This window comes from Canis lupus, chromosome 6 (genome assembly GCF_011100685.1).
Source record: "Canis lupus familiaris isolate Mischka breed German Shepherd chromosome 6, alternate assembly UU_Cfam_GSD_1.0, whole genome shotgun sequence".
NCBI lineage: Eukaryota > Metazoa > Chordata > Mammalia > Carnivora > Canidae > Canis > Canis lupus.
The window spans coordinates 53,612,076-53,684,164 of record NC_049227.1 but is presented as its reverse complement, the minus strand read 5'-3'; the positions used below and the strand labels follow the sequence as shown (position 1 = coordinate 53,684,164).

The 72,089-nt window shown below is 36.5% G+C and overlaps 2 long non-coding RNA genes across 2 annotated transcripts; one reads left to right on the top strand and one right to left on the bottom strand.

The window, feature by feature from the left end:
• Nucleotides 1–25,860: 25,860 nt before the first annotated feature.
• LOC111096516 lies at nt 25,861–31,402 on the bottom strand. The gene is made up of 3 exons (XR_005360420.1): nt 31,333–31,402; nt 29,355–29,484; nt 25,861–25,989 (listed from the first exon to the last, which is right to left on the bottom strand). It is a non-coding gene; the product is annotated as an uncharacterized LOC111096516 (long non-coding RNA).
• A 5,985-nt stretch (nt 31,403–37,387) lies between these two features.
• LOC111096375 lies at nt 37,388–70,987 on the top strand. The gene is made up of 2 exons (XR_005360419.1): nt 37,388–37,661; nt 70,584–70,987. It is a non-coding gene; the product is annotated as an uncharacterized LOC111096375 (long non-coding RNA).
• The last annotated feature ends 1,102 nt before the right edge of the window (nt 70,988–72,089 follow it).

Sequence of the window (72,089 nt, the reverse complement as noted above, 5' to 3'; positions counted from 1 at the left end):
CTTTTTGCCTTTGAATCAATGAAAAAGTTAACATCATAATAAAGCCTTCCAGGCTAAAACAAAAAAGAAAGAAAGATAGTATTTTGTATTTTCCTATATTGCATGATGGAGCCAAGGCTTGAAATTGTGATGAATGTTACCATGCAACGTCAGTGCACTGAATATATCATCTATTCCCATCTTTCATTCAAATTCCTTGCATATATTAGTAAGGGTCACTCAGAAGCACCTACGTTAATCAAAAAAGAAAAACTGGTGTTGCATGCTGCAAACAGCCTCTATTCCTGGATGAATAAATAACATTTAAAGTTGCTTGCCTTCCTTTATGTAGCCAATATCCTTCAGGTATTTTAAGGGAATAGTGTTCCTGAGACAGCCACAGAAAAATATTAATGAAAATATGGTGATGCATCTTATTAGTCTATGAAAAAGATAGTTTTTGCATTTTCAAATTAGTAGAATATTTAAAACTACCTCCAAATAAGTACATTAATGAAATTGCTTTGTTACTTAAAAGGGAAAAGGAATACAATTATGAATTACACTCTTATCTTCATTTTCTCACTTCAAATGTACAAAGTATTTATACCTGACTCCTGTATGCAATCAAATGAACAGAAAATCCCATATTTGTAAAACTACAGACTATATAAAAATAGGGTTGACTTTTCAATCATATTTCAGTCAAGTTTGTCATTAACAATTATATTAAAATGTTGGCAAAAGGATGATATCAAAAATATTATATTCCAGTCTTCAATTTTATATATATAAATAGGGTCCTAGATCAAGAGGATTAAGAGTAATTGCTATAAACGTTCTGTAATACTGTATTCCAAATCTAGAACTTGATGTAAGTATATTTTAATTCATCATTTATATGAGTTATTCAGTGAGTTTTATTTTTTTAAATAGGCTCATTTAAAACACAAATTTTATTATTCTTTTAAAATAAAACTAAACTTTCCCCCTATTAGTTGAATGCACATTTCAAACTCATTTTCCCCATGTATTTTTTTTAGAGAAAGAAAATACAATACCTGAGGTTTGAAGAACTCTACCTATTAAAAGTCTGTTTTAAAATTACTTGGCTTGGGATCCCTGGGTGGCGCAGCGGTTTAGCGCCTGCCTTTGGCCCAGGGCGCGATCCTGGAGACCCGGGATCGAATCCCATGTTGGGTTCCCGGTGCATGAAGCCTGCTTCTCCCTCTGCTTGTGTCTCTGCCCCCCACCCCGTGACTATCATAAATAAATAAAAATTAAAAAAAATAAAATTACTTGGCTTGAGTTATGAAATGTTATTGATCCTTTGAACAATAGTATTTTACTCAAGGGAAGAAAAAAATGTGACCCACCAAGTCTTCATATACATAACATAGAAAAACGAGTTCAGGGAAAAAGTAGTAACAAAATTATTACATTAGTAAAAATTATTGGGCCATCCTAATATTTGAATTCATATTACCAAGTAAACAAATGACTGACTACAATTTACACTTTTCCTTATTCTGAAGTTGTAAATATAATCTCTTATAATTTCCTTCAAAACATTTTAAATTATTGCTATCTATCACAATTAGATCTTTAATCCACACAAAATTACTTAACAGCGTTTGGTTAGAGACAGAGCTTCTCAATCTTTTTTTCTCCATATTGATAACCAAAGGTCTGAACACTAATCAATAGCCCATCCTTCACTGGTAGGCAGTGTCGCCTCTGCCATATATCAGGTTTCCATCTGTGCATTGATCTATTTCAAATCTCTGTTCAGTTCCATTGGTCTATTTATCTTTCCTAGAACGATGCATGGTGCTTTTGTTGTTCATAGCTTTATATTATTTATAGTTTGTAATAAGTGTTTATGGTAAGGAGATCGTCTTATATTGTACTTGTTCAAAATTATCTTGGCTATTTAAGCCCTTTGCACTTCCACACATTTTATAATTGCCTTGTCAATTTTCATAGAGGTAAAACTAAAAAAGAAAGAAAAACCCTTTGAGATTTTTATTGGAATCTTGTCTTATTTCACTGGTTCACATAGCCAGGTTTGATGGGGTTTGGGAGGGTGAGGCTTAGATGTTAACCATCAACTCATTTTATTAATAATTTAGGATTAGTGAGGTTTTTAATTTCTTCTTGAATTATTATTGGCTAGTTCTATTTCTCTCAAACATTTATCTTAAGTTTTCAAATTTAATGACTTAAAATTGTTTATAATATCTTCTTTTAAAAAACTCATGTTTCTGGGGCTATGATACTATTCTTTCACTGCCAATATTCTTCTTTCTTCCTTCTCTCTTTTTTTTCTTGCTCAATCTTGCCAGGGAGTTTCTATTTTATTAGACTTTTCAAAAAGTGAATGTTTGGCTCATCTCTTATCTTTTTTTCCACTTAATTTTCTCCTCTTATTATTTTCAGTATTTAAATTTACTTTGAGTTTATTCTGTTATTTTTATAACCCCTTTAATTTGGAAACTTAGATGACCAGTTTTTAAAAATTATTTTAAGTAATGTTTTACCAATATCCCCTAAATTTTAGAATGCCATGTTTTCATCAATTTTCACTCCTAAATATTTTCTAATGTCCACTGGTATTTGTATTTAGACCCAAAGATTATTTTGAAGTGTCTTTTATTATAATTTTCAAATCAATTTTTAAATTAGCATTTTTAATTATTTCTGAACTAGGTACATTTTAACAGAAAAAAATCACCTGTTTAGCAATTCTTTGACTCTTTTTAATAGTGCCTTAATAGTGTAGAATGTGCTCAGTTCTAATGAAAGTTCCACGTATACATTCTCTAATTGTTGGATATAGAGCTCTATATGTGCCCATTACATCAGACTTGCTAATTTTGTTGTTCAATTCTTCCATATCTCTACTAATATTTTGTTTGCTCTATCAACTACTATGAATGAGTTAAAAATTGTCTATTGTGCATATTAACTTATTAATTTTACTTTACAATTCTGTCAGCTTTGCTATATATGTATTAAAAATATATTACAGGGCAGCCTAGGTGGCTCAGCGGTTTAGCGCCGCCTTTGGTCCAGGGCCTGATCCTGAAGACCTGGGATCGAGTTCCATGTCAGGCTCCCTGCATGGAGCCTGCTTCTCTCTCTGCCTGTGTCTCTGCCTCTCTCTGAGTTTCTCATGAATAAATAAATAAAATATTTAAATATATATATATATATATATATAACACATATATAATGTATACATATATAAAGACTATGCTTTTGGGTGCTTATAAATTTAGATTTTTTTAGTCTTTCTGTGAGAATTGGACCTTCTTTTATTAAATATTATAATACTTAATTAAATTGAATATTCTACACCCCTAAAGTATTTTTACTTTGAAATCAATTTTGTCTAATAGAAACTTACATAGCTATATTTACATATTTACACAGATATATTACCAAATTATTTTGTTTAGTGTTTGCCTAACATATTTATCCTTTAACTTTCTAATTTTTATGTGATAACTGTTTAAGGAGTGTTTTGTTATTTATCCAAACTTGAAAATATTTGTACTTTGACTTGCGTGTTTACTCTATTGGTGTTTATTATGATTACTAGTACATTTTGATTTAGTTCCACAACTTTATGTTTTATATTTATCCTGCTTTTTCTCTGCTTTTTTTTTTTCTTTTCTCTTTCCCTGCTTGCTTTTGAATTGATCAGGTATTTTACATTAATTTTCCCCTCTACCAATGGCTAGAAAGTTATATATGTATTATGTAGGGTAAACTAGGTTTTGTAGTAAGTCCCGTATGTTATTGGCTTCATACAATACTGTACAGCTTTCCTGGAGCTGGAGCAAATAATCAGTGGGAACGGGAATGGTAATTGATAAGTTGCTGAAGACTGTGGACTAACTTGGGAGTTAAAACTCCTCAGAGGCTAGTCTTAGGTAGGCCCCCTACACTTCCAGGAGTTCTACTTCCAGTAGCCCAGAGAAGAGGAAAAAAAAAAAAAAAACCTCTGTTTTGAAAAGGCAGAAGGGAAAAGTAACCATTTTGAAATATACCCAGAGCATTCTGCTCTTCATAACAAAGCTCCGCCCTCAAGAGAAATTACTCTAGCAAGTATAAACAGAGACATAATATAAAGAAGTCAATTTTCCAAGAAGACCTACCAATATAAAATGTGTGTATGCATTTATATATGTATGGGTATACTCACACACACGTGTATGTGTGTGTACCAACTAATGTGTATGTGTACATACACTCATGTGGTTATGTGCAGGTACATTTATATGTGTGTGTACCATCTAAGTACACACACACATTTGATAGTGTATCAAATTTGGTTTGTCAATCTTAACATACACTAACTCAATATGTTAATAATAGGGGAAGCTAGAATGAGGATGGGAAGAGTATACATGAGAATTCTTTGTACTATTGCTCAATTTTTCTGTAGACCTAAAAATGTTATAAAATATAAAGTCTATTAAAAAAAACAATATTCTTAGGTCTCAGGCCTTGGAAATTCAGACTGTAGGCCAGATTTGGCCTACAAGCACTAGTTCCTTGAACTTTGATCTAAGAAACTTTCTTTCTTGTGTCTATCCCCATCTTCTTCCAAAAGAAATGTCTTCAGTGAGGTATGACAAACTCCATTGGTGGTAAAATCTCATTTTCCTTTGTCTGAAAACATCTTGACTTTATTCTTTTTTTTTGAATTATAATTTAATGGAAAATTCAATTTTATATCAACAGCAAATTCTTCAAACATTTTAAAGGTAGTATACTTCTGTCCCTTTTCATTCTTGAGAAATCTGCCCTAGTTTTTCTTTTCTCTCACATTACTTGTAACACTCCTGTTTGTCTCCAATGTTTTGCATTTTCTGGAATATGCCTAATTGTGTGTTCAGTGGATTTCCTGTTATTTCTGCGTGAGATTTGGGAATGATTCTCAACTTTGCAGTTTTATATCTTTTAATAATTATGGAAAATTCTCAGCCATTATTTCTTGGAATATTTCCTCTATTCCATGTTCTCTGTTCATTTATTTTGGATTCCATTTAAATATATTTTAAAACTTTTCACTCCAAACGTGATATTTCTTAACTGCTTTCATATTTTCTACCATTTATCCCTTTGCATTTCATTTTGTATAATTTTTTTATATTTATTTTATTTCACTAAGTCTCTTTTTAGCTGTCTCTATTTAACTCATCCACTCAGACTGAGGTATCTTTTTGTTCCTCCTCAATGTTCTATTCAGTTTACTTTAAAGTCCTGCTGCTTATTTATTTTCCTAATAGTTCCATGGTTTTTGAAAATATTTTTATTGCAGTCTTTATTTCTTTAAACATTCTGAGCAGTCAAATTCTGATATTCCTGCTTATAACCCTTTGACATTCACCTCTATAAGCCAAAGTCTATTACTGGACGCCTGCAGCTCTCTGCCTGATTAGTTTTTCCTGACCCCAGAGCATACCCAGCCCACACACAAGGCAAATCCAAAGGCTGGGAGAGTTAATGTTCCCAGAAGCATCCTTCATCTGATGATTGATGAGAAGTCAATGTCTAAGTCAGCTTCCTTGTCTCTCATTTGGGATAACACTGAGGTATGTTCTATCTTTTCTAGGAAAGTTCCTAGTGAAACTGGGATCCAGTTGCCCAAAATAGAAACTGGTTTATAACTTTTTGTCTACTGACTGTTTTCCCTTTTCTATCCAATTTTTTCAATCTCCTACTAGTATATCCTGGGACCATCTACTACATAAACTACTGCATTTGAATTCTTCCTGTAGAATTTGCTTTGGGTAGGGATGGAGGGAACTCAAAATTTTCTATTTACCATTTGATATTCTTGTTATGTGGAGCTCTTGGTGGATACATCTGCTGGATTTTCTTTTCCTCCTGACTCATGAGGGGAAAAAATGAATTATGCAAAAAAAAAGGTATACAAAAATATTTTGTATTATGGCTTATTTGTGTATGTGTGTATTGCTTGCTATTTTTTTGAATTGTGAATTTGTCTTGCATGACTTATCTCTGGAAATCTTACAAGATTTGGGTCATGGTCTCTTACCTCTGCTATATTTGCCAGAGTGTTACAAACCAATAGTCCAATTATGATCTTTTTTTAACTTGAATTTCCCAAACAAGCGTGGCACTTTATTTGAATCCGTAAGTGGTTGGAGGAGCCAGAGTGTCTCCTTGAGTGCAGTTAAGTTGGGTCTGGTCTCCAGAATGGCTATAGCCTCCATGGAAAGCATAGAAACCATTACAGATGCTAACAGATAAGATGGTGGCAACTGCAGCTGATCCAACAGAGGCCATAGGTGGTGATGTCCATGATGAAACAGCTGAAGGCTCCAGAGATGTGAGAGGCCAACCATATTTGAGAAGGCACATAAACTGTGTTCAGTGCATTGGGTATGAGATACAAATTGTCATAAAAGAAGTTTCTTTTATCTTGAGCCCAGCCTAGTATAGACAATTTACTTTTTTTTTTTTCTTCCTAGTTTACCTTTCCATCGAGGGTAAGGACTTTCATGTAACCTTTCTTTTTTTCTCTCTAAAATCTTTACTTATTTATTATGAAAGACACAGAGACATAGGTGGAGGGATAAGCAGCCTGATGTGGGACTTGATCCCAGGACCCCTGGATCACGACCTAAGCCAAAGGCAGATAGATGCTCAACCACTGAGTCACCCAGGTGCCCCCTCATGTCACCTTTCTTTATTAGGGGTCCTGGTTCCAAGACTTCATCTTGCATAGGTCTAGCACCTTTTCTCTATTAGAAGTTGGGCCATTACTACCCAATCCTGGCCCAACTGTAGCCTTAGAAATAACACTAGCCTACAAATGTGTCTTTCAGCTCTCTCTTCATTTTTTATTTCTGACAAGTTCTATCATGTTCTCGGACACTCTTCTATGCATTCCAAAAGGCTTTTAGCTAGTACTCCTAGCTATTGTACTGAGCCTTTCAGGTTTCAATCACATTGTTGGGAAATGATAAGTAAGTATCTTTTCTTTTGAAGAAACATTTATTTGCAGTTCAGCACATCTTGGGTTTCACTTGTTTTCCTTCTACTAAATGAATTAAAATTCAATTCATTACATGTTATTAAAATGAACATTATCATTAATTTTCTAATTGTCCTATATATTTACATTTTACAAATTTCCTATTATGAATATATCTTTATTGAGATGTCTAGGTGGCTCAGTTAAGTGTCTGCTTTAGCCTCAAGTCATGATCACAGGATCCTGGGTTCAAGCCCTACATCCAGCTCCCTGCTCAGCGGGGAGTCTGTTTCTCCCTCTCTTTCCATAGCTCCCTATGCTTGTGCACTCTCTCTCTCAAATAAATAAACAAAATATTTTTAAGTAATATATCTTTATCTATAATTCAAAAATATTTAAAATTATAAATAACTGTATAAGGAACAAATATATACATCACCTAAGAACTATAAGCCAATTTACATTAATGATGGTTACCTTAATCAGAAATGTTGATTTACATCAGTAGTTCTCAGCCTTGGCCACACCTTAGAATTGACTGGGGAAACTTTTAAGAAATAGTAATGTTAAGGTTTCATCTCCAAGGAGTGATTTTATTGGTGTGAGGTTAAGTCCACACATGGATAGTTTTGTGAGCTCCTCAGGTGCTTCTAATGAGCAGTCACAGCTAAAAAAACCACTGATGTACATCTGTTTAGAGAAAGACTTCTCTGTAAGGAAAGAGAGGGGACTAAACTTGGAAAGGACAGATTTAACTATGGTGGAGAATGTTCACAGTGTGAATGAGCATGTGCATGCTGACTGTGAGGTCCAGTGCTCTATCCTCCACAGCTGGCAGCTCTGTTCTCTCACTAGCACCACCAGTGTGAGCTTTGGAAGGAAGCATGACCTAGGTCCTGTGTCCCAGTTCAAGAAACCAGCTCATTTCTTGCTCCTACAACTTTGTCTCTACTTAAACCTCCTATTCAAGGAAAGGGAGTTCTGTTACCAAACCTTCAGATCAGTTTCCTGCCTTAAGAACCAGGATTCTATCTGAGTTTTCTCTGATTGGGGCTGTTTTCCTCTTACTAAATCCTTTGAGGGTTCCTACTTTGTAGGCATTAAGAGCTTCAGTTCCAGAGTCTCACCAACCCGAGTTTAAGTCTCAGTTCTGTCGCATGCCATGACTTTAGGCAACTAACTTGACTTTACGTTTTTGTCCATAAAATGGCTATGGTAAGAGTGCCCACATTACAGAGTTAATATGATAATGAAATGTAATAATGAACGTAGTGAAGTGTTCTGCTTAACACCTAGCAAACAATAAGCTTATCATTGTTAACAATATTATTATCCTTATTATTTAAGGACTCCTGCAAAAACTTAATTCTCCTGTTGCCTGCTCTTAGTCAAGGTGACTTTCAAGCCAGTCACTGCATCCTGCTCGCTTTAAGACGTTCTGATACCACTCTCTCCCTGCCTGCTCTGGCACCACTGGGCACTCCCTGACTTAGACCACTCATTCGTTTCTTCACTTAGTATTTATCGAGTGCCTAATATGTGCTAGTACCTTTGCTGGATGAGCAAAAATTGTCACAGCCTGAAATGTTACTTCCCACATCTTACCTTATGTTCTATAATAAAAGACCAAGTTGTGTTAATTCCTTAAGTGTCCCCTAGTTTCTGCTGAGTGATGCCTGCTCACTTCATCCCTCACCACACACACACACACACACACACACACACACACCCCATCAGGGATTATTGGTCCAGCAGAACATTTTCTCCTGTTCTCTTTGCTAACTCAGCCCTCTAAATGCTGGTTTAATTATAGTGAACAAGTCTTTCCTTAGCATCTCCATCAGGCCCTTTTAAGATCTAAGATTCTAGGCACATCATAGACATAATATCAAACATCTTAAAATATGCCCACATCACACAGTAAATACATAATATAGTAACTCTATATAAATTGGGCTGAGCTGCAGTTGGAGCCAAAATTATTTTTTCACATCTCAAACTCTATCATAGTTCTTGCATTTTTGCACACCTGAGACACTGAGCCTACATGTCATTATCCTTGCCCCACTCACTTTACCATTCTCTCAATCCTCCTATTCTGACCCGGCTCTCTGGAGAACATGGGAAAGAAGAACTGGGTAGACAAAGTATTCACATGGAAATTAGGAAGATTCAAATTTTGTCTCTTTTGCAATTTTGTCTAAGTCCCTGATAGTAACTGATATCAAATGCCTACATAAAAATAGTCAATTATATTTAGAAGGGGGAAAACCTACATTTTCTTTCTTAAATGAGCCCAATCTAGTGGGAACAATTTTTAGCATTTATATAGTGATTGATATATAGTGCATCCTCACTTTCTTTTATTTACCCCCTAATGTTATAAACCAAATATAATTATAATCCCCTATTATATATGGCACAATTGAAAATCACAGAAGGACTATAACTTGACCAGGATAACACAGAGAGTAAGGGAGAGAGTCAGGACCTGGATCCACATGTGGTGTTTTGATACCAAGTCTTTATTCCACAACCAACTTCCTATGTAATACAGTGTTGCCTGGTGGAATAGGATACCTCCTTCAGTGAGACCAGGAATGTATGCATATATGCTCTCAGAGTACCACTTCTGGCTTCTCAGAGATTTTCAAATGTATCCCTAAAATGCAAATGTCTACTGGTTCTAAACCCTGAATGGATAGAATTGTATACACATGTCTGTTTAGTGACAGGGCATGATGTGGCTCTCCCATCTTTAGTGCAATCCAAGAACAATGACCTCCAATCCCATCTCAAATCTTCACTGCATCAAGGTCAGCCTTCCTCTTTTACCAAAGTCATAAATGCATTCTCCACAGTTTTAAACCAAATAATAACCATCCCATACAGACTGGGTCTGACTTCAACATTATTGCTTTCTTTTTGCTTTTTTTTTTTTTTTTTTTTTTAGGTCCATAACTGCCTTAAATTACTGTCCCCTCCAGCATTGGCAATGCTGTAAAAATTTCAGGGACAAGATTTTACTGCCTACCACCGCTTCCTACTTTATTGTCAGTGGCAATTTCAATTCATTTCTGTGTCACTGTCACTCCAACTTCTATCTTCAGCTCTATGTGGTGTCCTAAAGTTCAGAGTTAATGTAGAAACCTTTGCTTTAATAGAAAAATAATGTTCTTTGACTTTTTCTCTAACATTAATAAAGAGCCAGCCAAGGCCAGTCTCCAAATTCAGCAAAAATAAAATTCCTTCCAAATGCCAAGGGGCTCTTCACTGTCTTTGTTTGAGTTATAGTGAGGCAAGGATTGTCATTTACCTGCAACAAATAAGAAAACAGAAGGTTTAAGGAATCAGTGGACTAGATTTTCCAAGGCCTGGCTTCAGTTTTGTGTTATCACAATGAATGAACCTATGATTTCAAGCGAAGGTCTTAATCTTTTTAAGCTTCTCCCTCTCTTTTCCTCTCCCCTTGCCCTCTTGTAAAAATTGAGATACAGCTATTGCCATTTATTTTCCATTCAGAGATGCTTTAAGTTTTAGCCCAGTGGAAAAAAGCTTGGTACAAATTGTTACTACTGACAATGGATCTGATCTTGTATTGAGCTAAGATGAACAAAATGCTCTCTGGGGAAGAGGAAGGCTCACCTATGTGAGGTAAATGAATTCCTCTGTGGCTCTAGGGAATGGTGTGATTGCTGTACAGTATATGGATGCCCCAAAGAGTTTATTATCTTCAGCCTGTTTGTGGATAACTTGCCTGACTTGATATAGAACCAAGTCAATAATAATGTTTTTTCTGGATTTACACAAAAATTGGATAATATATGTAGTGCTTTGTTTTTATCTTGGTATCAATAAGTATGTTATATCAGAGATATAAACGAAGGGGTGGCTATTTCTTAGAGCCAACATCTGTCCCTATCTTGCTCCCCACCCCAGACTAATATTGTGGGAAGACAGTAACTGATTTGGCACCTAAAATTGGAAAAAAGAGATGAGGAGGTGGGAAACAGAAAGCAGACAGGATTTAAATGTCTATGACACAATTTTCTGATCCCCAGTTGTCTATCCCTTGCTTTCTCTCTCCATAGGGAAAATGTACTGGAAAGAGGTAAATCATAAAAAACATGAGTGATTTACAAAACTCTGGTTATTTCTGAGCAGCTGATAGAGTTTCTGGTAATAAACCATTGAAGGGATGAGTCATGTGACATATAGTCTTCGCACTATATGATCCTTGAGTCACTGAGGTGAACTGAATGAATCAATCCATATTAGAAATAGGGTCTTTCCAGGAAAACCTGTTTGAGAATGAAAACTTATTAATCCTGGCTTCTACCTCTCTTTTCATGCAGCAGATATGTTAAACAAATAATTATGTCATGCTAATAATAGGCTAGCCACTTTCCCAAGCACTTGGAAAATTATGAATTAGTCATTGGTGAAATGACTTTTAATAAGAGTTCCCTGAGTCTTCAAAGTTGTCCATTCTTCATTTAACTTGTAAGCAAATAGCTTTTCTTTTCAGACTCCATAATTTCCACAATAAAATTTAAAAGCATTATGTCATTTTTTCTTTAATCTTAGAGACATCATTTTGTTATTCGTTCTCAATATATGTTGAAATTTTAGATTTTCCCACTTTCTATTGCATTCATTTCAAAAGTATGCCATTTCCAGATGAGACAGAAATATATACTACCTTACCTTAAACAGATTTAAATGTTATTTTATTATTTTATGTTCTTAACTTTAAAGTATATAGCAAAATAGGAAAAAAAAAGAGCAGCAACAGAACATTTGGAAAATTGTTTTTCTATTAGCAATATTCTGCACTAAAAGTAAGCAAGTGTGAATAGTAATTGGGACTAATTAGTCAAGATTTTTGGGCTACAAATTACATAAAACTCCAATTGAACTTATTAAATCACTGAAAATTATATTTTATAACGAAAGTTTGGCAGTAGACTGTTCTAGACTTAATTCAGCAACTCCACAATCTCAGGTTTCTCTGTGATTCTCTTGGATTTTGCTTATAGTCATTAGATGGCTTCAACAGCTCCAAGTATCACATCTTATACAACAAGATTCAAAAGTAAAAACACAAGCTTTTATTCAGCATTCCTGTCTTAGGGCAGGGAAAATTTTTCATGGTGCTTCCAAGGGATGGACTTCATCTACTATTTTGTTGGCCAGTGCATCTTTATATGTTTATGTCTTTTGCTAACATAACAATGAAATTATGACCGACTTTAGCATTCATCCCTCTAGGTTTGGGAAGTGACTCATCAAGAACTTGAAATCCCAGTTCTTGAATAAGATCAAGATGCTATTAGGAAGAATGAGGGTGGGAGCTATTTACCAAAGGAGCGGCTATGATTGAGGAAAAGCATCAAGGAAAGAGGCAGTACTCTGAAGATGTTTCCATGCTATGAAGCATGGACGACCTGGCAGGAGCTGTGGCCTTCCAGAGAGCAAGGCAGCCAGTTCACTGCAAGCCTAGTGGGAGAAGCCAGGGAAATAAATACCTTAATCTAACTCTCTTCTCCCTCGTTAGTCTCCTCTATTGTCAGAACCTACCCAAGAGCCAGAGTATGGGAACCAATAACTTGTGCTATGAGTCATCTTCCTGGGACACAAAGCTGCACTGTAGAGTTCAAGGAGTCTAAAGTGTGGTTCAAGAGAGACAGAACATATCTATTATAACTGTCATTAATGAAGCATTTAATGCTGTGTCAAACAGTATGGTAAGTGATATATATGCATAAAACAGTGATTCAATATGGCAATGTTAACTGCAATAAACACACTTTTTACCATACACCCAGGAAAGAAATAGAGGTATTGTTTGTAAAGACCCTCTGAGGGAAAATTATGGGACAAATGCCCAAGGTTCAGTGGTAGAGGTATGGAGGGAGGGAGGTTAAAAATTGTGAACCTGATAAGGGGGAGATCCCCCAAGCCTGGGAAGGGATGTTTCAGCTGATTTTGCAAATAGCAAAGATCCATACCCAACTCTTTTAGCTTCTCAGAAAGTGTGTTATACACTTAAGAGCTCTCTCTCAGGACCTCGGAAAGAAATGGTTTATCCTGTACCTAAGAGTACTGAAAGCCTAAGCTCCCAGCCTTAGCAAAACCCTCACACCTAAGCTTGACACAGAGATAACAGAACCTCTCCTATTTTAGTGGATCAAATGGACCTAGATAGAGAGCACAACAGGTTGAGGAGTTAAGACTTTCTTCTTTCCAGCCACAAAATACAACTGAGACTTTTAGGCAATATTTATGTGTGACTAGAAGTAGAAAAGAGCAAATCTGAATGATGAGTGCCTCAACATCCTGGTAAATGGCTTCTCAGAGATTTAATTTTCATTTTAAAAACATTTCTTAAGCTGATTCATAAAATAGAACTGGAAGGAAACATCCAAACTCATTCTATGGGGCCAGTTTTACCTTGATCCTAAAACCAGACAAAGACCCCATCAAAAAGTAGAATTACAAACTAATATCCCTGATGAACAAGGATGCTAAAATTCTCATCAAGATACTAGCTAATAGGATCCAACAGTACATTAAAAGGATTATTCACCACAACCAAGTAGAATTTATCTGCAAGGTGGTTCAACATTCACAAATCAATCAATGTGATACATCACATTAACAAAAGAAAAAACAAGGACCATATGATCTTCTCAATTGATGCATAAAAAGCCTTTGACAAAATACAGCATATTTTTTTGAATAAAACTCTCCACAGTGTACGTAGGGATAGAGGGAACATACCTCAATATCATAAAAGGTGTTTATGAAAAATCCATGCTGAATATCATTCTCAATGGGGAAAAACAGAGCTTTTCGCCTAAGATCAGGAACATGACAGGGATGTCCACTCTCACCACTGTTGTTCAACGTAGTACTAGAAGTCTTAGCCTCAGCAATCAGATAACAAAAAGAAATAAAAGGCATTCAAATTGGCAAAGAAGAAAACTCTCACTCTTTGCTGATGACATATATTTTTTAAAAGATTTTATTTATTCATTCATGAGAGACACATAGAGAGAGAGAGAAGCAGAAACACAGGCAGAAGGTGAAGCAGGCTCCACGCAGGGAGCCCAATGTGGGACTCGATCCCAGGACTCCAGGATCACTCCCTGGGTCAAGGGCAGGTGCTCAACCGCTGAGCCACCCAGGGATCCCCATGACATGATATTTTTGTGGAAAACCCAAAACATTCCACTCTAAAATTGCTAGAACTCATACAGCAATTCACTAATGTGTCAGGATACAAAATCAATGCACAGAAGTCAGTTGGATTTCTATACACTAACAATGGGACTGAAGAAAGAGAAATTAAGGAATCAATCCATTTACAAGTATACCACAAACCATAAGATACCTAGGAATACACCTAACCAAAGAGGTAAAAAATCTGTACTCTAATAACTCCTATCAAAATGCCATTAACATTTTTCACAGAGCTGGAACAAATAATCCTAAAATTTGTATGGAACCAGCAAAGACCCTAAATAGCCAGAGGAAGGTTGAAAAAAAGACAACCAAAGCTAGGGGCATCACAATACCTGACTTCAAGCTGTATTACAAAGCTGTGATCATCAAGACAGTATGGTACCATCACAAAAACAGACACATAGATCAATGCAAAAGAATACTGAACCTAGAAATAGGCCCTCAACTCTATGGCCAACTAATCTTTGGCAAAGCAGGAAAGAATATCCAGTGGAAAAAAGACAGTCTTTTCAATAAATGGTGTTGAGAAAATAGTACAGCCACATGTAGAAGAATGAAACCAGACCCTTCTCTTAACACCATACACAAAGATAAACTCCAAATGGATGAAAGACCTAAATGTGTGATAGGAATCCATCAAAATCCTAGAGGAGAACACAGGCAGCAACCTCTTTGACCTCAATCACAGCAGTTTCTTGCTAGACAGGTCTCCAAAGCCAAGGGAAACAAAAGCAGAAATGAACTACTGGGACTTCATCAAGAGAAAGAGCTTCTGCATAGCAAAGGAAACAAGTCCACAAAACTAAAAGACACCCTATAGAATGGGAAAAGATATTTGCAAATGACCTATCAGATAAAGGGCACTTAGTATCCAAGATCTAGAGAGAACATATCAAACTCAACCCAAAGAACAAATAATCCAGTCAAGAAATGGGCAGAAGACATGAACGGACATTTCTCCAAGAAGACTTACACATGACCAACAAGCACATGAAAAAGTACTTCACATCACATGTCATTGTCATCAGGGAAATCCAAATCAAAACCACAATGAGATACCACCTTACACCAGTCAGAATGGCTAAAATTAACAAGACAGGAAACAACAAATATTGATGAGGATGTGGAAAAAGGGGAACCAAACCCTTTTACACTGTTGGTGTGAACGCAAGCTGGTGCAGCCACTCTGGAAAACAGTATGGAGGTTCCTTAAGAAGTTAAAAATAGAGCTTCCCTATGACCCAGCAATTGTGCTACTAGGTTTTACCCCAAAGATACAAAGGTAGTGATCTGAAGGGGCACCTGCACCTGCATCCTAATGTTCATAGCAGTAATGTCCACAATAGCCAAACTGTGAAAGGAGTCAAGATGTCCACTGACAGATAAATGGATAAAGAAGATGTAACATATACATATGTGTGTGTTTATGTATATAATGGAATATTATTCAGCTATCAGAAATGAATACTTACCATTTATATCAACATGGATGGAACTGAAGAGTATTATGCTGACTTTAATAACTCAGTCAGAGAAAGACAATTATGTGGTTTCATTCATATATGGAATATAAGAAACCGCCCAGAGTGTCATAAGGGAGGGAAAAATGAATGGAAATAAATTAGAGAGTGAGACAAACCAAAAGAGACTCTTCTCTCTGGGAAACAAACTGAGGGTTGCTGGAGGGGTTGTGGGTGGGAGGACGGGATAACTGGGTGATGGGCATTAAGGGGACATATGATGGGATGAGCACTGGTATTATACACAACTGATAAATCATTGAACACTACACCTGAAACTAATGATGTACTATATGTTGGATAATTGAATTTAAATTTAAAAAAAAGAAAACAAATACATTTCTTATACACAAATATGGTGGAGTAATTATTTTATCAATAATAGGTTTGAAGAGGTTTAAAGAGTTCCAATAACTTGTCTATGATCATATCACCAATAAGTGGCTGATCTAGGGCTTGTATTTAGGTCAATGTGCTCCAGTGTCTCTGCTATCAATGATCTTCCATTTTACACAAAATTATCTGGGATGGAGATGTGGTCATCTTATCCAGGTATCATGAAGCATTCTGCATAACAGAGCAGATAATTCCATTGGATTAAACTCACTGCTACTGTGCTTTAAGTAAATAGCAACCCAAGAGAGTTTCATTGAATCTTTGTAACCACTATCCCTCTTGATCATTACATTTTGTTCCTGCAAAGCAGCCAGAACGTTACCACCATCACCATAACCCATCCCCATTTTAGGTGAGGAAACTAAAGTTTAAAATAAGAAAGGGAGGAAGGAAGAGAGGAAGAAAAGTCACTTAACTTAACTACCAAAACTTTTTGGCTCCTGGTTTTGTATTCTAACCCCTTGCTGCTTCAAATACAACAAATTTTTAAAATCAGAAAACAAAACATTTGTTTCTCCTTCCCAGAATACAGACAGTGATTTGGTGTTTGTGTGTTGAAACTGAAAAAGCAAAGAAGTCTGTATGTATCAGTGTGGGAATGCCAATAGACTGCCAATGGAAGCTGGAGAAAATGGGTAAATGTCAAACAAGGATCAGTGACTCTTTGAAGATCATTACCTTTTCAATATGGATCAAAATCCTTAGTACAAAATGTTAATATGCCACATCTGCCATATTACCCCTCAGTTCCATCAACAATATCAACAGGTGGTAAGTCTCCCAATCCTGCTAGGACTACAGCTCCAGTCTTAAATACTGCATCTATGACATAAGATTTTTCTTCTGGACCATATTATTTCAGCCTCAGAAATCTTTTCTTCTCTCCATCTCTGGTGTTTTTCTTCTTGGATTGATTGATCTTGATTGTCTTGATTGAGGCCATCATAATTTCCTCAGTTTCCCAAGAACAAATTTGAGTAATCACTCTTAAAACCATTTTTCATGATTCTTCAGAGCCATTGTCAGCTCTATCCTATTTTTGAAATGCCTGTTAAATCTTACTCTATCCCCACCACAATAATAGTTATCCTCTTAGTCCAGTCTTACCTTTATTGCCTGACCACTGCCCAGCCTTTCTCTGATCTTACCAAAAGTCTCTCGCACTCCACTTTATTATAGTTGCTTTCATTAAAAACAAATAAACAAACCTTTTTTTATCACTTCACTTCTCTGCTTAAAAATGTATTCAGTGTTAATCACCTGTTTTTAAAACCTAAGTTCCTCAGAATGGTCCAGAAGGCCTTCACAATCTGATGCCTGCTTCCCTAACTAGCCCCTCTCTTCCTATTCTACCTCCTATGCTTTTATTCTCATCCTACTAAATTTCCTTTAAGTCCCTAATTTATCAGATTATATCATTCTGTGCCTTTGCACATGCCATTCCCTCTGCCTTTACTTCCCTCTCTTAAATTTTTCATTTCCCTACCTCAAATTCTGCAACTTATCCTTTTAAATAAGCTTGAATATCATGTCCCATGCATGCATAAGTCCTTAAGCATGGCTAATCAGTTCTGTGTCAGGATTATAGCAGTACTCTGGCATGGAACTAGGGGTCACAGCTGGAGCTTAAGCTGTTTATGGCGGGATCCAGCTATATCTAGGCAAGGCTGGCAGCTTGGAGGGAAAAGCTCTGTAGAACCTCTTTGTATGAGGAGCGAGGTGCCTTCTAAGTGTCAAATCCAGACACTGACCATATCCAATTCTGTGGGAGGTGATGTTATACACACAGCACTAGGTCTACTTCTCAGACTTCCCCCTTGCCCACCACCACCCTAAACTCCCATTTAAACCCTTGGGAATTAAGGTTGCATAAAATACAAACATTTATTTCACTGATAGTTCTGTGGGCCACTAAAATTGTGACTCACAGATTGTTTGATCATAGCCATGAAAAACAAAAGGCATTTTCCTTAGGGTTATATGGAAATAGCTCCATGGCCTATATGGATTTGTTGACCTAAACTCTAGAAAGCTAGAGGCATCTTTGAAAATGGCAATGCTAGCAATGTCCATTGTATGCCTCTCTGTGGTAAGGGGTGGGGGCATAGGAAGAGAAAAGATGGGCTGGAAAAACCCATCCCATGTAGCTGAAGAGTTTTCAGCTAAGGGCATCCCTGAGGGGGACTGAAGAAAGAGAAAGGTGATAATTGCCACAAGATAGTTTTTAAAATGTATCAATGAACCCAAATAAGAAACACCTTAGGGATTTTGTGCATTAATTTAATCCTTATTCATGAGAGTATGTATGAGTATGTACTCATGGTATTAAATGCTAAGGACATGGAAGAGAACAAGGTAGGCACAGAAAGGTGAAGAGAGGTAATAAACAAGTCCACAGTGAAAGGAAAAGGCCATTGCAGGTATCAGTAAGTGCAATAAAAAAACAAAATGAACTGATATGGTGGAGTTGGGGATAGGGTTAGGTCTTGTTGAGATGTCACCTGTGCTGAGACCTGAAAAACATAAAAGAATCAGCCACATAAGATCCTGGAGAAGAACATCCCAAGTAGAGTGAATAGCTGGTGCAGAAGGCTTAAGAGAGTAATAGGCTTAGCATTGCAAAGACCTGAAAGAAGGTCATTGTGAAAGCCACAGTGAGCAGTGAAAGCGGTAGGAGATGATTCATGGAGACAAACAGGTGTTGAGTCAGGTGGAAAGTTTTAGAACCCTGCTCAGCAGTTTGGACTGTATTCCATGTGTAATGGGAAGCTACTGGAGCTTTTATCTAGGAATTGACATGACCTGAATTTTGTTCTTAAAGCTTCACCATAGCTGCTCTGAGGAGAGTGGAAGGTGGAGGGAAGGGGCACAGAGAGACCAGCTTACAGGCTATTGCAGTATTTCAGGCAAATAATAGTGGGTGCACAGACAAAGAAAACAGTGGAAAACAGGGAAAATGTGGCTAACTTGGAATGTATTTTTGCAGTAATGGACGGGATATGCTGACACATTGGATATTAGGGTGAAGAGGAGAACAGAATTAGAAAACACTGCATGGTTTCTGGATAGAACAGCTCTTAGAGAAATGACTGTTGAAAAGGGGAGAACTAAGAAGAGGTGTGTATTGGGGTCAGGGGCGCAATGGGCTATTAATTTCATGCCCTATTAAAAATCTAGCGGATTTGCCAGGCAGGCAATTGGATAAAAATTCTGAAGGTCAGGAGAGAGGTCATGGTTACAGAATTAAATTGAGGAGACATCAGAAGATTGTGGGTGTTTAAAGTGGTGGGAGCAGTTCCAGAAATAAGTAGGGGAGCCTGGAGGAAGCAAATTGAGGTCCCACAATCTTATATGGAAGTGTTATTTGTTAGATAATATTAACATTCTCCTTAATAGGGGAATGCTCCTCAAGAATGGTGTGAGCTACATGAGGCACCAGGTCTGAATCCAGAAAAATACTTGTCAAATATGCATTGATCTTTTTTCTTTCTTTTGCTTCCCTAACCTGTCATTTTAATAGCTCCTAAATATCCTGCATGCCTTTCCTTGAAGATGCAGAACTTCCTTTGGCCTTTGAACTCCTGTGGCATCTTCTTTTGTGATTACAGTAATATCTGGGTAGAACTGGAAACAATCACATTTTTTAATTTAATAAACAATATTTATGTCATTTGAGAAAGATATATTAAAATGGCAAAGTGTCTGACAAAGGGACTAGTTTCCAGAGTCAAATAAGGGAAAATTTCAGGGTTGAAGAAGGGGAGGTGGTTAGGGGGATGGGATAACTGGGTGACGGGCACTAAGGAGGGCACTTGATGGGATGAGCAGTGGGTGTTATACTGTATGTTGGCAAATTGAATTTAAATAAAAGATTTTTTAAAAAATAAAAAATAAAGTTAATTAGGTACAAAAAAGGCAAAATTTCAATAACCAAAAATTATTCTTGAAAATCTTTTAAGTGGTTGAGCGTCTGCCTTCAGCTCAGGACGTGATCCTGGAGTTCCAGGATCGAGTCCTGCATCAGGCTCCAGCATGGGGCCTGCTTCTCCTCTCTCTGCCTATGTCTCTGCCTCTCTCTCATGAATAAATAAGTAAAATCTTTAAGAAAATCTTTTAAATCATCTATAAAGCAAAAATACATGACTTCAAACCTATAAAGACAAAGATCTCTCAGGAAGTCCAAAGCATCCTGCTTTTCTTCCAGGATTAACAGATGAAGCCATGGATTGTACCAGAAAATAGTAGCAGGTAGAGACGAATTTCTGAATGTTCAGAAGATGTATGAAGTGTCTCCATGTTATATCTAATACTAATCTCAGCATCTCCATGGCCAAATATCCAGATTATAACGGAGATATTTCCAGTAATAATGGAGGGGAGCTTTATGGACTAAGGTGTCAAGAGTGCTAAGCACACAGAGGTGAGTCTTCTGAGAATATGTCTCTGATTCAAAGATTGAACTTGCTAATACAGAACACAGGTATAGTAAGATGTGAGAATTTGTAAGCCACAACACAGTAGTAATGTCATATTTGCTTATAATCTTCTAAAACAAATTTTATATTTTGAGTCTCCACTGACCAAAAAAAAAAAAAAAAGTCAATCTTCCTTATCTCTCAGGCTGCTACTCAAAAGTCTGGAGTTCTGTGTGGCCAAACTCTGTGAGGATCTTCTGGTTTCCTGCTCAGAAGGTTCACTTCCCATTTGCTTATTGTTAAGAGAGCAGGAGCTCTTGAGAGTTAGGGCTCTAATACAGCTCTGTCTAGCACAAAGTATCCATATTCCTGGAGGCACCAGGAAGGGACTCTCCTCAGAGATTCTATCACCACTCTAGGCAGGTACTGTACACAATTCCTCTTTCTTGGCCCCTCCCTACACGAGAGTAGTGCTTCTCCTTGTAAGCCCCACTCCCAACTCCATTTGTATTACTACCACCTCCAGGGAAGATCAGCAAAGTCTCTTCATTTAGGTTGGACTTTTTAAAAACAAAGGAACTTTTCTTGTGTCCACAATGCAAAAGAACCTCTGACAGGGAATTACAAAGCCTTGGTATATAAGAAGGAAAATTCATAAATTTTTTCTACTATCATGTTTATGGTAGAGTGAAACCACTTTACTGAATGAGGATTCCAAAGTATTTGATAATACGAACAATAGATATAATCTATTAAAACTACAGACACTACAAATTCAACAGCTTTCTCCAAATTTAGTCCTTTGAGTCAGGCTCGAGTTGGCAAATTTCCTATTCCCACTCCTAAACGGTACCATCCAAGTCAAAAATTCTTCTAAGCCTAGTTTCAAGTTAGAATGTCTTTGTTTTCACTACACTACCCTGGAAACAAGGGGCTGCAGATATTAAAAGAATACTGGTGCTGGCAAGAATCTAAGCTCATTTTCTTGCTGAATTTGGTGAAAAACAGGATGCATTCCAGCCTGCATGCAGTCTGGTGGAAGAGACAGATTTGCAGATAGGACACATAGTATGTTGCCGCATATTTTATCTGTCTGCAAATCTGTCTGTCCCACCAGAATATAACTCCCTGTATACTTAGACTAGCAGCCTGACATACAGAGGACACTTAATAAATGAATTACAGGTCATCACCAGGAAAAGGCTTTTCCCACTTAGTTTTCTATTTATTTGTCATGACACCTCTCCTGTAACTTGAGGCCCTCACTTATTTCTTAGATTCTATGATCCATTTACCTACTGATCTGATGGGGCAATTTCTTTGGAGCTCTCCATGACAAAGTCAGTTGTGCCTCAGCCCCTTGGCCTTTCTCCCGGCAGGGCTATTCCAGAAGCTACAGAGGATACTTTTTTATCTTAGGTCCACTGCTGTTCTCTAGTTGACTCTGGTTTAAGAATGCTTTTATAATCCCATTAGGATCAGCTCTACTCCCTCTGTTCTTTATCACAAATCACTGTTAGATGAAAGACAAGAAATCCTATCACTTCAGTTAACTGGGTCACTAACAACCATAGCATTCCTATGTTCCTGCCCTGAAAGCATAATTAAAGCCTTGACTAATTAGTATTAAAGTAACCTTAATTAACCAACCTAACTTACCACTAATCAAGGCAATGGGTCTTCTGAGGGATCATGGATCATTTTCCAGGCAGTATACAATATAAGGTAATATACATATATACCCCTAGGGATGCACTCATTTAAAAAAAATTAAAACTCTTCATTATTAGCACTGTAAGTTGGAGGTTACTCGCTTACTTGCTTATTTATTTATACTCTGCCTCTTCCCACAAAGAACTGGGCTCAGAGGACATTAGCTTGCATTTGTACTGCAGAGCTCTTGCCATAATTATGAGACAAGAAGGTATTTAGCATTCTCCTTACTTGCTCTGGGTTATTAGTATGCCCATGATAATTATTTTAGCCGAGTAATGCAGAGGCTGCTATATCTGATTTCCACATTACAGATACTTACTAGTTATCTATGTGACTTAGGACACGTCATTTCACTTCCCTGGACCTCAGCCTCCCTGTCTGTAAAATGAGGCCAATATATTAAGACCCCTGCTAACTTTAATATGATCTTCTCTATGAGAGTAAAGTTTCTTTTGATCCCTAAGTCCTCTGTCTTACAAGTCAAATAGATGTGATGTCTATTCTGCAACACACAGTCATTTTTGTGTCATACCATTTCCAAAACTGCTCAATGAGAAGGCAAAGTAATAACCTGTCTCTATTAAGTGACTTCTGGAACACAGGAGAAAATCCACCAAAATAGCTACCTTAGTCAGCTATAACATCTGAAGTTCTACACTCCCATTTCTACAATGTAAGGCTCTATGCATCTATCATCTGGCATCGATATGAATGAGTTTCCAAAACCATTCCTTAACCCAGATTTGGAGTTAGAGGGAGCCAAAGAAACAAAACAAAACAAAACAGAAACAAAAACAACACATTATGATGTTGGTTTGGAGATAGCAGTGAAAGAAACCAGACTAAGAAAAGGGGAACGAGTATCATCAGCTTCTTAATATTTCTTTTTTTTAATTATTTTTTTATTTTATTTATTCATTCATTTATTTATGAGAGAGAGAGAGAGAGAGAGAGAGAAAGGCAGAGACACAGGCAGAGGGAGAAGCAGGCTCCATGCAGTGAGCCTGATGTGGGACTCGACCCCAGGTCTCCAGGATCATATCCTGGGCTGAAGGCAGCGCTAAACCACTGAGCCACCCGGGTTGCCCAGCTTCTTAATATTTCTAAAGTAGGCACCATAGTTTTGCCCCAGGCCAGCCCTGCTTTTTCCATGATAAGAATCTATATCTGTTGTTGACACTCAGGAACTTGTAGTGGAAAAAGCAGCAGTAAGCACTAGATCTAATATATAAAGGTGGCTATGAAATCTCTTGTCCTAAATAGGCTTAAGAATAAGTTAGTTTTCTTTTAGTCTGGGATTGTTTAAAAGAAATCTGCAAAAAGCCTAGAGGTGGAGATGCCTATAGGCATCCCTGCCAGCACAGTATTTCTCTGGTTCTTGAAAAGCATCAGCTGCCGATTCATCATCTGACAGCCACAAATAATACCTAAGAACATACCATACCCATTCTACCTTTGAAAATAGATTCCACAAATTCTTCAAGTTGTTTCATTACGTCCTAGTCTTTGTCACCTGTTTGTAGTAAATGAATGAATGAATAAGTAAGTGAACAAATGAATAACCAGGTAAATTAAAGTGGTTTCTTCCTTCTCACCTGAATAATTATGTTTCACTCATCTGTGTAATAAATATGAAAATTAGACAAGAAAAGGCTTTTTTTCAAGCACCACTAAGTGATTATCAAATGTTAGTGTCTATAAGTATCACTCAGAAAACTTATCAAATATGCAGATTCCTGAGCCCTTGCAGTACAGATTCTGAGTCAACAGATCGTGCATGAGCACAGAAATATAAATAGTAATCCCACACACACATACACACTCCCACTTCAAATTTGTTTTTGATATGGGTGGTCCACAGGCCACACTTGGAGGAGAATTGCTACATAAGGACTGCAGATCCTCTGACCTGTTACTCTGATAGAATCTTCAAAATTGTGAGTTGCAACTATCCCACCTTTGGGACAAGGGTCAAATGGATGCAAGTAACACCCAAGTGAGAGAATTCCAGAGATTTGCCGAAGTGCAAATGGGCATTACAGTGTCTAATAACTTACTATAAAGATACAGTAACAAGAAAGCATGGCATAGACAGATTACTAGATCAATGGAAAAGAATGGAGTCAAGAAATAGATCCATACATATATGGGTAATTGATTTTCAACAAAGGTGAAACGAACTCATTGATGAATGAATAGTCTTCAACAAATGATGCTTGAACAATTGGCTATCTGTATATATAAAATGTACTTCTATCCACCATATTAAAAAAACTTCAAGATGGATAATAAACCTAAGTGTTAAACTGAAAGCTATAGAAACTTTAGAAGAAACAATAGAAGGAAATCTTTGTGATTGTGTGTTAAGCAAAGAATTCTTAGATGCAATATCAAAACCACAATCCAAAAAGTGAAAGTACAATGGATTTTACCAAAATTAAGATATTCTCTGCTTTGAAAAACATTTTAAGAAAGTGAAAAGAAAAGAAAGAAAAAAAGAAAGTGAAAAAATGAACCACAGAAAGATAATACTTGCAAATCACAAAACGATACTTGCAAATTATAAATCGATAAAGGACTTGTATCCATAATATATAAATAACTCTAAAAACTCAATAATAAAAAAAATTTTCAAATGGACAAAAGCTTTAAAAAGATTACCAGCAAATATATATGGATAGCAAAGAAGCCCATGAGAAGATGCTCAACATCATTAGTCATGAAGAAATTAAATAATAATCACAAAGATACCACAGCATACCTACTGGAATGGTATAATTTAAAAGACTGAATAAACCAAATATTCTCAGGGTTCTGGAGAAACTGGAATACTACTCCACAATAAAAGGAATGAACTGTTACTACATGCAACATAGATGAGTCATAACATAATTATACTAAGTGACAAAAACCAGACAAAAAAGTACAGATTGTAAGATTCCATTTATATAAATTCCAGAAAATGAAATTCAATCTATAGTGACAGAAAGTAGATTAGTAATTTCCTGAGATGTAGGGAAGGGAATGATAGGAGGGAGGAAGGGATTAAAGTGGGGGGCAAACAATACTTAGAGGTTGATGGATATGTTCATTATCTTTTTTGTGGCCTCATTTCATAGGTCTGTGATATAAATGTCAAAGCTTATCAAATTATACACTTAATGTGCAAATTACTGTACACCAATTATATCTTAATAAGACTGTTTAAAAAGTGAAAGGTAAATATTTAGAAAGATAAGGAAAAGAAGTAATTGAGGAAATAGAAATCTTCAAAAATTTCAAAAGTAATGCAAGTAAAAAGATACAATCACAGTACACTCCAGATCTCCCTCAATTTATGACAGAGTTGCATCCTGATAAATCCATCATAACTGAAAATATTATGAGTTGAAAATGCATTTAATACATTCACTTACCAAACATCATAGCTTAGCCTAGCCTACCTTAAATGTGCTCAGAGAACACTAACATTAGCCTAGAATTGGACAAAATCATCTGACATGAAGCCTATTTTATAATAAAGTGTTGAAGATCTCATGATATTTATTGAATATTATAATAAAAATGAAAGAACAGTTGTATGGGTACAGAATGGTTGTCAGTGTATCAGTTGTTTACCTTCATGGTCACATGGCTGACTGGGAGCTCTGGCTCACTGCTGCCCAGCATCACAAGAGAGTACTGTACCACATACTGCTGGCTGAAGAAAAAATCAAAATTCAAAATTCAAAGTACAGCTTCTACTGAGTGTGTATTGCTTTCACAGTTGAAAAATCCCAACTAAGTAGAATGATCGTAAGTTGGGAACCATCTATATTTGACTAACCAGTGAATAATATTCCTATAGTTCTGGACATGTAAACACTGAATATTTATTTTACCCAAATGATGATATAGCTTTATCCAGAAGAAAGTAAAGGTAAATACCAGGTGAGGGGCAGAGTGGAGGAGCATGTAAGAGTGTTGATTATCTTGATCTTCTATAAGAAGTCAAGAGATAATGAATAAAGTAGTTATATCAAGAAATATGGGGGGATCCCTGGGTGGCTCAGCGGTTTCATGCTTGCCTTCGGCCCAAGGCGCCATCCTGGAGTCCCAGGATCAAGTCCCATGGCGGGCTCCCTGCGTGGAGCCTGCTTCTCCCTCTGCCTGTGTCTCTGCTTCTCTCTATATATATGTCTATCATAAAAAAATAAATCTTAAAAAAAAGAAAAAAAAAGAAATGTGGGATATGCAGATCATATAGAGTTATGGAGGTAAATACCAGGAAAAAAAAAACAAGAAGAAAGAAAAAAAGAAAGAAGAAAGAAAGAAGAAAGAAAGAAAGAAAGAAAGGAAGGAAGGAAGGAAGGAAGGAAGGAAGGAAGGAAGGAAGGAAGGAAGAAAGAAAGAAAGAAAGAAAGAAAGAAAGAAAGAAAGAAAGAAAGAAAGAAAGAAAGAAAGAAAGAAAGAATAACTAGAAGAGTTAAAGAAACATTTACTTCTTAGGAATAGTACTGGGTGACAGTAGGTAGTAACACAGAGATTGTTGGTTTTATACATACATGTATAATTTATGGTGCCATTTTACCATTTAACTGAAACAATTGTTGGCAGGCAATGTTCCATGAATATTTTCATATTTCTGTATAGCCTAGACTTTAGAGGTGAATGGCAAACACACCTTGGAAGTTAAAGAAAGTAAATTGCTCTGGATAAGATTTAGAGATTTAGGGGGATCCCTGAGTGGCTCAGCGGTTCAGCACCTGCCTTTGGCCCAGGTTGTGATCCTGGGGTCACAGGATCCAGTCCTACATCGGGCTACCCGCAGGGAGCCTGCTTCTTTCTGCCTGTGTCTCTGCCTCTGTGTGTCTCTCATGAATAAATAAATAAATAAATAAATAAATAAATAAATAAATAAATAAATAAATTTAGAGATTTATCTCCCCTAGAGCCAAATGTTTATATTCTAAGAGTAATAAAACCCAGAGACAACTTTCCTCTGTTATCCAGAGATATTTACTTACAATATAGGGTACTCTTCTCTCCTTTGAGAGTATTTGTTTACATTAGGCAGAAAGTTCTGTCTGTCTGTCAGAAGGAGAGGAAAAATAGATATACATTTGCCTAATATAACTTTCAAGTCTCCTAATTTGGTGATTCCTTTCCTGTGGTGCAAAACCTCCATACATGCCAGTAAACATCTGAGCTACTTTGACTTGCCTTATGGTACACTGGGGCATGGATAACCATCTTAACCATGGATTATATTCTTTGTGAATGATATATATATATATAATGTGTATATATATATATATACACACAATGTATATATATATACATAATATATAATATATAATACTATATATAATATATAATGATATATATATTGGTGTATATATATATCATTTACAAAGAATATATCATTGAAATTATATATATATATCAGATCCGTGGGCCAGAGAATACACATATAGAGAAAAATATGCATAGGCATACATAGAAATGAAGCTATAGTAGGTCACTTCTCATAAGCTAAGTTCTTAGCTTGCAAGTAAAATAACATATTACATCTTTCACAGTTTGGGGACTTAATAATGTGAATATATTATTTCTATATAGTAAGTAGGGAAGCTTAAATTTAAATAAAGTGACAAAAATTTTTAAAAATAAATAAATAAATAAAAAGCCAGAAAATATTGTCACTAGTAACAATGTGTGAGCACTAGAACTCTCAATTCTCTCATTTTCTTCCTGTTGAAGTAAACATTCTTATAATTACTTTGATTATCTTGTCAAAGTTATCAAATAAAAAATGTGCATAACCTATGTATTAATTTTCTATTGGCATGTAACAAGTTCCCACATATTTACCACCACTTTAAAATGGCAGAAATGTGTGATCTTGTCATTTCTAGAAGTCTGAGTAGGATTAGCTGAGTCCCCTGCTCAAGGTGTCACTGGCTCAAATCAAGGCTTCAGTTCAGGGCTACAGTTCAGAGTCCTTTTCCAGGATCACTGGTTGTTGACCACATTGAACTACTTGTGGTTGTATTATCTTCCGGCTGGCGGTTGACCAAGTACTACTATCAGTTTCTGGGGGCTGCCTCCAAGTTCTTTCTATCTGACTCATCCATAAGCACTTCAGCACATGGGCATTTGTTTCTACAAGGCCAGCAGGAAAATCTCCTTCATGCTTCAAATCTCTTTTCAAGAAGGGCCCAGTTCCTTTTAAGGATTCACCTGATTAAGTTAGGTCTACCCAAAATAGTCCCCTTTTATTAACCTAAATTCAATTGATTTTAACTACCCTTGAAAAATTATTTCATCTTTGTCATATAATGTGTCCCAATTATGGGACTGAAATCTCTCCTATTCGTAGTGTTGTCTGTACCCAAGAGAGAGGATTATACGGACTGTGCACACTAGGGGACAAGGAACTTGGAAGTCGTTCTTAGAATTTTATCTAACATGTTATTACCCAGCATACCAAAGACAGATGCAAGTATAAGGATGCTCATCACAGCATTGTTGGCAACATGAGAACTTATTGCCTACTATCCAAATGTCCAGAATAAATACATAAATAAATATATAATAAAATGAGGAATACTCTTAAGTTGGAATAAAAGTTCAGCAATAAAAAAATGAATAAGTAGGTAATAAAATATATGCATCTTAACATGTATGTTCCTTCTTTCACTGAATGTGATGGTGAGGGGAAAAATAAAGTTAGATATGTAAGTTTTAAAATGCATACATTATATCTTATTTATGCACACATACTTTTTTATTTCTATATTTCTAATGCTTTGATATCAGAGGCCTTGCTGCCCTAGAGACACTGCCCCACACAGGGCTAGCCAATTTCTAGAGACAGTAAATGACTATGAACTGCCTTTCATTACAAACCAACCAATTCTGAACCCACATCTCAACCATCCTCTGTGTTGGGCTCTTCTACTCAGGGCCACTGTTCCTCTGCTCTGATCATCCCAGAGTCAGGTATCAGACAGCTAAGGACTATCCATAGGCTCTTAAGCCTCCTGAAATTATTTAAACTAGCCAATCTTAAAACCTGCTTACCCTGCCTTTCCCATTGTTTACATGGAAGCCAGTGTGGCCTGTGTGTTGTGATGTGCTTCTTTCTCTTGGGAACTGTGATGAACTGTCTTCTCAGTGGCAATTGTTTCCTGATCTGTTGGCTTCACCATACCTGAATAATAATAAAACCTACCTTTTAAAACATTTTTTCGTGGATACATATGTATGTTAAAATATTTTTTTAGAGCCTTGGTAGTATATACACTAAATCTATCAAATGACTGCCTCTGGGAATTGAGGAGGGGAATGAGGTTGGGGAGTTGGGATATCAGAGGTTCATAACTTCACAGATGCAGCACACTTTCATAAAGTGAGAGACTTGAAGCAAATATAGCAAAGTTTAAAATTTTCCATCCTATGTGGTATATTGTATGATTTTTTTAAATCTCTTTTTTATTTTTAGAACTTTCAAAAATAAAAATTACTTTAAAAAGTTAATATTACATATAACATTCAAAAGATATGGTGCTTAATAGTTGTGTTGGTCTGAGCTGGGCTCAGCAAGACTTACTCATGTGTCTATAGCTAATGTAGGCAATTAAATGATGACCATGATTGAGTTCTCTCACTGTCTGTGCCATCTCAGCTCATTTGCATGTGACTTCTCCAGCAAGCTAGCCCAGCCTTATACTTAGGGGAGGAGAGAGGAGCAAGAGAGAAGATGAAGTGCATAGAGCCTCTTAAGACCTAGGCTCAGAACTGGCACACTCAACCCCACAAGTTATATTTACCAAGGCAAAAATAGACTCAACCTCTTTGATAGAAGGACTAAAAAAAATCAAGTCCACTACTGTTATCAATCTACCATGGTTATATAAGAACTATTCTGTGTATAGTTTCTCCAGTGTACTTCATTCATTAGGAGTTACTGGACAGAGCAGGGATTAACTCTGGTGAGGGTTTTGTTTTGTTTTGTTTTTTAAATGGGTCTTTATGTGTTCCTGCTTGAGACAATACCTTAATATATCAATATCTTGACTAGGCCCTATTCTACATACATAGAAAGCCAGTAAGATGCCTAGTACAGCAGCCACCATGCAAGCCAGTATGTGAAGAAGAAAGCCTCACACTATGCTAAGGAGGATGCTGGGGAATGAGGGAAGAAGTCTGACTGCAAGTGGCATCCCAAACTACCATTCCTTTCTGGATGCATTTATTTTCCTGCATGAGAAAAACAAACCCCTGCTTATTTATTTGTTTGTTTGTTTGTTTATTGAGAGAGAGAAAGAGTCCAGGGAGAAGTAGAGGGAGAGGGACAAACAGACTCTGTGCTGAGTGTAGAGTCCAATGCGGGGCTCAGTCCCATAACCCTGAGATCATGATCTGAACCAAAATCAAGAGTCCACATTCAACCGGCTAAGCCACCCAGGTGTCTTAAATCCGTATTCGTTTATAAGTACACATTCAGGTTTCCATCACATATAGCCAAATACAAATCTAAGTGATACGTGGATTCTAAGAATTTCTGCATTTAAATACATATGTCAATCTTCCTCAAACTTATTTCCAAACACTTTTAGAAATGTTTTTATTTCATATAACATTCCACGAGTGTTCCATACAATTCTTGTTTGGTAAATACAGTTTCATTTTCTATTTTAAAAATACTTTAATATGGGCATCTGGGTTGGTTCAGTCACTTGAGCATTTGCCTTTGGCTCAGGTCATGATCCCAGAGTCCTGGGATTGAGCCCAGCATCCACCTCCCTGCTGCTGCAGAGGACCTGCTTCTTCCTCTCTCCCTGCCTGCTGCTCTGCCTACTTGTGCTCTCCCTCTCTCTGTCAAATAAATAAAATCTTTAAAAATATATAAAAATAAAAATATTTTTATAATAACCAATCTGTTCTGTTGCTTAAAATACTGAAATAATGAGGTCAAGGCATACAACTAACTGCTCTCTATATGGACAAACTAGTTTCACCTTGTAACACTATCTTAGAAAAGATGCTGTTGGCTTACCTATGAGTCCATTCATCACCAAAATATTTACTGGTCACCTGATAGGTTCCAAGATCTCTGCTAGGTTCTGCAGATACAAAGATAATTTAATCTTGTACCCAAGTCTTGGTTGGTTTAAGGTTTAATAAACGTGACCAAGAAAATTATAGTGTAATGTATATAACATTCTATTAATACAATTTAAGGACAATTCTAAACATCCAGAACACATAGTCATAATTCTTCTGAATCATGAATATTGACCTACACATTGTCAGGCTGATTTCCTTTATTAGGAAGGTATCTGAACCAACTATCTAGCACTGACATTTCAACTCAACTTTGATTTTCTTTATTTATCCTCAGACACACAATGATTCATGTCAAATGACTAAAGTGTCAATTCTTTGTGAAGTCTGTAAACAGTTAATGCTGCTGATAGAAGTTCAAATACCTGATGTGGTAAGAAGAGAAGGATGTCATCATAACTAAAAGGAGGGGTTTAGGTTAAAGAGATGGATCACTTAGTAGGATGAGGGACGTAAGTGTGTTTTCAGGATGCAGGGGAATTTATAGTAGAAAAGCACATGAAGGAGCCAAAAAAGAGGGGTTTGTTGATGGAGCAGAGTTTCATGGAAGATAGGAGGGGTTAGAATAAAAAATACTGAATTAATTTGAACAGAAAGAAAATCCTATCCTGTGATATAAAAGGAGGTGAGTAAGATGAGAGTGAATATAGTAAGTGTGTAGATAAAAGAGAGATTGTTTTAAGTTGAATTGTTTTTTCCCAAAATACATGTTGAAGTTCTTACCCTACCTACTACCTAAGAATGTGACCTTATTTAGAAATAGGGCCATTGCAGATATAATTAGTAAAGATGAAACCACACTGGATTGGGGGTGGGTGCTAATCCAATTACAACTGGAGTCCTTAAAAAGAGAAAGAGGGAAATTAGGAGACAATTTCTGTGTGAAACAATTAGACACGCAGGAGGAAGACAGCCATGTGACTGACAACCAAGACAGAGATTGAAGTAATGCATCTATTAATCAAGGAACACCAGGGATTGCCAAGAATTTCAGAAAGCTAGGAAGAGGCAATGACGGATTCTCATCTACAGGTTTCAGAGGGAACATGGCCCTGCTGATGACTTGATCGTAGAGTTCTAGTCTCCAGAACTGTGAGACAATAAATTTCTACTGTCATAAACCACCAAGTTTGTGGTACTTTATTTCAGCAGCCATACAAAATTAATACAGGGATGCTGGAAAAAATCCCACTGTGGCCTTATCTTATTGATGAAGAGGGAGTTACGGGAGTAGCATGAAGGTTTAGAAGGGGGCATTGAGCTGTAGTGAAGTTCTAATACCTGAAGGGAATAGAAATGGAAGCCAAGCATGAAGATATAAAAATGAGTAATAAGAACCTGGCTGAAGTCAGTGACTATGAATTTATGGCAACACTAATATGATAAAAACCCCAGACACAAATATGAATTTAGCACATGATAAAGGTAGTATTTCAAGTCAATGAATAAATTATGGATCCAGTTCAATACAAGTGACAATTTGGAGGAAATAATAAGGCTAAATATCTACAGACAGAATTGCCCATTCTCTTGAATCTAAACAGTGATCTTAAACAACTGCTTATAATAATAGTAAAAAAAAGAAAAAGAAAAAAATCCTAAATATTCAATTACTGAAAATAGCATATAAATGATATTTGGTTTTTAACAAATTTTCCATAGTGAGAATATATTATTTTTGTATTTAAAAACGTCAATACATATGATTTTCAATTCTTGTTATAGTCTTATATGTACATGCTATGTATATAGGAAATAGTGGAATTCTATAAAAAAGTAAATGATGAAACTGTAATACAATGTTATAAATGTTATTTCTAAATGATAGAATTACAGGCTTTCTTTCTTTATAATTCTCTTATTTTTAAAATTACACAATTAATATATGGCTTTCATTATTTTTAACTTTATTTAGAAAACAAAGGACTAAAACAACTGTGATTCCAGAATCTTAGGGCTTTATATATGATTGTGAATTTATAACACATAAGACCCAGTCACTGACTCAGAAAATGGTGGCTTGCATTTCTTCTCCATAACATGTAACCCTTGAGAAAAGTTAACAAGAAAAATAATTTGCCTGAAAGGAATATATGCATGTTTGTGTATCTCTATAAACATACATCTCTGCATGCATATTCAAGTGCAACATCTATAAGAATGTAAAAAAAAAAAAAAAATTCACATCTATTATGTCACTTTCACATCCCCAGATTCAATGAAAATAGAAGTTCTGCTGAAAATAAAATGTTCTAAAAAGAAGAAACAGGTCAGTTTAAGAACAATTAGGCTCAAAGAAATTTTGAGTATTATCTTCCTAGTGGGCTCAGTTGTGCAATATAGTCAAGAAAAAGCACAAATTTGTAGAATATTCTCAGAGATGAGTTTTTGAGATGTTTTATTTCAGTGCTTTCATTTTCTATAATGAAATGAGATAATAAATCCCTATTTGTGTCTGAGTATTCCAAAATAGCTTGTAAGAATAGAAAAATCTGACAGTTGCTGAGAAAAAAGAAAAAAAAACATGAAAATAGCTGAATCTGTCCAATCTTGTATTTATCCATTCAGGCTAAAAATGGTGTTATTGTTGAAAAGAAGTTAAGAAATTTTCTTCAGAGGAAAAAACTTTTTGTGGAGAAAAATGGCATTTGTTGCCCACTAAATACAAATGTGCAAAATTAATTTGATTCTCTTTTATTGGTAACTAAGTAAAAACATAATAGTGGGTTATCATTCATTCATTCTGCAAATCTTACAAATCCCAGCCTGGGCTAGACCCAAGGCACAGTACTAATGGAAATGAACTCCAGTAGGAATAAAATGTAGTCTCTTCCCTCAAAGAACCTTATAATCTTCACAAATTAAAATCATGACAAAGGGCATGAACAGGCAATTCACAAAAGAAGAAAAACTAATTGTCTAGAAACATATATAAAATATTCATCTCCACTAGTAACTAAGAAATGCAACTTTAAAATAAAAATGAGATTCTGGTTTTCATCAACCAACTTAGAAAAGACTTTATAACAATAATACAAAGACTGGTGCATAAAAATAGGCCCTCTAATTAATTATTAGTTGAATGTAGATTTGAAAATCTTTCTGGAATATAATCTGGCACTATGTATCAAAAGAATTAAAAGCATTCATATTGAATGACACAAATCCAGCACAGGAATTTCAACTAAGGGAAAAGATTATTGAAGTTCTCATAAATGGAAATGAGAATGTTTATCATTCAATTTTTAATAGTTTTTGATAGCTAAAAACAAAAACAAACAAACACCTCCCCCCAAAAACATTAACAATCAATGTACCATGAAATGGAAGATCTGTCAAAAAATATGGCTCCTTCTCATCATATAATACTACACTGCTATTAAAAATTAAACAGAGGTACCTGGGTGGTATAGTTGGTTAAGTGTCCAACTCTTGGTTTTGGTTTAGGTCATGAACTCAGGGTCATGAGATCCAGCCCTGCTTAAGATTCTCTCTCTCCCTCTCCCTCTGCCCCTCTGGCTTATGCTCACTCTCTCTTTCTGAAATAAATAAATAAATCTTTTTAAAAAATTAAACAGTAGAATAATCCTGACATCAAGAATTTTATGGTATAATCAGTGAAAAAATAAAACACAAAAACTCTGTATAGCATGATGCCATTGCACATAATGCACATAATGCATATGTATATATTTTTAAAAGAGATAGACACAAGTGGCAGGATACATACCAATAAGATAGATTAGTTATAACACGAAATAAGATTATAGGTAATTTTTATTTTTATTTTTTCTTTTCTTGTTTTTGTTTCTTTGAACACAGTAATTTTTTATATGGAACACTTAACCTTTCTTCTGTTAAAAATTAACTTTTAAATAAAAAACTTTAATCTGTCTAAGGTTTGGACTCAAATCTTACGTGCTTTCACAGATTCCACTGACTGCCTCTTTTTCTCTCAGTTGACTGCCCACCTTCATCAAATTTCCCTCCACTTTTCCATTTGAATGAAACACCATATGGTGGAGCATGAGACCTAGCTTCTTGAGAAGCTACTGAGGAGCCAAATGAAAAATTAGTTATTTCCCATAGGATAAGCCTTGCCCAATAATAAAAAAGAGATGAGAGAAAAATCTGACAAATTAATTGTTTTTTCTTTCTCTCATCCATACATCACTCTGAGGCTTGATTCCTCTTTGAAATCTGTCTGGTGAGGGACATTCATTTGAGTGGCTCAGCGGTTGAGTGCCTGCCTTCAGCTTAGGTCGTGATCCTGGAGTCCCAGCACTGAGTCCCACATCGGGCTCCCTGCATAGAGCCTGCTTCTCTCTCTGCCTATGTCTCTGCCTCTCTCTGTGTGTCTCATAAATAAATAAAATCTTTCAAAAAACTGTGTCTGGTGAAGTCTCAAGTGCCAAGTACACACGTGAGCTGAGAAATCTGCTGTCTCTCATTATGAAGTAGTAGATTCACATTAACATATCTTTCCTTGATTGTCTTCTCTTTTGCTTCATTTTTTACTGCCATAGGCCTGCACCACACAGATAAAATAACATCTTAAAATTTTCCCTAGATTCTCTTTTTTTTTAAGTTTGTTTGTTTTTTTTTTAATTTATTTATTCAGAGAGAGAGAGGGAGACTGAGAGGCAGAGACACAGGCAGAGGGAGAAGCGGGCTCCATGCAGGGAGCCTGACGCGGGACTCGATCCTGGGTCTCCAGGATCAGACCCCAGGCTGCAGGCAGCGCTAAACTGCTGCACCACCGGGGGTGCCCTAGATTCTCTTTTCTAGAGAACTCAAGCTATTATAGTCAAAATGGAAAAAGAGAATTATATAAAGATACATCTGAATTCCGAGTAAGAGATGTTAATTGAGCATCAGAGCAAATATGGTAAGAAGAGGTCAGTCCCAATAGGGATTTTGAGAAATTCTCTTAAAAAGATCACTTAAGTTGGACCTTACAATATGAGTATGATTTTTGACAATGGAAATGCATGTAATGAAAAGTAAAGGACAGTATTGAGCCAAACTCTCATACAACCAAAACTAGGATTTTTCATTCAGCTGCATGTAAAAGTAAAGCAAAATAGCAATTACTTACCTAAATAGATATATATATTTCCTATTAAGTTTGCAAGTAGACAGTTTCTGGCATTGGGGTTGAGTGGTTCAAGGATTAAGAGACAAGGTATCAGCAATTCTCTTCTTCATGGTACAAAGAAGTAGCTTCAGCTCCAGCTATTATATCATATTCCAGGAAGGTGGTGGTGAGTACAAAATAGCTTATCTTAACTAAAATGTCCACATTTTAGGAAACTTTACTCAAAACTCCTTCTAACAACATCCAACCTTGACTTATTTCTGATCAGGAAAGTGACATGTGGCCACTTGTTTATGGACCTGGAACTAAGGAAAGAAGGTGGTTGTTTTTTCTTAAGATTTTATTTATTTATTTTAGAGAGAGAGGAGAGAGCATGAGTGAGGACAGACGCTCCCTTCTATACTATAAAAGTGTGAATTTTGTCATATGCAAATTATATCTCAATAAAGCTATTACTTAAAAAATGTTCATAAGAGGTATATCTTAAAAGTTCTCAACATAAGAAAAAATTGTAACTGTGTGGTGATGGCTATTCACTAGACTCAATGAAGTAATCGTTTCATGATCAAGTCATTCTGTTGTACACCTGAAACTAATATAATGCTAATTATATGTATGCTAATTATACTTTCATTTTTAAAAAGCTATTATTAAAAATATTGTGAAGACCAAATGTGATTATCTATATAAAGTGCTAGATATGATATCTGGTACATAGCACTCAATAAGTATTAGCTATTATATTTTAGACTGATTGAATTTATGAAGCTTTGTGTGCCAATAAAGTCTCTGGGGAAAAATATCAGATGAGTCAAGTTGCTTTTGTAAATTAGAAAGTGATCACAACCATGATGTGGAGTACTATGTTCTATTGTAGTCATGGCAGCTATGAAATTCCATCTTCCTGAGGCCAGTTGAAGTGGATGATGTCTTGGTAACAGAGGGTGGGACAGGATTAGAGCCCAGACGTGGAACATTTCAGGCCTGTGTCTGTCTGGTATGGATAAGACTTTCCAGAGCCTTAAGGCTGGAACAGAGAAGCAAAGCCTTCACCAGAGCCAATCTTGATGATGAGAAATTACAAATGAGGGGAAAACTTCCCATAGAACATCAGATGTTTTGACCAATGTCATGAACACAATTTCTGCTACTTAAAGAGGAAGGTGAGATTAAGTAGAGAAGAACTACATTAAAGCTGAGTTTTCCACAGTCTGGATCTATATAATCCAATAAAAGGGCTTAATGTTTTTGCAGTATGTTCAGAAGGAGCCACTTTACTGTGACAAGATGGTTTATTATATGCACAGGCCCCTGAAGATGCACACAACTGATTGGTTAGCTGCTAAATGTGTTCTTTTACTGACTTTTCTTTTTCAGAGAAGGGGAGAATACCTGAAGAAAGACTTGTAAGACAGACAATTTCTTTCTTTCTTTCTTTCTTTCTTTCTTTCTTTCTTTCTTTCTTTCTTTCTTTCTTTCTTTCTTCTTTCTTTCTTTCTTTCTTTCTTTCTTTCTTTCTTTCTTTCTTTCTTTCTTTCTTTCTTCCTTCTCTTTCTTCCTTTCTTTTTCTTTCTTTCTTTCTTTCTTTCTTTCTTTCTTTCTTTCTTTCTTTCTTTTCTTTCTTTCTTTCTTCCTTTCTCTTCTCTTTCTCTTTCTTTCTTTCTTTCTTTCTTTCTTTCTTTCTTTCTTTCTTTCTTTCTTTCTTTCACCTGAGATGCTCCAAACCCACTGTTAAGAAATGCCATGTTGAATTTTAACATTTAAAGATCCAAACAATTTAGGGGTGCTTGGGTGGCTCAGCTGCCAGCTAAGTATCAGACTCTTGATTTTGGCTCAGGTCATGATCTCAAGATTGTGACATCAAGCCCCATGTAGGAAACTGCTTGGGATTCTCTCCCTCCCTCTTCCTCTGCCCCTCCCAACATATCACTCTTTTTTTCTCTCTCTCTCTCTTTCTTTAAAAAAAAAAATACCATTAAAACTCTTAAGCAACACAAGAAGGACCAAATATTTACCTAGCATTTCCAATGTGCCTTTCATTGTGAAAATCCTTACAAATGTGGAAAAATTAATTTCTAAAGATACTCTACAAAAATCCAATGCTAGGATTTATATCAGAAATGGGGTTTTCATAAACTAAATCTCTCATTCAATTAAATCAATTGTAATCATGATCCAAAAGTATATTATAAAAAGTACCCTATAAATGTCAAAAGGCTATAATAATAAAGATGTATTAGAATGACATTAATAATAATAGACTGTGCTACTTTTTCACTTTGAGTTTTGAGGATTGACAATAATGCCTGTCTAAAGACCACATAGGATTTGAGTTCCAGATAGAGAGCATTTAAATTGCACTGAGCACACACAAACATACATGTGGATTTATTACATGTCTAACATATGTATTCAATGCCAATGTATATTCCCAATTCTTGACACTCCTTGTTCCATTCAGCCAACTTTTATAGAAGCCTACTGTACATTTGTCCCTGGGCTAGGTATTAGGAGAAATACAAAGATATTGAGCATATGATGCTAGATGTCAAGAACTGGCAATCTCACAGTGAAATTTCAACAAGAGCACCAACCTTTCCATTCTGAAGCCTAATGCCAGTGCCAATAATAAAAGGAAGAGTTATGGGACCATTGACAAAGACTAGTTGTTGGAGTGGGGATTAGTGAAGAGTTGGAGGTAAGCAGATATTTGAACAGACTCTGTTATAGTGAAAATGACAATGAACTGAGGGGGGAAGAATAGCTCCACTTATCTATTCTAAGAGAATCCATCTTCATTCTTTATCTCCTCCAAAATGGTGATTCTATGTTGTCTTGCTTATGTCCCAAATGATTGGACCAGAACAATACATGTGACTCAAGGTGGACCAATGAGCTTCTTCTCTCTAGATTTTGCTCTAAGAAGAACAGAGGTCAGGGAGGTACAGACTGCAGTCATTGGTCATGTAAATTAAGACTTGGAAGCCATTTTTAGACATGAGCACAGTGAGAGAAACAGACAATGTGGAGAGAAGCATGAGAGTTACTAAGAAGCAGGAGAGTTAGTGGAAGAAGCAGAGGCAAGGGTCCATGAAGATTGTATGAGAAAGGGAGGTTGTTTTTGACCTTTCAGTTCCCAGTTTGGACTTAGTTCTATTCCTGGTTATTGAGTTCCTTGAGTTTGGGTTCATCATTGTTTCAGGCAGTATGAATTAATGTCTGCTCCTTAAAACCAAACCATTACTAATTCCCAGTAAAGCCTCACAGATTGAGGCTTTATCTGCATGTGGCCTCTTCTAAGAAAACTTAGAAATTTGATGTTATGAATTTTGCCAAGAAGCACTCACCACATTCCCACTGAGAAACTATGTTCCAGCCACATTGAAAAACATCCAATAGCTCACCTCACCTTCTGGGTACTAAGAGAGAGGTAGGACAGCCTGCCGCAGGTTTGTGAGTAGACACTGCTCAACTTTCTGAGGCAGTCTAGCCCAGCGTAAGTAAGAATATAGGCTCTGGTAACAATCTACCTGAATTTGCTTCCCAATTCTAACACTTGGCTATGTTACCTAGGTCAAGTGCTGTAACCCTTAAGGTTGTTTATCTGAAAATGGGGGTAATGGTGGTACCTAACCCATATGCTGTGTAAAGATGAAATGAGATTATGTATGTATTATAGTTAAACAGCTCTTCATATATGCAAGGCCTCAAGAAATATTAGTCATTATTTTTCAATTATTTATAACTCTTCATTTCTTACCAACCATCAAGTTCTCTTAATTCTACTTCCAAGATTGCTTAATTCTACCAGCAAGATTGCCATTATACTAGCCCAGGTCTCTGTTAGCACTTTCTACTCTCTGTAAGTGGTTACACTTATCTATTCCCCCTCGTCTTAGTCTTACCTACTTCAAATGAATTTGTATACAGAACTAGAGTGGTTTTCCTACAGTTCAAATCAATTAGTATCTCCCCTGCTTAATAGCCTCAATGACTCTTTTTGGCCTCAAAATTAAATGCTGTCCCTTCATGGTATCTAAGGCCCTTCTTGATGGGAATGATACTTAGATGTCCAGTCTCATCTCTTGCCACTTACTCTCCCTGATCCAGTTTCTGCTTTTGAAAAATTCCTATGTTGGGCCTTGGTACACTATGGAACACTCTTCCCCCCTTTCTTTTCTCCACATTTTGCTTTTCCTTTAGTTATCAGCTTAGATAGTTCTTCCTCTGAGGATAACTTTTGACACTACAAGATTTATCTTTATCCTCAACTATATTGTAAGCAATTCAATTTTGGGCAAGGAATATCATTACTCATTCTCTCTTCAATACCTAATATAGTCTGTGACACTATTTTTAAGTGAATGAATAGATGGAAGGGTGAAAAAAAATGAATGAATGCAACTTTGTAGTGCATGAAGCCAGTTGGAATACAGGAAGTCATATGCAAGAGAGAAGCCAACAATGAAGTCAAGTTGATACATCTAAAACTGAGTTATCAGTCGTAGTGACCAACAGAGTGAAGGTCAAGCAAGGAATCAAAGCAAGAGCTGAGTACCCAAGAAAGTTCAAGGAGCAGGTGCAAGGAAATACAGAAGAAGGATTGTGCAAGGATTCACAAGGTACAGTGGCGCCACTCATCATGACTTTTCAAGAGGTCCCTGAACTGCCTTGACCAGTATACGGAGTTCATTTAAAAAGGGATTCTAAAAGAGTGGACAGTAAGCAATGGGAGGATATCGACAGATATTAAACAGAAATATACATGATAGGGATCCCTGGGTGGTGCAGCGGTTTAGCGCCTGCCTTTGGCCCAGGGCGTGATCCTGGAGACCTGGGATCGAATCCCACATTGGGCTCCTGGTGCATGGAGCCTACTTCTCCCTCTGCCTTGTGTCTCTGCCTCTGCCTCTCTCTCTCTCTCTGTGTGACTATCATAAATAAATAAAAAAATTTAAAAAAAAAAAAAAAAAAAAAAAAAAAGAAATATACATGATAAACCTTGTTTTGGAGAAAGAATTTTCAGCATTATGGAAGATAGTTTGAAGAAGCAGGACTAAGGACTATTGGTAGAGACACTAGTTAAAAAGCAATGCCAAAAACCAAATGGAAGATAGTAACATTCTGAACCAAGGCAGTAAGGATTGAAAAAAGAAAGATTGAGGTGACTGTGATCAAACACATTTGAGCATGCTCAGGGTATAATTAAGATTTAATTTGCAGAGGAAATTGTAGAAACTACCTTTACAAAGGCAAAGCAAATATAGGAAAATATAGGATAATTGTATCTTCTAAAATTTTCAGTTTGGATTTAAAGTGAGAAGCTAGCCATCTCCTCTTCAGGCGTGTGGAACTACAATTCCAATAGGTTAAAACAAACAAAAAATAAAAAGATTCTACCTGAGGTGAATTTAGAAACAGGATTTTCCCAGACCCTGATCAGATCTAGAACACTAGGGTAAATATATTTGCCTTGAGATTTTCTTCCTGAAGACTTCCTGCCAATCCCTTCCAACAATCAGTTCCTGATGGCTATGGGCTCCTGTCTGAAGCACAACAGCTCTGTCATCCACCCACAGTGCCATCCAGAACAGATTGTGAAAGCTGCCAGCTTCCCATTTCACTGAAGTCGGCATGCTTTTCATGCTACTGACAACAATTCAGCCATTATGCCCTGGGTGAGGAGACACCTTACCCTGGAAAGTGATCAGTACAAGAAAAATGTGTTTGAGTTGTCTCTGAAACGCAAGGAGCTAATTCAGCTTGCTTTTGTGGGACTTTCCTTCTCTAAATTTTAAACAAATGATTTTTGATGGAAACACCAGTTGAGGTGTCACAGTTAAAATTATCTAACACTTGTTGGGGAAATTATCTCAGAAGGTTACATAGCAAATCTTGAACATAAAATATCAAAGAATTGTTCACAGTTCCTGCTCTCTGCTTCATCCTCTTTCCTACTACCTTCCCCTTTTAAAAAAAATGTCTTGAGACTAAACAGAGTAATCACAGTTGTATTTTGTTTTTGTTTTCTGTTGTTGCGGGGGCGGGGGGGAGGGGTTGAGCCCAGGAAAAAAAGGTGCTGAGAAGGGGAAGCATGACTTGAGCCCTCTGAGGTGTCACAAGACTGCTGCAAGGTGAGAAGCTGAGCTCTGAGAGCTTGTGCTAACCTGCCTGACAGCCAAGGTCTTGTTCCTTTCAAAGTAATCTCCCCTGAGCACTCCAAGACAGGCTGGCTTAAGCGGGCTCAATCCAATTTAATGGATGATTTGACAATGGAAAATTGAAGAAAGAAGGAAATGATACATGCCAGATATCAGCCCAGACGAAGCTGAAAGGGTGTGATACCTGTCATTCATTTACCAAGTAGGAAGTATCTGGACGAGTAAGGGCTCAGTATGGGGGCAAATTCTAGCAGTGTCTAGGGAGAAAGAATGCCCTTCCATTCTCTAATCCCCCTTCCTAGTATTCAGACTTTGGGATCATTACTTGGCAATCTCTGACAGTCCAACTCTGCCCGATTTGGCACACTCCTTTTAGGACCTTCCTTTTCCCAGTGTGAGAGCATCAGTAATTGTGGCCTCAGCAATAATCTATCCTCATTGCCGATGTCTCTTGCTAGCTCTCCTCCTCCTCCTCCACTTCTGTTTTTGTTTATCACCATCCAGCTCTAATTCCCAGTTGATAATTCCCAGGTTCCATTGGTAACAAATGACCTTTAAATTGGCTGCCTTGGAACCTCTACTCTCATGAGGTATTCTCATAGGCATCCCTTCTGGGCATAATACAACCCAAGGGAACTCAAGGCAATCCCCTTCTTAAAGTATATTTCTTATTATCCACATTTCAGATGGCATTACAGTCTGCCAGTGCAGTAACATGAATAGAGAAGGAAATGAATTAACTAGTTGTAGCTTTCACTGTCTTTTTTTTTTTTTTTTAATCACTTTTATGTTATTGCTTACTGCCACTCTTCAAGGGTAGAACAGATGTCAGTGTTTGCTTTTAAGAGCTAGATCTCCCAGAGAAGATCAGCATAGTGCCCTGGAAAACTTCTGGATTCATTTTAGAGATCCTAATGATTTCTTTCATGGCACTTTAAAATTACTCATTTCAAACCTATTATTATATACCTCTACAAGCAGCATTGTAGGACCTCTTGGCATTATTTACTTTGCTTCAGTGGTATCAATGGGAGGAGGTTGATACCTGAATTTTCCTTCAGAAAGACAATCATTCATCTATCTTTGCCCTAAGGCTTATGTTTGAACAACCACCTTCCCTATCTACAGTTAGAATGCTGGTTAGAAAAAGACCAATCTACAGTCCAGCTGGAAATACCCTCGAAAGGACAATTCTCCACTGTACTTCACAGAATGCAATTTATAGAATAGGTAACAACAGTATCTCTCATTAAAGAGCACTTATTGTATGCTAGAACAGCTAGGTGGTTTACATAGATTATCTCATTGATTCCTCACATTTAAATTAGTAAAGAGATGCTATAATTATCCCTAATTTACACATTTTTCTTTTTAAAAATTTTTTTACTTAAATTCAATTTAGTTAGCATATACTGTATTAGTTTCAGGGATAGAATTTAGTGATTCATCAGTTACATATAATACCCAATGCTCATTACATCAAGTGCCCTCTTTAATGCCCATCACCCAATTACCCCATCCCCCTACCCACCTTCCCTCCAGCAACCCTCAGTTTGTTTCCTACAGTTAAAAGTCTCTTATGGTTTGCCTCCCTCTCTGTTTTCAATTTATGTTATTTTTCCTTCCTTTCCCTTGTGTTCATCTGTTTCATTTCTTAAATTTTGCATACAAGTGAAATCATATGGTATTTGTCTTTCTCTGACTGACTTATTTCACTTAGCCTAATACCCTCTAGGTCCATTCATGGTGTTGCAAATGGCAAGATTTCATTCTTTTGATGGCTGAGTAATATTCTATTCTCTCTCTCTCTCTATATATATATATATATATCACATCTTCTTTATCCGTTCATCTGTTGATGGATGTCTGGACTCTTCCCATAATGTGGCTGTGTTGATCATGCTGCTATAAACATTGGGGTGCATGTGCCCCTTTGAATCACTTTGTTTGTATCCTTTGGATAAATACCTAGTAGTGCAATTGCTGGTTAACTTTTGAGAAACCTGCATACTGTTTTCCAGAGTAACTCTACCAGCTTGCATTCCTATCAACAGTATAATAGGGTTTCCCTTTCTCTACACCGTCGCCAGCATCCTAAGTTGTTCATTTAGCCATTCTGACTGGCATTAGGTGGTATCTCATTGTGGTTTTGATTTGTATTTTCCTTTGTATTCCCCTGATGCCAAGTGATGTGGAGCATTTTTTCATGTGTCTATTAGCCATATTCCTAATTTATATTTAAAGAAACTAAGCACCTAAATAATTTTCCCAAAATGAGATAGCAAATAAGTCATAGGACCCAAATATAAGTTCTATCTATTTCCACAACCTCTGTTACACTTCCCCAAAGGTATCCATTCCATATACTGGAGATAGAAAGATGCTTTCCCTTTGTGGCCCCAGCCATCACCCCTGACTTTGGATTTCTGGTACTCTATTCCAGTAAGTTTTCCTCTGTTTGACTTGTGCCAAAGTTATCTCAGGAGTTGCAGTTTCCTATTGCCCAAGGAGTTTCTGTCATGCTGCAAAGACCTGACTTTTAAATTAGGTTGCCACATTTCCAAAAGCAATGAATCAGACCTTGAAGTCATGTAAAAAGTTTAGGTGTTATTTCTACATGATGATCACTATCAGACACTTTTCTATTTTTATACCAGATCTCACTCAGTTCCTATCAGTATCATGGATTGTGACCCCAAAGCAAGAAACTTTTTTAAGTACACCTTTATTGTTGTTGTTACCTACAGGCTAGGAGGAGAAAATGAATAAAGAATGATTTTTAATATCTAATTTAGCATGGTTCAATTCAGCCACTATTTTTTCTCCATGTCTATGATATGCAAGACACAGTGCTTTATGCTGGGCTAAATCCACAGAGGACAAGAACACACAAGGATTCAGCTCACAGCAGCTGAGAATCTACTGGGGAAAAATATACATCCACACATATTAATAGAAATCATCTTGGGTAGGTTGTTCCACAGTAAGACACAAATTTACATACCAGAAAATTATGGTTAAAACGTGCAAGTTGCACACTCTCCAGAACATTTATTAATTCTTATTCTATTCTATTTCTTATTCAGCAAGATAGATTATGAATAGAAAAAAATGTCAAAGAGGAAAAGTAATCCAAACTCAACAATGTAGTTTATATTTATCCTCTCAAGTAAATAATATCAATTTCTACTGCAAACTCCTTAGGCACATTAAGCAAACACTAACCCTTGTTAATAAGCTACAGGGAAATCTACTTATTTGTGTTTTCTCACTTTGATTATTTATAATTTCTTCCTAATGACCAATTCTAAATGTTTCTTAAACCATATTATTAATGGTCATGGTAATTTGAGCTCTAAACATTTCTTTAGCAAGATTCACTATATTTCATCAGTCCTTACATTACAGCCTGACCATTAAAACTTTTATATTTAAGTTTTGTGGTGCTTTTGAAAATATGTATACTTGAAAGTAATTAGGTTGGCTTAGAGTTGCATTATGATTAACCGCAAAGGCAATGATTATGTTACAGAAATAAAATCCAGTACATGGTGTAATCTTTTATGTCACATAAATAACCATATTTATAAGTACAGTATATAGAACAAGACTTTTCTAATAAGAGAGATAAAACAATCCTCAAGATTTAGCAGTAAGCAACTAAACAGGGTACATAACTGTGTCTATTATTCTACCACTATTTATTTATTTATTTATTTATTTATTTATTTATTTATTTATTTTGGGGGGATCAGGGCAGAGGGAGAGAGAGAGAAAGAATTTTAAGCAGAATCTATGTCCAGCATGGAGCCCAAGGCAGGGCTCAATCTCATGACCTTGAGATCATGGCCTGATCCAAAATGAAGAGTTAGACCCTTAACTGATTAAGCCACCCAGATGCCACCCTACCACTTATTTAAATAATAAAAAAAAATAGGTACAAAATAATAGGTACATTTAATATGTATGTATATGCATCCATGCATATACACACACACATTAAATTTCTTCTGTGGTAGCTACTGAGATTTTTGTAATCACATTCTGAATTTTGTTTTTAATTTCTAAGAATTTTGTTACAAACAGTTTCTCCTTCTTTAATTTACACCTGTCCTTTGTTTCTATAGGTTTAGGTGAATTTTCAAGCCTTTGCTTAGTGGTTTTCATCAGAATACATCTGCTAAGCCTTTGCTACTGAGAATGAAATACTGTGCCATACCAAAAGTGTCCCTTCCAACAACTCAGAGGCTAGAGTCAATGCAGGAGGGCTCTCTCACATCACTCTGCAATACCTGAAGAGATACTTCAGGGCAATAGCACAGGCATCAGTAGGTGCTGATGGATGTTTGGCAGTTTGCCCTCAAAGTTGTGATCTCCACTCAACTTACTCATTATTATGGGTCTTAAAGAAGGCAAGTTGAGAGTTAAGGCTAGCATCGCCTTAGGTATCCGGAGGACACAGACATGTTATCACCTGCTTTTGCTGAAAAATTTAAAGGATTACATTATCTTCTCCTAGCTAGAATAATTTGGGGCTGAGTTTTCACTTTAACAATTGTCTGGTAATGGGGAATGTGGCTTCCATAAAGCTTCAGAGGGAGGCAACCACATTGAGGGGGAAGAAGCAGTTGAAAGCACAGACATATTGGAGAAGGCACAAAGTCAATGTAAGACATGCTCATGCCATTTGGTCATGTTCCAGCTCTGTCTGTAGCTGTAGCTGGGGCAACTCCAGCATTTCTAAGTAGGGAGGGCTTTGTGGCAGTAATCTGGTCAAAAAGTGAAGTGGACAGAGAGGAGACTTGCACTTAAACTGCAGTGCCTAGCAAGGCTAATGCTTTTACTTAGTTTTCACGTGCCTTTTGTGTCTATGTCAAATGGCTTGAAGATGCATTATCCTAGCAAGTACACAATTGTTACTAAGCTTAGTAAGATTGTGTGTTTATTTGGAGTGATAAGACCACTAATAGAGATTGTAGGAAGGAGAAAACTCCTGCCAACCACACCGCCATCTCCACTAAGCAGTATAGTCTGCAGTAACAAGTAGAAATTTATCAGCAGAGCTGGCAGCAAGAGCTGTCACCTCTGAGACAGCTACCAGGTGCAGGTACTTGTTCTTCAAATGAAAACTTTACCCCCACTTATAAGATAGCCACAGTGCCCCCGTGGTGGCATAACTAGAACAGTACAGTTGAACTCTCAAAAAGAGAAAGAGAGCAGAGAGATGAACTCACCACATTTCTTCAAGCTGTTTCAGCTGGATGAAATGTATCTGTGATTACAACTCTTACAGGTCCAAATACTCCAAAAAATTATTTTACATATAATTGTCAGCTTTACTGGCTTTAAAGCAGCAAATGGATTTATATATGAAAAAGTTTTTTTTTAAAGTTTTGACTTCCCCATACAGCAGAATGCCATTCGCTACATCAGAGTTCAGCAGCTGCTACCCATCTTTTGATTTACTGGTGTTCAGAAATATCTGAAATCAGAATCCCTAAAATGAAGCATGTCAATGTCTTAGGTTAGATTTTCCAAAAGCAGATCTAGAGACAAGAATTTGAATGCAAGTAGTTAATTTGAGTGTTAACCCCAGTAGGAGAATCAGGAAGTAAAAACATAGGCAGGAAGGAAGACCATGAAGTGTGCATTATAGCCGAGTACTCACTAAGGCTCAGTCCCACAAGGAAAACTATCAGAGATGGTGTGAGAAATGTCCCAGATTTATCCCCTACTGAGAGCTGAGGAGGCTGGGCTACTTACTCTACACATGACATTTGCCATAGACTGATGTCTGCCCCTGAGGACACGTCAGACCTGCTGAGGTAGAACCCTCAGGAGGAGAGTAGCAGGAGCTTAGAATAAACACCACTGACATGTGGTAGAATGGTAAGAGCCATGGAGGTTTGGATGGGGCCACATCTGCCATAGTTGGGATCCCAGAGGGGTTCAGCTGTTCAGTCCAACATCTCCAGAAGTGGAGCCAAAGGACAGAGGTTAAGCAGCACCTAAACTGAACTGCCATCTCTACTTCCCCTCAATCTGGCCAGACAGATGGCTTGGGACAAGAGCTTTCCCTATAAAAACTCCTGTGTAAAATCTTGATGCTAAAGATTGGAAAACCGAAAATAAGATGTCAACTGGATTTGACTATTGTGTCCCATCTTAGTTCCTCACTGGGAGGGTGGGTGGAGGGCCACACATTACATCTGGTACTTGAGAATGAGGCTGTGGGAGGGGATCGGAGTAGGCCAGTAAAAACTTCTATCTATCCAGAACTAGGAGTTAGAGCTCACAAGACCAAGGCAGAAGGGTACTTACTTTAAAGCCCAATTATATACAAAATTAAAAGCTAAGGAGATGAGTTCAGAGGTAAGATCACTAAAACTAACAGGCCAGAGGATAGTCATTAAAATTAGCTGCCTCAGTCAAAGTAAAACTCTGTGCTATCACCCATAATCCCAATTCTCAGTAGTTTTGTGCAAGCCAGAACTATTTCTCCCTCATGTAAAATCCCCAGTTCTTCTCAACTATGACTCATGTTCCTCCTGACTGTGGCTTTATTCCTTACACATGCCTTGGATTTGCTGAATCCTCTGATTCTGGCCAACAGGTTGGGAAAATAAAGAGTAGAAGCCTGAGTGGAAGAGTATTATAGGACAGGCCTGGAAATAGCATGCATTACACTGCCCCACAAACCATTGACAGAAACTTAGTCACATTTCCCTCCCATAAATGCAGAGGGACTGGGAAAAAATAGTTCCTGATTGAAAAGAAACTATCTAGCAAACAGTCTCCACTATGAAAGAGGAGCATGGCTCTTTGATAGAAAGTTAGCCACCTCTACTGAGAAGCCAAATCTAAACAGCTCGATAAGACAAGGCATTACTGGAAGTGGAGTTCAATGAGCTTGGAGAAAATGGACAATGGACAATGTGCCAGTTCTAAAGCCAGCCAGAGACCAGATGCCTCTGTAGAGTCATTCCTGCCAGTTAGGGCATGGCCCGGTTGATTAAATTACCAGGTGGAGCGAACAATGTTGAAAAACTGATCAATTAGAGAACAAATCCCAGCTTGAAACCCAGGATTTTTTTTTTTCTGTGCTTTCCTCTCATCCCGAGATGGGCTGCCTGGCCCAAAATTCCATCCAAATTTGAATTCTACTTAATATCACCAAAAGATTTTTTTCACTGGGTTTGTTCTGCATCCAGTGATAAAAGCAGCATACAATTATTTTCGATTGGACCAATGAGATTGCACTGAGACGTCTCTGAAGATGGTCTGCTGAGTGCCAGTTGTTAATGAATCCCATTTGTCTTTCTTGATTAAGTCTGCTATTACCCCCGTTTAGTCCTGTCACCGACCCGTTAGCAAGAATTTTCATATCACTGTTTCGATGAGAAATTAGCCTATGAGAGCAGCACTCATCAATCAGAAGGCAGTTTATTTAATACAGTTTACAGTTTATGAGTTCAAAAACTGTAGCCTCCTACATTAGAAATGGATCACTGTCCTAGGCAGAGACAATCAGGGGGTTCAGTTCACTTGACAGGCATGGAGAAATGACTCTGAATTTGAGATTTGCACTTAGAGAAGCCCTGCAGTATCGCAAGCCTGCAGCTGAGTACCAGGAGGCTTTCTCTTCTGATTAGAAAATCCCCTTTGGTTTAAGCAAGGGCTCCATTTTAGGTACTTAACCACGCCTTCCTCCAGGACTACAACCAGAAAATCCCAAATGAAATTTTAGAATCGACTCACTTCTTTATAATATTAAGTCTTTTTTCTTGTTGGCAATATTTTTAAAAGAGCTCATGTAGAATATCTTATCTGTTCCTTGGCATCATATAGAACAAATGTCTATGAAAATTTTAATTTTGCAAAGAACAGTGCAGTTTCCGTTCTGTGGCCACTTCTATACAGCACAGAAGAAAATGGAGCAGATACCTGACAGAGTGAGGTAGAGATGTGGGCATGCAAACTGGATGATTCTGGCCCGGAAAGAACTTTAGGAAGCCCATGTTGGCAGGATGTGTTGCTTATCTGATAGTATGAAAGACCAGTAGTTTTAAGAATTCTATTTCACATCATAATGAAATAGGCCAAGCTTACAGAACTGTTTCCCATAATATTATTTCACGTAGAGCCATAGTTCTCAGTTTATTTTACCTGTGGCTCCCCCTTATTTTCCAAATCAATGCTTTACCAAGAAAGAATGTCATTTGTATACTTGGTTAGATTTAGAGAAGTAATGGCTGGCAAACATTTGCCAGGAGCCCTCAACTCCTGCTTCCCACTTGCTATGGTCTTAAATCTCAGTAGGAGAAATGCCTTAAGAGGACTTAGGGAAAACTAGCTATTATCAGAGCATATAAAGTTTGCCATTACCATCAGTCTTTGATGACTATTTGGAGATATATAACTGCAACTTCTGTGATCTCTTCAAAAGTATTAATGACTCCATATGATATTTAAAGAATAGTTTTCCCCTCAGAGTGATGTATTTTATATGTTAGATTGGGGTATGCATGCCAAAAAATGTTTCATTGCAGTCATCCATCAACTATCATTCAGTCTTTAATTGCCTTCGTTGTTATCTCACATAAAGAATATATGCTTGTTGTAAAAAAGAAATGAAACAACATAGAAATATATGAAGTAAAAAACCAGTCTGTCAACTCTTTATTCCCACTTGCCAAGTGTAAGCACTTTTTAGGTTGATGTGTATCCTTGAAACCATGTTTATGCATGTCCAAACCCTATTTGTAATTCTTAACCAAAAAAATGAGATTACACCATATGTTATCCTACAACTTTCTTACTCTGTTTATACAATGTTGTATTAGTTGGTGTTCTACAGAGGAAAAAATCTCTATCTATCTATCTACTTATCTATCAAGAGATTTATTATAAGGAATTGGCTTATGCAAGTATGGAGGCTAAGAAGTCCCCATGATTTGCCATCTGCAAGCTGGAGACACAATAAAGTCATTGGCATAAATTTTAGTCTTAGTCCACAGTCCTGTGAAGGAGAGCACTAACTGTGTAAGTCCCAGTTCAAGGGCAGAAAGAGACTGATATTCCAGTTCCTACAGTCTCCAGAGAGAGGGAATTCAACCTTCCTCCACGTATTTGTTCTATTCAGGCCCTCAATGAATTGAATGATGCTCATCTCACTGGGGGGTCAGGATGTTTTCCTCAGTCCACCAATTCAAATGTTAAATCTCATCTGGAAATACCCTCAGAGATACATCCAGAAATAATGTTTGTCTGACCACTCAGTGTCTCAGTCAAGTTGACATACAAAACTAACGATAAACATATCACAAGCAATCTTCCATTTCAGTGTATTCATATATATCATGTTCTTCATATTGGCTGCTAAATGGATGTACAGACTTAACTAAACCATTACTCTATTGAAAGGCACTTATGTGGTCTCCAATATTTCTGGTAGAACAAAACAAAATTTGCACATTTAAAAAATTTTTTCCTTTGACCATTTGCGTGCAATATATCTTTGCTGAAATGAAAACTATGCATTTTTAAACTTCAAGTGTTACCGACAAATCTCCCCCAAGATAAAATAGAACTTAACAACTCTTAATTCTCACACACTATAAAATTCAGTTTTTTACAAGCTGACGTTGTTGAGATAGATTCATCTCACTCATGGTTGACAGATTCAAATACTGCAAAAAACAAAAATATAAGTAAAAATACATGCAATAAGTCAACTGCTGCATATTTCTACCGTGCTAAACTAAGCTGTTCTGGAGCTGAGTCAAAGGATAATTTATATCAATGTTTTATGAGATTGGACAATGTTCACAATACTTTGGAAAATGCACAGAAGTAAATCAAAGAGCATATTCAGTTTTGAACCTATCTTTCACTATTATCAGGATGAGTTAAGTTATGCCACAATAACCAATTAATCTGGTCAGCCATACCTTTTACACAACAATTTATTTCCTAAAAAATAAAATAAATAAATAAAAATTAAAAAATAAAAAAAATAAAACAATTTACTTCCTAGTTATACTACATGTACATAGTATGGTCATTATACTGTTCGGGGGCAGGGGGGCAGCCTCTGTTCTACATTGTCCCTTGGGGACTCAGGCTGCTAAGGGCTCCTTTATTAATTGCACTTTCAGGAATCCATGGCTCCCTCAATCACTGTATCAGGGGAAGAGTGGGCACAGACACTTTTGGTTCTGTGCTATCACCACTAGGTAAGGTCAGTAACATTTACTTTAATACCAGAATTATAGCTCTGAAGGCTGTAGTTGTCCCCAGTACTTCTAGCTCCACGCCAGAGGTAGATCATCAGTACCTCTGATAGCATTGCTGAAATCCTACAGTGTGCAAAAATGGGACCTGACTGGGCCACTTTCTTTTGCTGTCCTATTCTTACCATCTTTGCCCCCATCACTGCTGACTGCAACTGACAGATCAAGGTCTCTATTTATTTCTCTAGTTCTAAGAGATAAGCTTCTTGTCTCAGAATCATACTCAGAATTAGAAACAGAATGAATACTCCAATATTTTAGGTCAAGAACAATGCAACTGATCCAATCTTGATTGATTTACATAAATAATCACAAGGATTATTCCTTAATTTTTAGTATTTCTTCAACTTTATATTTAAATACTGCACACCTAGCTGATATGAGATTCTACAGTTCATCATGCTCCTGTTACAATATGTTGGGTAATTTCCTTTTCAAAAGAACTCCTAAATCATCTGATATATTTCAAATTCACAGACAGGTGCAAGATTTATGGTGATATTTGGTCAAAAACTTTATGGTTTTTGTAAAGATTTATTACTATTTAAAAAAGAAAAAAATTGGAACTCTTTAAAGAGCAAACAGCAGGTTAAAATAGGTGTAGCTTTTTTTCCCAGTAAGAAATTCCTGTTGCTGGCTTGGTTCTGTGGCAGAGACTCAGACTTACCGCAGAGGCTCTCAAGATAAGATGCCAAAAATCTGCCGGGAAAGAAAAAGTGAGATTTATGCTCAAACCTCCCCAATGATGCCTCATCACCCAGAATTCTGGATGGTTGTATTCTCTCACCATTCATATCTCCTGAATATTTATCCAAAAACAATTCTTGGACAATATTAAATGTCTCATTCAGTGCTTGGCAATAAAATTACTAAAAATACCCCAAAACGTGAGTCTTGCCTTCAAGAAGCTCACACTTGTTTAGACACAGCCACAGTGAATGATTTTTTAAAAATAAATAAAAAGTAACAGTAAAAGGAATAGATCTCCCAAGATTAAGTCTTGACCAGAATTCTCAATGCTACTTCCAAGGCAGATGTTCCTTCAAGCCGTGAATGTTGGATTGTTCCTAATGAGAACATGACACTGAATATAGGTCAGTGGCAGGATTTGTGGCCACATCAGGAGATAAATGACTCCTGAACAGAACTTGATCGAAGGAAAATGGATTATGAAAACCCTCATGCTGGGATGAACATAAGGTTCTGAAAGTAGAGAGCAGATAAAACAAGGCAGGTGTGGAGACCAAAAAAGAATCCGGGATTTCAGAGAGCACAAAGTGGGTGAGGCAAACACACAGTGCAGCTTTCCATTAGCAGCTGGATTTCCAGTTGGGTCCAGTGAACTTTCTCACTAGTTTATCTACCAAGGGGGAAAATGTGGGTTAATGCTTAACAGGGAACTCTCTGACTTCAGATTTGTCAAGAAACTGGACACAGAATAATCAGAATATGAACTCTCAACCAAGGTACAGAATCTATTTATTGAGACAGTCACCTTGGTATCATTAGTCACTTCCCTCTTTCTCTATAGAGCCTTCCAGTTGCTTCTTAAAGACAAAACTATCAAGAACTTATTTGTGCTAAAGCAGTCCAAGATAGGGAAAAGAATAAACAGAAAGTCAGAAGTCATGGGTGCTGATTTTGGTTCTGTTTATAATTAGCATATACCGTAACCAACAGCACTTATCTTTGTGCCTCAGTTTGTTCTCATCTGTAAAATGAGGATCTGTAAGCCCCCTCCCAGTTCTACTCTTCCTGCTAGTTTCTGTAGTTCTATTTTTCCTATTTCATCTGTCAACAAAGTGAAAAGCAAATTTTACCTACTATTGCATTTAATTTACTATTTACATTTCCTGAATATTTGATTGTTAATGGACTGGAAGAAAGAAAATTGTAGAAGGTTTCTTGTTAGAGTCATTTGAATATCATTACTAAATCTATAGCTCTTATCAAAGCAAACTGTGACAATTGCTCCTAAGCCTTCCTTTCGGAGTCACTCACAAATGAACACATTTTATTTTAATAGAAAACAAGAACATTTTAATTGCCTGAGCTAGGTACTTTTATTTTGTTTTATGTGTGCAGTCAGAATCAGACCCTTGTGGATAATGTTAAAAGATGGATATTCTTTTCCCTGAGCTTTTTTCTTTTTTGTGTAAATTACAACAATTGCTTGGGGGATTGGGCATTTGGACAAGCCATAAAATAATCAAAATTTTAATGCTGTTTGGTGGCAGCCTAGGACTCTTTGAATTAGTGGCTAGATTAACCATTCACAGGTATAAGCATCCCATTCCTAGCTGGATTTAATAGTCCTGGTCGTTGGGGGAATAAATTCTCTCAGTTGGTTCAAAGGCTTAACAAAATAATTTCTTGAACACAAGAAAGTGACCCCAGCATTTGTCACTAGATTTTCCTTAGGTCTAATGCTATGTCTATAGTCAGCCAAAATAACATTTAAAAGTGAATGACTCATCATCCTTTACTAAAAATATACGAGTCCAACCCCAAATCATTCAACTGCTTTTACCAAATTGTGTGTGTTTATGTATGTTTCTAACCACTATCTCAAGAAAACTACCTTCAGAAATAGCTATAAAGATGTGGTCATAGATCATTCAAACAACAAATATCTTTGATTTGGTCTTGGTCACTGTTGGGAATTTCAAATGCAATCTCAGATGAAACAAGCCCTAGCTAGATTTTTAGTTTGATTAGTTTCTCTCTCTCTCTCTCTCTCTCTCTGTCTTAATTACTTTAAATCTAGCCTGTCACTTTAACATTTCAACCTCAACTGTTTTTATGACTGTGAAATATTGTCACAATATATTATGCTAATGGACCTAATTAATTTCTTGGGAAACTTTCCTACGGATTGTGGTAGAGTATATGATAAAGCCACCAGTTCTTGATAGTGAGCAGATTTTTTTTTTCAAACTTGACATTTACAACTGTGCTGTATGATTTAATTTCTGATATCAGAAAGCTAGTGAGCATATTTTAATGGCTCCAATGCATTAAATTCTTCCTCAAACTGCTAGTTACCAAAGTGCAAATTATCACTTGCTTACCATCAAGGCAAATATGAGAAACTCAGCAATTAATTGTCATGGTTGTTGGTCTGTCTAGACTTCAAGCTTCCATGGAAAAAAATCCTTAAAAAACACTCGGCCTACTCAGGACTTCCCATCTTACAGTACTTAACACGCAGAAATTGGGGGAAAGAGGTGACATATTGGAGAAGCCCCTGACATTCAACTTGGAACTCTTTATAGTAAATGATTCTTTATTCCCCAAAGTAGAATCCAAACTGTGATTCTGAGCTTTGCCAAGTCCTACTGTGCTCCAGTAAAGATATAAAATAGACTGTTCCTCAAGGCTAATGATACTTTAAAGGAAAGCAAATGTTCAAGCCGGAGCTAAGAAGCTAGAGAAAATGAGTAGGGTTAGTTGGCCCAAGAATATAAGCTCTAGGCCATCCACAGAACACCCAAACTGGTTGCCAGGAGTTTGAATCCTGACTCTGGCATTTAATAGATATGAAATATTGAATATTTTAAGCTTCAGTTTTCTGAACTGGACATAATAATAGCTACCTCAAAGTGTTGTTAATAAGCTAACAAACAAAAGCCTAATAATTTGTGGCAAAAAGTAGGCACTCAATACATGTTATTTCCATCTTCTCCAAAAACCTTAACTCTTCTGCTTCATAGAGTTTCTCCCTTCTTCATGCTTAGTAGAATTTCTTATCTGTGCATCACATTTGGGCACACAATCAGGCAATACTTGAAAGAAATAGCTCTTCATTTTATGTGACTGTATCTTCTTTTCTGAAAAGATGTTGTTAATTTATTTGAGGTCAGGAACCCCATCTTATCCTTTTACTGCTCTTTCTACCACCTATCCCCACAAGTATATCAGGTACCATGTACTGATAAATGCTTGTTAAATTGAATTAACTGTTTCCCTCATCCTTTTCTCCTCCTCCTCCTGCTATTTTTTGACTACTAACTTATGCATGCATTTTCGGCCCAGGTGACATTTTAAAATATATAGTATAGCCTTGCCTAATTATAAACTGAAGATTTGTATCTACAACTACACACATTGTATAATTGTAAACAATTGAGTGATACTAAATTAAAACAGCAACAATAGGGGATCCCTGGGTGGCTCAGCAGTTTGGCGCCTGCCTTTGGCCCAGGGTGTGATCCTGGGGTCCCGGGATAGAGTCCCGCGTCGGGCTCCCAGCATGGGACCTGCTTCTCCCTCTGCCTGTATCTCTGCCTCTCTCTCTCTCTCTCTCTCTCTCTGTGTGTGTGTGTGTGTGTCAGTCATGAATGAATAAATAAAATCTTTATAAAAAATAATAAAAAATTAAAAATAAATAAAACAGCAACAATATATTTACAGGAAAATATATCAGTAGTATTGAGCACTAATAGCCTGTGAGGCATCCAACATAGCAGGACAACTACTACCTTCTCAACAAACTTTCTATAAAGTGATGAACTCACTCTGTTCTTCACTCGATTTTTCTAGATAGGCTAACAGAAATATCCTTTAAAAAATGATTTGTGAGGATCCCTGGGTGGCTCAGTGGTTTGGCGCCTGCCTTGGGCTCAGGTCATGATCCTGGAGTCCCGGGATCGAGTCCCACATCAGGCTCCCTGCATGGAGCCTGCTTCTCCCTCTGCCTGTGTCTCTGCTCTCTCTCTGTGTCTCTCATGAATAAATAAAAAAAATCTTTAAGAAAAAAATAAATAAAAAATAAATAATGATTTGTGTAATTTGGTACAAATAACTCCCACTATTTCGTTGAAACCAACCAATCAAGAGCATCAAAAATAATTTTCTTAAAAAAATAATTTTTACTCCCATCACATAATGCCAACATGCTTGGGCAATATGACACTGAACAGTAGCACTGAAATCAGGCCCTGGAGTTCAGGATACAAGTCTGAGATAGTTATATACACCATGTTAGCTTAGTTGGGACACCAACAAACTGGGCCCACATACACAGAGGCTAAGGTGAGGGCCAGTCAGGGGTTATTTAAAGAATAGGACCGCCTATAGAAGCGGTTCTCACTTCTAACACTTGGCAGAGATCAACAACAGTCCTCACATTCCCAACTTCAATAGACACTCCAGTTTTAATCTTAATCTAGCAGAGATGGTGGTCCACCAAAACGTGTGCCCTCTTTTCCAGAGTTTAGAGTTGTTTCTGGGAAATGAACTATATATCTCAGCCTCCCTTGTATCTAGGTGGACCCATACAATTGGTTCTCTCCAGGGGAAGTTGAGTGGAACTGTTGTGTAATACATCTGGACCAACATAGTTAAGAAGCAAGTGTGTACTATCTTCTCTTTGCCTACCTGCTAGATGGATGCCAAAGGCTCTGAGATAATAGGGAATGCACAGGCCATATAATGGGTAGGTTCTGCATGTCTGGATCACCAGGGTGGAGGAAAGTTACCTGATCACCAGGATTATCCAGTTTAAATGATTAGGGTTAATAACTGCTGCTTTTAGTTACTAAAATGTGGGTTTTCATTTTTTAAAGCACTCTATCTTACTCGAATACATTTATTTGATTATTCGATTTTTATTTATTAAATCTCTGTGCTGCATTTTACACTGCTTATTTTGTCTTTTTTTGATATTTACTACTGCAGGTAGAAATTTCCTCCTTTCTTTGATCCCCCTGCAGTCCTGAATCCTTTTTCTCCACCGATCTCTTTTCAAGTTGTCATCCTTAGCCCACTGCCTGTCTTGTCTGCCTCTCAACCTCCAGGCAATCCCATGATAGCTTTCAGGCATATTGTTCATTTCCAGATTTTACCTCTTGTCTAATTTTTAGCCTGGCATATTCAAATACCCACTCAACTTCTTTTCCTAGGCATCTGACTAACATCCCAAACTTAATTTATCTGAAACTGAAATCAGAATTTTTCTCTCTCCCTTCCTCTCTACCCGAAGTGCACCCCCTACTGCATTCTCTCGGTAAATGGCACCATTATTCTCTCAGCAAAGAGCACTGAAAATCATCCCAGACTCCTCTTATTCCCTCATTTTCCAATATTCAGTGCATTTTTCCAGGAGGTTTTACTGACCAAATAGTTTGTGAATCTATTCTCTCATCTGCACCCTAAATTATACTGTCCTGGCTCTGGGTCCCATTATTTTTCACCTAGTCTGTTCCAGAATACAGTCACAGGGACTTCAGAATCAGACAGATCTTTGTTAAAGTTTGAACTCTATCTATGTGATCTAGGGAAACTAACTCAGTGCTTAAACTCCTTCTCATCTGTGAAATAGAAACCTTTCTATTTCACAATAGAAATATACTACTAGTACATTCTAGAATAGAAATATACTACTAGTACTTTCCAAATGGGGTGTTATAAACAATGAAAGAAATTAGGTATAGAGAGACCATAAAACAGCCTGGAAGAGAGTAAGAGCACCATAATGTTAAGCTATTTTGATTGGAAACTCAATGCTTCTGAATTAATCTCCATGACTCCACCCTTCATAAGGGAGTGATTGCTCTTAAATATGAATTCGGCCATCTTCCACTCCCATAATGTGGATGGAAACAAAGAGGCTGGGTATGAGAAATATTCAGAGGTAGAACTAGTAGGAGATGGAAACTGATTAGGGTGATAACCGGTAGATACATAGAAATGTCTATATAAGAAGACATAAATTGGATAAATTTGCCTTCGTGAGTAAATTCAATGTATAAAAAAATCCTTTATTTCTTTTTATCTTCTCTGTATTGGGTCTGCGCATTAAAAAGTACTAAATTGGTAATTATCTAAATTTAGCATAAACCCTACTCATCGCATAATGGCCAACCCATTTGTTTATTTACAGTACATTCATGACAGCTTAAAAATAGGAAATTCAGATTAACCAAAATTTCCTACTAAGAGAACATAATATGAGGAAAGCTCCAAGTATAGTATTTTTAATTCTCATTACCACTCTTTCCACACACATCTCATCTCAGTAACATTTTCCTCTCCTTTTTTTATCTCATCCACGGAGTATCCTGAACAGACAATGAGAGCATTTGGAAGATAAGAAATACATGGGTGATTAGAGTGGAAATAAATGAGGAGGGATAAAATCAGGAGTGACTATGCATCTAGCATGTGCCAGACAATGGGGATGTCCTTCACATATGTTGTCTCAATTCTCAGAACAAAAAATAAATAATGAAATAAAATAAAATAAAATACATAGTACATATGTACCACATAACATATATATGGTATATTATATACCATATATATATATATATATATATATATATATATAATTCCTATTTTACAGAAGAAAATCTCAGTGAAGTTAAGCTACTTGCCTAAGTCATACAGGAAAAGTATTTATTTGCCAGGATTTTAAACTACTTTCATTTGACACCAAAACCCACCAGTATTGTACTGTTTTATCCTAGATATTCAAACTATTTTTAAAAATCTACAAAACTATGTATTTGACTACTCTGTTCCCCATTAGTGTGTATATGAACAACAAAAAAAGAAAAAGTATAGTTTGTAGATAGCCACTTCTCACATTGTCACATTGTTTGTGCCTACATGGGAGCTGAAGCTATGAAACACAGAAACTTCTCTGAGGAAGAAACCAGTCACAAAAGGCACCAAAAGCACCAATAATATACACACATATCCCAGTGGGAACATCCTCCATTCTTCGCACCCTTCCCACTGGATGAAATAAACATCCCCCAGCTTCCTGTAATTTGGGCTTCAGACTCTTAGGAGAGTAAATTCACATTCTTCTATATCTGTGCCATAGGGGAAAGGAGTTCTATAAAGCAGGAGAAAACAAATGATTGGTGAATAATTTTTTTAAATCAGATTCTTTCTGAGACACTGATCTCATTATTTGTTCACCAGACGAGCTCCCACTAAATCTATTCACAATTAAAAAAAAAAAAAAAAAAGATTACCCAGCTAGTAGTATTGAACTGTGCCTTAATTAGGGCAGCCAAGAATGTCTTGTATAATTAACTGGGCTTTGTTTATAATTATTTCCTTGTGGTTAGAACTGTTTTCTGCATGTAACTGGGGCAATGCTAATAGTAACGCTAACCTTTGATTTTCATACGAGAATAACTGAAGGACAAGCAGAAGAAACAAGGCCAGACCTGGGAAAGCAAAACCAAAAGACATGAAACACAGGATTTCTTTTTACCTTCTGTTTTGCCTCAAGATAAACACAGTCTCCCTAGCCTCTCACCCAATCCGAAGTCTAGATGCTGACATCTGGGCTCCTTTATCATCTGTCAAGTTAAAGAAATTATTCATTCCCTTCTGGAAAGTGGAAAAATACCTTTTCTTATCAAAGTCCATGTACTAGATCTGCCCCTCTAGATTCACTGTCTGATCTCCCAGATCCAGCTCTGTAACCTGTTGGATGACATCAACATCCTTTGACTTCCCATTAATTTGGCCAATAGAGAACCCTAGCAAGAGATCTGGAAGGAGAAAAGAAGGGAGGGATAGAAGAGAGTGATGTCTCAGTATTTATTCCCCAAGCCTTCTTTCAGTTATCTTGGGCAGACTGTATCTAATCCTTAAGCTAATATCTTAGTTCCTATAAACAGCCTTCTCTAAGTAGCCACTCTGCCTATGGACTCTAGCAATCACTTTTGTATAACTTATCTCGAAGTTTGGTAACAGAACACTGTTGTTACACTTGTTGAAGAGACAATACTATCTCTTATGGTTACCCTATACACTACCAAAACTTTGTAAATAGTTCCTATTAAACTCTTCAAATTTTCATAATTTGAGTTAACCTCTTTTCCTCTCTAGCAAAACAGACATGACCTGCATTTGTAACACCAGGTACACCCGTCCACACCCACCCCTTTATGTTCTAAAAGACCTCAAGAATGATAAGAATTTTGGTTATAAGGAATTTAGAAATTCATTGAATGAGTCATTAATCAACAGTATTCAATGTTACTGGAGTGTGGTTGGGTAAACTCAGGCCCTTGGCCAAATGTGATAGTCCAGGTCACGACAAATAACAACAGGAATTTTATAGATTCTGGCAAAGTAGAAATTATTTTTATTTTTCCTATAAATCTTGCTCATTGTGGCTGGTGCAGTTAGCACATGAATCTAAAAACTCTATAAATCCTTATCACATTTTAGGGTGCCTGGGTAGCTCAGTCCATTGGGCATCTATCTGCCTGCGACTTGAGTCACGATTCCAGGACCCTGGGATCAGCCCCTAGTCAGGTTACCTTTTCAGTGGGGAGTCACTTCTCCCTCTCCCTCTACTCCTCACCCCACACATGCTCTGTCTCAAAAAATTAAATAAAATCTTTTTAAAAATTCTTATCACTTTTCTTCTGATTGATATTTCAGATACACTTTCCTAGAAAAAGATTAAGGAAAAAGAATTAGAATAGAAATAATGATGAATGAACTTTATTAAATGCATTACTGTTTGATTATTATAGGATGTGAGGGACAATTTATTAGGTATCTAGGTTCCTTCCTGCAGGTAACTCACAGCCCATTGGGGAAGACAGACCACTATAGGGTATAAAAGAGAGCACAATTAATTTTTTTAAGTAGCAAAAGTAGCCTTAAATGGCTTGACAGAGAGGTTAGCTAGCCATGAAGGCAAATCTGGAGGGATCCTGTCAGGTAGACCAAGTAAAGGACAGGAGTTCCAGACAGAAGAGCAATGTCAAAGAAAAGGAGGCATAAAAAATTGCAATGTATAAGAATTATGAGTAGTTTATTGCACGATAAAAGACAGTGGAAATTTAATAGAGCATTAGATTCAAGAACGAGAGTGTCTAAGGATGAGACTAGAAAACTCCAAGATGGTGAAATAATAAAGCTCCTACCAAACCAGCACAGCTTAATGAAGTCTTCAAAGAGATCCAGATATTATTCTGTAGGCAATGATGAACCTGAGGTTATTTTTAACAGAATATTTATGTGGCTAAATTCATTTTTAAGAAATATAACTTTAGGGAAAGCATATTAGGACCAAGAAAACAATCATAAATATAATTAAATAGTCATTAGCCTAGCCCAAGTTAAGAGTTCTTGAAAGGACTAAATAAATTGTTATACATCTAGAAGACTGACTAATGGAAAATGAAAAAAGACAAATTACCAATATCAGTAACGAAATGGGGAGAAAATTAAAAATTTCCTGAAGATATTAAAAAGATCAAGGAGGACATTTTTAAAGTCTTCATCCAATATGAAAGAGAGAAATTACTTGAAAATTGATATCAGATGGATGCCTAGGTGGCTCAGCAGTTGAGCATCTACCTTTGGCTCAGGGCATGACCCCAGGGTCCTGGGATAGAGTCCCACGTGGAGCTCCCTGCTTGGAGCCTGCTTCTCTCTCTGCCTATGTCTCTGCCCCTCTCTCTGTGTCTCTCATGAATGAATAAATAAACTCTTAAAAAAATAAAATAAAATAAAATTGGTATCAGAAGAAAGAGAAAATCTGAGTAGTCTCATTCTGTGAAAGAAATTGATTTCATATTTGAAAATTTTCCCACAGGCAAATCTTTAAGCCAAGATAGCTTTACTGGTAAATATTTCCAGGCAGTTAATGAAAAAAAAAATAACACAAATTGTACACAAATGCTTACAATTTTTTTTAAACTATCAGTGCAGTGAGACAAGAAGAAAAGATATAAGAATTAAAAAGTAATAACAATTGTCATTATTCAAAAATTACATATTGTTGATCATAGAAACTCAAAAATAACCTTCATAAACTATTACACTTATTAAGTAAAATTAGTAGGGTCAATATGTAAATATTAATTGTATCTCTACAAACTAGCCCTCCAAAAAAGAATATTTTTGATGATACTATTAATAATAGCATCAGAAACACCATATTTATAAAACTAAATCTAACAAAATTATGTAAGACTGATTTACAGAAATCAGGGTAGTCAAAAAAAATATAAAGTTACAATTAAGATGTGGTATATAGACAAGGTGAGTGAATTAGTCCAATAAAACTGAATTTGAAAAAAAAAAAAAAAAACTGAATTTGAGTCCAGGAATAGATTGCTGAGTCAATTGGATATTTCCATGAGGAAAATATTTATTTCAACTTTTTCCCTATACCAAACACAAAAGTCAATAGCAGATGATTGCAGATAAAAATGGAAGGCTAAAATGCAAACACTTCTAGAAGATAATAAAAGAGAATATTTTTATGACTTTAGGCTAGGAAAAGATTTCTTAAGCAGAACACAAAAATTTCTAACTAAAAAGGAAAAAACTGGTATGTTGAGCTACATTTAAGTTAATAACTTCCATTTATCAAATATACCACTAAGATAATGAAAATTCAAGTCACAGAGTAGGAGAAGATATTTTCAAAACATATATTCATCAAAGAACTCATACCTGGAATATATAAAAAACTACTACTTATCAATAAAGAAAATACAGGGGCAGCTCAGTTGGTTAGGTGTCCAACTCTTGATTTCAGCTCAGGTCATGATCACAGGATCTCAGGATTGTGGGATCAAACGCTATAATGGGCTCCATGCTCAGTGGGGAATCTGCTTGGGATTCTCCTTCTCCCTCTCCCTTGGGCCCTTCCCCCATTCATGCTCATGTGCACTTTCTCTCTTAAATAAGTACATAAATAAATAAATATAAAGAAAATACAGACAGACCAGTAGAAAAATAAGCAAAAGATTACAAAATGGATATGCAGATGTCAATTGGTACCTGAAAAAATGCTCAGCTTTAATAGTTACTGAGGACACATAAAACCACGATGGGATATCTTTACAGCTAGAATAGTTGAAATATAAGGGACTGAGTTGTCAAGGGTCTGGAGGAACTGGAACTCTCATAAAATGCTAGTGAGTGTGTTAATTGGCACAATCACTTTGAAAATGGATAACATCAACTGAAGTTGATCATACATATACCTTGTAATTCAGTAATTCTATTCTTAGGGTTCACTCATAAAAATTACATGCATATATACATGAAAGGACATATATAACTATGTTCCTAGCAGCACTATTTATAATAGCCAAAACCTGCAAACACTCAAATACCCATCGGCAGTAGAAGGGATAAATAAAGCATAGCATATTCATAAAATGGAATCATAGAAAGCAATGAAAATACATGCGATATTGCCTCATGCACCAACAAAGATAAATTTCACAAACATACTACTGAGCAAAGAAGCTAGATACCAAAGAAAGCATTGCATAATTCCATTATATAAAGATCAAAAAGCAGATAAAATCTATGGTAATGAAAGTCAAGATAGTTTCTTTCAGAGCAGTGGTCACAAAAAGCTATGAAGAATGCTTCTGTTATAGGTAGTTGTGGATCATTTCATGATCTGGATAGTTTTACATGAATTTGTTGACATCGTAAAAATTCATTAAGCAGTGAACTAGTGATTCACATTAAGTGAATATATGTGATACTTCAGTAAAAATGTCTATTAAATAGATGCAGGAATTAATCAATCAATATGTAAGTAACAATTGGTTCAGGAGAAGGAAAACCTATAGTAAGTGGTATCATGAAATCAAGGGAGAAGTGAATTTCAAGAATGAGCAGGTGGTTAACAATGCCAATTGCTAAAAATTCAAGAGAAGTCACTTTCAAGGGGCACTGTCCATGGTATGGAGGACAGTGTTTCCCTCTGGACAGGGCATTAGTTTGTATGGGCTCCAGATTTAGGATGAGATAGTTTCACTCTCACACCACTGCTTGCTGCTCTGAATAAGGGATAAAGGTTATGACAGAGTTTTCGGGGCGCCATCAGATTTTTTTTGTTCACTTTTTGTGGGGTTTTTAAAAAAATGGAATTACCAATTAAATTAATCCAATAGTTAACTGTTCCTTTACTTACTACAGTCCTCAAAAGGTTTGGATTAAAATGTATCTGACAAGTTCTATCATTTTGGTAAATGAAATGATTTTAGGTTGCTATTCTTATTCTTAGGCTCAGAAAGTAATGAAAAGGATGGCTGCATTGTAATTCAATGCAAACAAATCAACTTGCTTAACTTTAGCTAACTTTTTATAGCTCTGTTTCCTTATTTCCTAAGAGTAAGATTATAAACTACCTTTATACTCGGCTGAGCAAATTAAGCCCATTACTAATGGAATTAAGATGATAACAGTTCTAGTTAGTTTGTTCTATAAAGGTCTTCTGGAGGAGCCCCCAAAATTTCAAAGCTCTTTAATGCATTGACTCTATCTCCAAGCTTTGTTCATGCAACAAATATATGTGGAGTGAGCACTACATGTCCTTAGAACCTATAATACACTTTTAGACCCTTTTCTAAAAGTACTGAAAACTTCAGCCAACAATTACTTCGTACTGTGCTCTCCTTACCTTTTAACAACTTTGTTCTCTCAATATCTACATAAATTTTTAAAGTGGAGAGGGAGGAGTGAATCCTTATTAGGTTTATGCATACCTATTATTCCAAAGTACTCTGTTAATATTCTGAAACCAAATCACTGCAATAGGTAAAGGTTTAAATATAGGTTTAATTCTACTTTGAAAAAGACCTTCTCCTTATCTCATTCCTCTTTAAACAGAAGCATAATTAAATTGTTGATATCATGAACAGACGACTGATGGTGGATGATGTACAATGCATTATGGTACAATTCTACTCACTAGTGTATTTAAGAGTTCAATGTCTTTAAGTAAGGGCTCGAGATCACACAGATCTGATTTGGATTCTCACTACTGTCACATGATTACGTGACCTTGTGCAAATTACATAACATCTCAAAGTCTCATTTTTTTCCCATATGCTGAATGGGAATAACAACTACTTTTAAAGTTCTTAAAAGAAATTCACAGTATAGGTGTAAGAAGCTTTTAGCAAAGTATCCAGCATGTAATAAGCACTAAATAAATGAAAGCTATTCATAAGATTTAAAAAATTTATCTAGGGATCCCTGGGTGGCGCAGCGGTTTGGCGCGGGCCTTTGGCCCAGGGCGCGATCCTAGAGACTCGGGATCGAATCCCACGTCGGGCTCCCGGTGCATGGAGCCTGCTTCTCCCTCTGCCTATGTCTCTGCCTCTCTCTCTCTCTCTGTGACTATCATAAATAAATAAAAATTAAAAAAAAATTAAACAATAAAAATAAAAAAATAAAAAATTTATCTAGATACTTGAAATACTAATAAAAATTTTTCCTCAATAATGCTCACAATTTATGAAAAAGAATGCACATATATCTACATTATTTTTCATCTTTCTTCCCTTCTACTATTTTGAAAGGTCAGGTGAGTTCTAATTATTTGTTGACAATTTTTCATGGAGGAAAGAAGAGAAAGAATGGAAAAACAAAGAAAAAAAGAAAGAGCTTTCAAGCATAACCCAATCTGCTTCTTTGTGACATTAATGTCCCAGTGCCATACTCTGATAATTCCACTTTGCGTCCAAGTCTTCTGGCCCCTAAATAGTGTCCATTGTCTAAACAATGCTAGTGCTATGTGGTTGTATGTGGTTTTTCCTCACTGCATCTAGAACAGAAATTTAGTGAGATGAAAGAGGCAGTCTCCTGGTAGAGATGCTGAAGTGCAGACCATGCTCATTTGACTTATTCTGGGTTATCTCATGCACTTCCTGCATCAATTTACTTAATTTTACTTTATAACAATATTCACAAAAAGACTATTACAGCTATTGTTCCTTTAGATTCATATCCAAATTACTTGTAAGTGTTCATTTTAGATTTTGCTGATGTTCTTTGGAAAAGAAATAGTCAGGGGATGCTTTCTGTATTTAAAAGAAATTGATTCACATACAAAGGAATAAATTTTCTCCACGAATATGCAACATTTGAAAAAATTAGGTAAGAAAATTAAATGAAATCTACTTTGGTACCACTAAGGATTTAATACAAAACTGAATCAAATGATTTGCAGGTGAAAAACATGCCAAATTTAAATATATCTAACTCTCAGAAACTCACCTTATTGTCTGAGGGCAATGGTACTGACAGAGACTAAGAAAAGGAGCTTTGGTCATGGATTTGCTGGGACTGACCAGGGTCCACACACCACAGTTCAAGAAAAGCTATTGTTTTTCCTGATAAATCTCTGCTCTTTGCTTTGGTAACTTCAGTTTATTCTTTTCTATGTTTTTAAGTATTGGAACAAAACAAATTGAAAAACAAAATGGCCTATTAACTGATCTATTATTTTATATAACAATTATCGGAAAACGATTTGACTATTTGTTTCTCTAATGTAACTGATCTGATGAGTGTTCTATCATTATGCAAACATAGCCCAAATGCAGTAGATTATAACAACTGATTGTCAAGTTAGTGATCATTTAATGAGGAATTCATATCGGATGTAGACTAGTTTTTTTAATAAACTGCCCTGATGACTATGGCCAAGTCATTCACTCATTCATATTCAACAAACGCCGAGTGCCTAGGTGCACCAGCCACTGTAACAATTGGATATGGACGTTTCTTGAAAGAACTATAAAAATTAATAAAGGGACACCTCACTAAAATGGAGCCAGGAGGCCCGGCAGGGGGAGCTCTCACACCCTACTACTCATTGTCAATTGCAAAGCCAACTGGAAGAGACCAGGCCCTTGCATGTGGCTACTACTTTTTTATCCTAGGAGGAGGAAGAAGGGCTTATCTCCTCCTCCTTCTGCAATGGTGTAGCCATGAGAGGCTGCCACAACTCAGCCAATAAGAAGTCTCTATACTTTCAATCCCTGTTCATTCCAATGGACTTTTTGTTTATAACAGCCTTCCCAACTTGTTGCTTTCCTCTATAAAAGAGCGTTCTTCTGTTCTGATGAGTGCACTTGCCTATAGTTTTTACCGTAGCTTGTTTGTCCTGGATTGCAATCGTCTGCTATCCATAAATAAGCCCATTTTTTGCTGGTAAAATAACAGGTTTTATTTCTAAGGTTAACGGGACAAACTGTTTTTTCTACCTTGATATCTCTGGTACCTTGTAACCTAACCTCATATTGGCAATCTGTAAAGATTTGTTATTATTACTTTCATAATTACTTACTGTTACTGCTGCTGATGATGACGAAAATAGGTAAAATAAGAAATTGGCACAACAGTGGAATTCATCAGACCTGTATATGTTTACGTAATTTGGGAGATTTTATCTCTAAATGGAGTTCCTTGTCCCAGGGGCAAAGGAAAATCCAAATAAAAAAAATCCTTCAGATGGTAATGCTTCTCTGGAAAGCGGCTACGTCACTTTCTAAGTTAAAAAATATTAGTCCCACATTCTGGAAATACTGCCTTGCTCATTATATCAAACAATTTCTGGTCCTTTTAATCACTGCTAAAACACTAACGGCTCTCTTTAATGTCTAGTCAATAAGCAGATTAAAACATAAATGCCACTAAATATGCTTTAAATATCAGCTCCATTGAAATATTTCTAAATTCTGTATCCTCTTAAAATAATCCCCATTCAAAATTGAGAGGAAATGTCACCCATATGAGTTTCTTCAAAATTTAAGCTCTGATTATACAAGGAATTATGTACTATAGCTTTAGAAATCGGATAATTAAAGAAGCACCAGACTCTGTCGATGACATTTTTAAGCCTAGAAAGTTTTTATCAGTGCTACAGTAAAGTTTCATTTTTAAGTAATGTTGCACATGGTGAGTATATTTCTAACCCCAATTAAAGCTAGCTACCTTAAGAGGGAAGTATGAAGGCAAAGATGCATAATCACACCAGAAAATCCAAAGACCCTGGCAAGAAGGCCATTTGCTTTGAGCAAGTCTTAGTAGGAGGGAAAGTAGGAGAAGTATGGAATTATATATAAAAAAAAAACAGACACAAACAAACAACCTCTAACTTTCAAGGAAATAACGGTCTGCTAAAGAAATTGAATTGATTCAATTGTGAATTGACTGGCTCTCTCCAGATATTATTTTTTAATCTCCATTTTCAAATATGATATGTAAACAAGAAGTCTTTTATAGGCCCTCAAATAAATCTGATTCTTTATTGGATGAATGTAGACAAAAGTGGCCGAAATATATGTTCACATCTAATGCAGGCTAAAGACATTTGACACTAGTTTTCCTATTATCAGAGACTTTAGGAGTACTTTCTCTAAAAGGATCCATCTTTATCCTCTTATCAGTTTCATTGAAATATTTAATTCCAATAACCAGGGACAAGCAACTAAAATAAACATTTTACTAAAGTCTTTCAAATGCAGTATATTCAACTTCAGCCTGCTAATTAACCCACTGATATTTGCCAGTATTTGCATCTCACAAATATATAACAAACCTCTATTCTTCTTAATAACTTCCTTGATTAAGAAAATATATCATCTACCTATAATCCTATTGAGTACCTACAATCCAAACCCTAATATTTAGAATCACCCACATTGCTTTCCTTCTAGACCTATAACTTTCTTTCCCTCTTGTTCTATCTTCTTTCCCTCTAACAAGATGCAGAAACTCATGAATCATCTTCCCCATTAAAATGGAGATTTCTTACCGTTCAGTCACAGACCATGGTGTATAAAATTGGAGGGTACCAGAGATCATCTATTCTTTTATTTTGCAGGTGAAGAAACTGAGCCACAGACAGGTTAAGAGTCTTGCTTCAAGTCACACACCAGTGTCAGAGTTTGGACTGCTTGTTGTGTAACCTCAAGCTGCCACTAAGATGGAAACTTTCCCACTCAGAGATGCTCCTGGAAGAGAAGGACAAAACATCATCAGAAAGGCACCTTTTGGAGCAGCTTGATTGAAAGGACAAGAGGGGGCTTTAGAAGTCTCCTGAGAGCACTGACATCTGGGATTTCTGAAACTGAATTAGTTGAACCTGAGAGCAACTCAAGAGGAAAGGTCACACAGGTTTGGGTGAGAAATTCATGATTTGCAAATGTCAGCTAAGATTTGGATAAGCATCTGGCTTTTGGTTATATATCTGAAAATGAATAAACACTGAAATCTGGACGATTCATACTCACTGGACCTAATCCACCCAGGATTTAACAGCCAGAAAAGAAATGCTGGTTATGGCATGGATTCCACAAACTTTTAAATCATTTACACACAAAAACAAAGAAGCACATATGTATATGTCTGTATACATATGTAAACATGTCTATACATAACCCACACACACAAATATGTGTATATTTCTACGCATTTCATGTATATATGCATGTAGGTTTGTGTGTGTGTGAGTGTGTGTGTGAGTGTGTGTGTGTGTTTAAATATTCCAAAACATTGGGCCAGTTGGCCATGCATCTAGTTTCTCTTGGAAAAGATTTGCTTCATATCTAATAGAAATATACAATCTGGTTAAATGTTGCTGGTAAAATGTCTAACACATGGGTGGATTGAGATTGTGAACAAGTAGAGAATACTAAAGCAGCCTGATGGAGATAGGCCCTTGGAAGGGAGGCCAGAAAACATTCCATTCCAAAGAGAGAGGATACGCATCTATTGTTTCTCCAGCTGGCTAAGCAACGGCAGGGATGTTTCCTACTAAACAGCCTCATTAACATAAGCATAACTACAGGGTAAGTTTTCAAGCTCATTCCAAGTGAATTCAAAGGGGTGGGGGAAGAAAGATGCCGTTAATATGCACAACTCATGCAGACAATGATATGAAGCTAATTCATTTCATCATATTATCACCATAGCATATTAACTTAAAAGAAATAATAAGACAACATGGAAATGTTTGCATATTAGAGAGAATTCTCGTTGTACCCTATTAGCACCATATCCTATTAGTATTGCATTAGGCTACCATGCTGCAATGCTAAAATGATGAAATCCCACTGTGAAAACTGATATTGAATTCTTGTAATGTTTCAGAATCATTTTTAGCACTGCATATAAATAATTCATGTGAGCAGATCTAATGAATTGATGGAAGAAAAAAACATCCCTTGGCATTGTGAGCGTATTTATGAATGTAAAGTCACGAGCAAGTCGCTTTCTCATGGAAGGTGGGCAGGGACTGAAGTGTGACATCTATTCCAGAGCTGGTTATTAATATAATGAGGAATTCTAGGTCAAGTCCCGTTGAAATATTCCTGAAAGCACATTTCCT